This window comes from Canis lupus, chromosome 3, assembly GCF_048164855.1.
Source record: "Canis lupus baileyi chromosome 3, mCanLup2.hap1, whole genome shotgun sequence".
NCBI classification, from domain to species: Eukaryota; Metazoa; Chordata; class Mammalia; order Carnivora; family Canidae; genus Canis; species Canis lupus.
This window is the reverse complement of record NC_132840.1, coordinates 41,907,406-41,979,494: the sequence shown is the minus strand read 5'-3', so window position 1 is coordinate 41,979,494 and position 72,089 is coordinate 41,907,406. Positions and strand designations below refer to the sequence as shown.

General features: G+C 38.6%; 1 protein-coding gene and 1 long non-coding RNA gene across 2 annotated transcripts; both read right to left on the bottom strand.

Moving 5' to 3' along the window:
- Positions 1-26,282: 26,282 nt before the first annotated feature.
- On the bottom strand, positions 26,283-30,701 carry LOC140624259 (large ribosomal subunit protein eL43-like). Its single transcript, XM_072811024.1, has 2 exons — positions 30,664-30,701; positions 26,283-26,580 (listed from the first exon to the last, which is right to left on the bottom strand). Exons 1-2 carry the CDS (start codon positions 30,699-30,701, stop codon positions 26,283-26,285), a joined length of 336 nt encoding a protein of 111 aa, XP_072667125.1.
- Positions 30,702-46,465: 15,764 nt separating this feature from the next.
- On the bottom strand, positions 46,466-49,249 carry LOC140624824 (uncharacterized). Its single transcript, XR_012024260.1, has 2 exons — positions 48,088-49,249; positions 46,466-47,216 (listed from the first exon to the last, which is right to left on the bottom strand). It is a non-coding gene; the product is annotated as an uncharacterized lncRNA (long non-coding RNA).
- Positions 49,250-72,089: the final 22,840 nt, after the last annotated feature.

Genomic DNA, 72,089 nt, shown 5'->3' with positions numbered 1-72,089 from the left:
ACCCCCCCAAAAAACCACTGATAGCATCTTGGTATATGTTCTTTTAGTCTTTTTTTCTGTAAATAATTATTCATACTGTCATAATTTAGTTATTAATTTTCCTGTCATTGGAACTTTAACTTACCAACTGTGAAAGAAGTAATAATAATTCAGGTCAAGTAAAAAAAAGTCAGCTAGAATTTATAGGATTGATTTTATAATTTTAAGACATCAATGGAGAAATTGTAAGGCCCATTGTCCTAATACATGTTATAATTCCCTTTAATCAGCAACAATGGCTAAAACATGTGATCTAAAATTGTAGCATTTGCTTACAAACAGAAAATAGCAGAAACAAAGAGAAACTATATGTACTTGCAGGCAATAAGAAAGCCTTGTGTTACTTAGCATTTAAAATTGTCAAAGATAGAAATTAAAAGTACAAAAGTTGAAGCATTGGTGACCATAGTGAGGCCTCCAGACATGAGTCAGACACAAAAAATGCTCAAACTCATTTAAAAAGCTCTTTGTCATGGTCCAAAAAAACAACATTTTTAGTGTTTTCCTTTGACTTCACATCCCGCTATTGCAAGTACATGGCTAATTATTATCTGAATGATATCTATTATTCCTGTGTTCTAACCGGATATGATCCAAATATGGCCACAAACACATTATAGTTTGCAATGAAATCAAAAGAGTAAGATAATTCTGTTTTAAAGGGTTAATGGTATTTTCACTCCTCTTCAGTTCGAATCATAGACAATGATTTTACTGTTGTCTATTCTAGGCAGCTGTGCAGAATAGTAAAGATTTGGAGATCTTTGTAGGCAGGAGAAAAATTAAGCCTTTGTATACTTTTTATTCAGTATATTCTACCCAACACCCATGTGTAAGAGTTGGATTTGGGAGTTGCAACAGGCTAAGGAAAGTTTGCACAGATAAAGAGAGTTATTCTAAATTTGGTGCCTACTAAGCTCTGAATCACAAAGTGCAATTGCAAATCTTCTATAAATGATATATAAAACATCCTTTTCTAACCCTGCCCACTATGTTCTGTGGGTTTCATCTTATTATTTTTGAATAATGAATGTATGAAAAAGAATTAGCTGTAAAGCTAGCAATTACCTCATCACTTTCAGTTCTCAAACAATTCTGTTCTTAAGCCTCTGAGAAGTGGAGTGGTTTTGTGGAAGAACATATCCATATATGGAGGAAAAGTAAAAATACGAATATAGTTTTAAATGACTAAAAAAAAGGATTCTAAATAATTAGGTGCTGTGGCCACAATTGAAAAGTTAAAAATAAAATCATTGGCATTTCCATTTGGGTCCCAGGATGGATTGTTAGGTATCTTTCTTTATGTCTATTTATGCTTAGTATGAAAGCAAACTATCCTAACATCATAACTGGAAAAAGTGCCCCAGGGTGTCAGGGAGGGGGAAAATGGGGACAGGAAATACCATTTGGATCTAGGATCTTAGTCCATTTGTCACTTTGGGAATCATTTCTAAGAAAGAGTTTAAAATCCTAATGCCTTTTCTTATCTCATTTTTATATTTGTTGGGTAAGGAATAATAATAATAACTACTATTGAGCACTTAAATGTGTATTAGGCATTCCTTTTTTAGTATCTCAATCATCACAACAATTCCATATGTTAGTCAAAAGCTTACTATGGCTAAGGAGGCCCCAAATAGTATTGGCCCCAGTTACCCCTCTGCCCTCATTTCTCACTACTTTCCTTAAAATATACCCTCCCAGCCATGCTGACCTCCTTCTTCCTCACACACAATATGCACATTCCCACCTCAGGTCCTTTGAACTTGCTGATCTTTCTGCCTGGAATGCTCCTCTCCCAATATCTGCATGGTTTGATCTCATTTTATTCACAACTGCTCAAACTTCAACTTAACAGTAAGGCCTTCCCTGATAATCACAAAGAAAATGACATCCCTTGTCACTCTCTGTCCCCTTATTCTGCTTTATTCTTCTTCAGAGCACTTATCACCATTAACCATATATATTTGTTATTGTCTCTCATCCTCTATTAGAATTCAAGCTCCTTGAGAATAGGTCTCCCCCAACCCTGGTGATTTTTTCCCCAATGCTAAGAACAAGTGTTCTTATATAGGAGTGCCTCCTATATAGTAGACGTTAATTGTATTTGTTGAGTGAATGGATGAAACTGAACCTCAGACTGGTTAAGTAACTTGCCCAAGGATACACAGTACAGTGGCAGGACCAAAATTAGAACCTGTGTCCTTCTGAATCCAACAGGTGGCCGAGGATATGACATTTGAACTGAGCTTTAAAAGATAAGTAGAACTTAATATTTATAGTCTGCTATTGCTGAAATGATATTGTATACGTGTAGCTTCACATCATCATTCTTCATTAATATTTTTATTCCACTTAGGAATAAACCTTATTAATATGGGGATGGCAAATCACACAATACCATAAGGATAGCTAGTCAACTTGCTTGCTTCATAATCTTTTCCCCGTCCATCCACTCAATAGGCAATGGCTCCTGGCCTTTAAACCTATGATCCAGGTATGAAATCTGGCATGAGAGGAGACTTGATGTGTTCTCACTGCTCACAGACATGTTCAGATGAGCTTCTTAATCCATGGGATGCACTTAGCCCAGCACCTGGCCCTTGGTCTCAAAATGGTAATAATTATTAGCATTATTATATTATAATTTTTCCCCTTCACCCTTAGGCTCAGTGCCCAGCACAATCTATGTCCCCAGATTTCCTTGGACCACATTTTTCTATCAGCTCTGCTGTCTCTGTGCGTTGGACAAACCCTGTGTTATTCCAGTCTTTGGCACCTCTTACCTGAAGGCAGTGTAAGCACCTGGTTTGCTCTGACCTCTGATGTTGACATGGGGGAATCCTGAATACCTATGTGTAGCATCTCCACAGGTATTTCATTAGCCTTTTGGCAAATTGCAATTGTGCATGGTCTTCAAGAAAACTTGTGGCTTATTTCACTAAAAATTTTTGTTTAATCCAGAGAAATATACATCTCACTTTTCTCTTTCTGGTATATTTAATGATTTCCCTAGAGTTTACTAGCATTCACATGCTCTGTTTCTCATCCATATGGAAGGGTCATGATCTTTAGAGTCACACAATCATTTACAGGCTGTGTGACCCTGAACGAATTACTTCACCTCTCTGAACCACAGATTCTCCATCTATAACATGGGGAAAATAATGTATATCTTACATAGGAGTTGTAAATTGCATAATGTATTCAAGACACCCAGGAAAATGCCTGGCATTTGCATTGAAATTATTTTTGTTGTGATGAAGAAACTGATGATGAAGATAGGTGTAGGTGTCCTAAGTAATGTTAAGAAGCCACAGTTCCTGATATGCTCCTGCTCTTCTTTGAAGTATGTTCTATTTAAACCTTTGCACTTCCCTCTTATTTCCATAGCTGCAAAGGAAGTTCCTATGGGCAATGCTCAGGGCAAGGAGGACTCAGCAATGTAATCCTCAGACCCAGAAGAGCATGGCCTTTCTTCATCTGTCATCATACAGTCCATGCTGTGAGCTGTGGAAATTTTCTTTTTTGCTTCAAACAACTCTATAAATAACTCCAATATCTTTGATCTCTCTTTTAGCACCACCTTAGACCATCTGTTATTAGACCTTAAGCTCATTTTCGCTCTGTTCTTTTTGCTTCTAAAATGCTCTAAGAGGTTTACTAGTGCACTGTGAGCCCCTAGAGAACAGGAACCATGGCTTATCTAGCCTCAGCACAAAGCACAGTGCCTGAAGAAAATGTTCAGTAGTTTGTTGCTTGTAATGGGTGTCTATGTTCTTGCTAAGTTTTCCCCTTCTCTTCCATCATCCTGCTATACCTATACATATTTCTATCATCTGATTTTTATACAGACATTTTACACCAGCTTGATTTTTTTCTCCTGGTTTTTACTTTGATAGGCTTATATTTTCCTTATTTTTGGTTTTAGATTTTTTAAAAAGGATTTTATTTATTTATTTGAGAGAAATATAGCACATGTGCATGAAAGAGTGGGAGAGGTGGAGGGGGTTTAATATATTTTTAAAATATGTATACTCTCAGTTAAATGCTTTAGCTGCTGGAAATACCTGTATGGTCATGAGAGCTTTTGGAAAGTTTCTTGATGGTATATTTTACCCTGTTGCTTCCCTCTCTGACATCTTAAATGGAGAGCAGAGTTTCCCTCCCTTTCAGCACGCTTCTTATAGCATATTAAATTTCTTCCTTTCTTTAAAATAGGAATTTGTACCTCCTTCATATATTTCTGGCAAATTTCCCAGGCTTTGGGAAATTAATTTTGGCCATTACCCTAGCAAGAAAGAGAACTATCTTTCACTTTATATTCATAATCTCTGTTTTTTCCTTGTGTCTAAATCCTATTAATTCTACTAGCCCACTTCTACTTTTGTTTTAATAATAATAACTAACATTTGTGTAATGCTTTACAGTTTAGACAGTATTTTCACATTCACTATTTCATTTGAGCCTAACAACTCTATGAGAATGGCAGAACTTGTACATTATTACTCTAGTTTCACAGATGAGAAAAAACAACCATACTCCAGAGAGTTTAAATGATTTATTTTGGGTCACATAGCTTATAAGAATTAGAGCCTTGGACTTGAATCCAGTTTTCTGATTCCAAATCCTATTTATTCCCTACTGTTCCATATTATGTATATCTGGAAAGGCTCCTAGTGACTAGTTCTAAATATTTGGCTTCATAGGTCATCTTGATTATTTTCAATCTTGTTTGTTTCTTTTTCTTTTTCTTTTTTTCTTTTTTTTTTTTTTTAAGTTTGTTACTGAAATTTGTCCAAACCGACCTCTTGGAACCCACATCTCCACTCTCCCTTGGCTCAGCACTCAGCTAAAATAGTTCATCTTTCAGGAAAGCATTTCTGACTCTCCAGATTGGATTAGGTGACCCTTCTTAAAGCACCCAGTTCATCTCCGTATTCCCCATATGCCTCCATAATTATCCTTTTCCTTATCTACGTCTCCAAGTACCAGACTATAAACTATGTCAGGACAAGGGCCACCCCATCATTCTACTTCTGTGACCAGAATCTAGCACATTGCCTGACATATAGTAGGTATTCAGCTACTATTTAAGAAATTAATAAATAACTAATAGCAACAGGAGTGGAAAGGTACTTTGTGTAGCTAATCAGAAGAAATCCCAGAGAGGGTCTCGAGGAAGTCTTGTTTTGCTTTGTGTGTTTGGGGGAGGGGTTGCATTGTGTAGGGTGCAAATGTAGAACAGAGCATGTGATTATGTGAAGGGACAAGTCATCACAACGCCATTTCTCTCAAATACAAAAAATAGCCCTGTGACATTTCTTATAAAAGAGAAAGAGTATATTCAGTAGTGAACTGTTTCTTTTTTCTTTAATTGTTGATGATTGTTCTTTAGAGTCTGTGCCTTTTCATAGGTCATGTTCTTATGATTTTTCTTGTGAAGGCAGAAATGTCAAAAAAATAACCAAGCAAGTAAACCAATTAGAATAATGATTTTAAAAAAAAGAATAATGATTTTTGAAATTACACATCTCTTTGAAACTATTTTAGAAATACTGATTTATCAAGATAACCAGAAAACAGCGGATACTTTTACATTCATGAAACTAATATTGACTTACTTAACTCCAGCCAGTTATGTGTAGTCTGAATTGATAGTGGGACCCTAAGTTGAAAACAAAAAATGTTAACACCATGTTTGCATGTTTCAATTCATCTAGCTGCCCAAAGATACCATTATCCTTAATGCTGTGTTTGTGTCTCTATCATTTTTTGTGTGTGTGTCTCTATCATTAAGGTTGCACTTGAAGTTTTTTTTATAGCAAAATCCTTTTACTAGAGGTGTATAACTCCATTATAAAAATCCCTTTTGGCATACATAGTCTTTGCCTGTGGAAACAAACAAACCTCAGTCTAATCACTGGGTGAACTGAGAATGGAAAGGGAAAACAATTGCTTCTAGTTATTATTACCTTTTTTTTAGCCTTTTAAAACAAAGCAGTAGCCAGAGGGTATGAATGGCCTGAATATAAAATAGTGTTATTGAGTTTTGTGTGTGGAGTTATTGATTTCTTGATATCTCAAGTTTGGAAACTCTTCTCTCTGTTAAAGCCAAGTTCAAGCATCTGCTCTCAGTTTTGCCTTCACCTACCTTCATTTTCCTTTGTGATTTGAATGTACCTGCTGTTTGGGAATGGAAATTCTTGAACAGCCTGAAGTGACATCAGAAATGAAAAAAGAAGCCAAGCTCTCTTCTTGTATGGAGAAAGGACATGATTTCTCATGTTAGGGTAAATTTCAGGTCAAGTATGATAATAAGAATGAAGAATAATGCTTCAGGTTTAGAATGATTCCCTCTGTCTTTCCAGGACTGTTTCTTAGAGGCCAAATCTTTTCTGAAAATGCTTTTTTCTTCCCTCAAGTGAGAAAAGGCTGGGCCTTCCCTCCTTCACTCAGGGAAAGGCTTGGCTAAGGCACCAAAAATCACCTGAGGCTCAATCTAGGACTCTAAACAGGGACCTCTGAAAGCAACAGAATGTCACTGGGCCTTGGGGCAGCTCTGAAACAAGCTTACACAGGACTTTAACGGCCCTCCTAGAGTAAATAACCATGAAGTTTGCTTTCGCTTTTCCTTGGTCGTTGGTATGTGCTGTTCCTTCTGGATTCCTCTCTACAAAAGCTCCATCTTTTTTCTGACTGACTCCTACAGGTTCTCACAACTTAAGTTTCATCTTTTCTTGGAGACCTTTCCTGATCCCTTTTCATTGCTCTATCTCTATTTCCACCATATCACATTTGTTACGATGCCTCCCTCTTTTATAGGCTATAAGCAACCTGACATCTAGCACAGTGGCCAGCACATAGTGGGCATTCAGCAAATGGCTGATGAATGCATTATTAAACAAATGGGCTAAACTAGCTGAATTTGAATTAGTTTAATATGACACCAATATATTTGAAACTGTTGCTACCTTTCACAAAAAGAATCTACTTTCATTGAATTGCCTCTGCTGATTCAGTTCAGATGGTCCCCTATCAACAGAGATCTCAAATTGAACTCTAAACCCTCCACCCTATGCTGTGAGTTTCCTTAGAAACATTATCATTGCTGGTTACTGCCTCTTATGGGAGAAGGTAATCTCAAGAAGTAGTTACCTGGTTCTGGATGCAACTTACCTGATGAGTTGTTCTAAAAATAACAGCTTTTAGCAAAAATGATAACTGATACAACTTTTATTATTTTGGAGAAAATTCAGATTTGGGTAAATACATTAAGCTGGTCTTAAAAGCAACTATTAAAAGGGTTCATCTGAGAATCTGAGGATGTTCCTCTAGATGTGAGGTATTCTGCTAGACTAGACTAGACTTTTATGTCTCATTGAAAGTAGTGGCTTATTTATTTGGATTTGATCACTAAGGAAGTCAAGGGAATTGTTACCCTGAGTATTCTAAATGAAAGAAGAGTCTAGAATCCAACAGTTCTTTCTGAGACAGAATGCAGAGCTTTTGCTGGGATTTTTTTGAATGGCATTGGCAACCATAGGTTTGCTTTTTTTCAGATTATTAGGGATTCGTTAATGGAACTATCCATAAAGACAATTTAGAAATCAAAGATTGATACAGTAAGAAGGGAAAGAATCCCACAGGTGCTACAATGACCCATTTTATTTAGGTACTATAGGACAAATGCTATCTTTCCTATGTATGATATCTCCTCTTATTTGCATTATTTATAAACACCTCTACCTCTGAATGAAAATGGTAACGACCATGGTATAACTGTATTGCCTGGCCCTCCTGCCTGATTCAGGAGTATTTTGTTAACTTGAATTAACATTATAAATCATGAATGTTGAAATGGGAATTTGGAAAGACTCCCATCATTGTCATTTTGGTACCTCTTTGATATCTATTTTTTAAAAGATTTTATTTATTATTCATGAGAGATAGAGAGAGGCAGAGACATAAGTAGAGGGAGAAACAAGCTCTCTGCAATGAGGGTGAGCCTGATGCAGGACTTGATCTCCGGACCTCAGGATCACAACCTGAGTCAAAGACTGATGCTCAACCACTGAGCCACCCAGGTGTCCCTCTTTGATATCTGTTAATTTAGGCTTATTGCCATTAACAGCTTAGGCATATTAATGATCATTAAAATATCACGTATTTTATCATACTTTCCAATTATAAAAATATTTTCATAAATGTTAACTAATGATATACAATAATCCCATGAAGTAGGACAGATTTTATTATTTTCAGATGAGGGAATAGAGGTTTAGACAGGTCAAACAACTGACTTTGATAAGATTTATCCTACATGATAACATCTTTAGCTTATAAGACTCAATTTTTTTTTAATGTAAAAGCAAAACACCCGGCATGTTTTGAGTAATACCTTTTATTGGACAAACTGTACAATATTGACAGAGAGGCTTCTCTGCCTACAGAAATCCTTTCCTCAGAGTCAATCCCTTACTGACCTAGAGGTGTTTTCTATATCCCTAAAGCTCCTCTGTCAATATTCCACCATTAGTCCAATAAAAGGTATTACTTGAAACTTGACTCTACATTTTGTCTGACCAATAAAGGCAAGTAATTAAAAATATTGAGTTAGGAACCAAGACACATTGGGTATTGTGATGCTCTAGTAGCTACATTCTTGGAAAATAATTTACTTCTGTACTATTAAAATATAACTTTTTTAAAGCTGGTAGTCTGAATTTTTCCGAAAACCATTCTAGATTTTCAGAGCCAGGTGTACTTCAGTATGCCTGTTTCATGGCCCCCTTTACAGTTGGAGGGATCATGGATGAGGCAATAAGCAGCAGATGATAATGAAAAAGAACCAAAAAGTTAAAACATTAAGCAGGCAAGACAGGGCAACTCTTTGGAGGAGGAAAGGCAGAAACATGGAAGGGTCTTTAGTTCTATTCTCTGCCACCCATCCTTGATTTAGCAAAAGTAGGATGACTTAGTTTTATGTACCCACTCATGGATTGTTTTTATTCAGAACCCAGAGGCCTGGCCTTACTAAAGAAATGGGGCATTCCTAATAGTATTCTGTTTGAAACCTTATAGCCATCAACCATTTCCATCCTAAGTCCACACCCAAAACACTCCACTTTGTGCTATACTTGTAAGGAATGATTAATCATTATACTAAGATGTAAGCTCCTTGGGTTAGGATTTTTTTCTCTCTGATTTTTTGCTTTTGAACCTAAGCATCCAGAACAACTCCTAGTATATAGTAGGGACTCAATAAATAGTTGAATGAATGAATGAATGAATGAATGAATAACATGGATAGATCTGGAAAAATTGAGAAGGGGGAGAGAGAACTTTAGGCAGAAAGTACACGATTAAATTCTGGGGCAAGAGTGATGTGTTTGAGGAGAGTGAGGAATCTAACTAATCTAGCTAGCAGAGAAGAGAAGACTTATCGGTAAGTATTGCTTGTTGTATGTAAAAGACCTCAGGCAAAATCATAACTTAGGTGCTGCACTTTCAGAGAGCAACCTTAGTCTAGGTCACAAATTTTAAAGGCTGACAGGCCAAGCAGAGATTCCTTAACTTTAGTCTGTAACCTTAGCACCCAGCAGATTATAATTTTTTTTTAAATGATGGATGAATATATGTCAGGATAAGTAAACCCCCAGAGGATCATTGTGAGAATGAATTGAGATAACATAAGTAAAGTTTTTGAACAGAGTGATTCCTATGGAGTGTTTGATAAATTATTAGCTCTAATCTTAACAATGATCCTGGATGGTAGCTATTATTATCTCCATTTTACAGATGAGAAAGTAAGACTCAGAGAGGTTAAGTAACTTGCTTAAATTACCCAGCTACTTTGACTCCATAACTTGTGTGCTTTTCCCTTTTCAAGACTTGAGTGTCATTTCTGTTGGGTACAGAAAATATATGGACCAGAAAATACCATTTTATTCTGTTCCACTAAGAGTCATTGTGAGGCAAATCTTGGAAATGTTCAAAGATAGTACAGAATATAAATGAAAGCAGAATTAGGTTATTGCTTTTGCTAGACAACATGATATTGCGGTTAAGAGACTAAAATCTGGTATTGGACAGATTTAGGTGAGAGTTCCAGCTGCTTCACTTAATGAGCTATGTGACCTTCAACAAGTTACTTAACTTCTCTGTCTCAAATTTCTCCTCTGTAAAATGGAGATTAGAATCAACACCTCTCTCATAAGATAAAATAAAGTGATGCATTTACCTGGTTAGTACAGTGCCCAGCGCATGGCAAGCAGTCCACAGCACCCACATATATCCCATTTTGGTTATAAAGAATCGGCTTTATAATTGGATTTGTTTCTTTGGGTCTTGCTTGATAACAATTAAATTGGCACCATGGAAGCAGTAAGAAGTCAGTTTTGAAGTGGGCACTCCATTAAGACAAATGGCTTGGAGGGGATGCTCCCACTTCCCTTGATGCTATATTGTTTTAGTCTGTCTAGCTGGAGAGCAAACCAAACAGCAGTGTATTGATTTACGGTATAAAGACGCTACCTTTACAAGATGAAGGGCTAGAAACTTTATTTTCTTTTAATGAAAGTTCAGCTTCTGTAGACCACAGCCAAGTCAGCTAGGGGGAACAAAGAAGAATGTGGGGTTTTTTTCCCATCTAAAGATTTGATTGCTTTTAATCTCATGGGAGAACAGCATCAGGAGGTATTATTAAAGCATTAGCCCAATAACCTCTTGAAAAGATGGTGACGAATGTAAGCTTATGACCTCAAACTGATTTTTTAAAAACACCAAATGATACCAAAAAGTGGCATAAATTTGTCTTGTACAAGGAACTGGTAACTCCCAGTTTAGCCAAGGAAAATTCATTCAGTTGTTTATTTTATAGAAAGTCATACCATACTATACTTACAGTAATTGGTATTTTGGAAAGATAGCTGTTTGTTAATAAAGTCTCAAATAGTGTTATTTTCTTCAGTTGCAGCTCTTTATCCTGGAGAATGTTTTAGGTATTTACCTATATCTTAGAAAAAGAGTAAGAATATAGATGCAAATAATGTGATGAAAAAAATAATTCTTTGGTTTTGAAGGACTGTATAAATTCTCCTTAATAGAATTCGGGAATGTGGCAATCAATTTAAAAACTTTTAACACTCAACAGTTAATGTTTAACATTTTAAAACATAGTATACTTGCTCTGGATGGTTAACATGCATAAATATTAAAACTCATTGATAGTATGTTTTAACACAATTCACATTTGAGATTTGAAAAAATGGTTGAAACTAATAGTCAAATATTAAGTTCCACATTAAATTTTGGGTCCCACATTATATTTTCTTTTGTTCTTTTAAATGAACTGTTTTGAAATTAGATATTAGAACAGACTTTTAATGAAAATACAGAAATATAAAATATATATGTTTTGTTCAACAGATAATAGCATAAAATCAAGACATAAGAAAAACTGGAAGATAGAAGAGCTTTTGTGTATTATGGCTAGAGGTTTCAAACAAAACTAAGCATCAAAATATTAGAACACGCTAACAGAACTCCATTGTCACTAAAACTAATTAGTGTTCTGCTGTTTAATGCAAAAGCCTACATGCTGTCTTGACCTTTTTACACGTCGTGTCTAAGGTTGTGCCATAAAACAGAGGGAAGCACAGAATGCCTCCAGATAGCCTCAGAGGTTTTCTTTTTAAGTAGTTCAATTGATTGTAACAATGCAGGCTGTGTATAGGACTTATTTAAAGGTGCTGTTTATTAGATCTTGATTACAAGGAGCCAGTGAATTAAAGTAATGTCATGCTAGGGAACAGTTTCCAGGGCAGAATGACTGCCATTTCTTTTTAATGTGATGCTGCATGGTTTAAAATACACTTACCATAGAATGCATGACTTTGAAAGTTAGCTCTCAGTAAACCCACACGACAGGCAGAATGTAGAGCTGCGGATTCTCTGAAGAAAGTATAATAAAGCAAGATTTTCATGGTGCAGCAATGCAATGCTAAGAAACAGTTATTGAAGAAGATAACCCAGCAGGATAGTAACTTGCAACACATAAGGGCCTTTCATTTGAAAATCCCCAGGCAGTTTGGAGGCTGTGACTCATGAGCATCCCTGCAAGGCAGATGTGGTTTGGTAGTTTAGCAAGTGTCATTTTCCCCTGTTTTGGGTCTGACTCAAAGTGTTTTCAGAGATTTGTCAAAGGAGAGAAAGAAATGCAGAATCTTCTGTGGCTCTCCAAGGCTTCCACAGTGGAGTCTACACTCCTTAAAACAGCTCACAAAGTTTAAGAAGCCCAGGTATCACAGTTGTTTAGTGCACAGACTGTGGGGTCTGATAGGTCAGGGTTGTTTGTGTTCAGGCTATGCCATTTAGACAGCGTGAGACCCCTGTAAGAGGTAAGATATGTAACCTCCTTAAGCGTCTATTTTTGCATCTGTAAAATGTGGATGATTATTGTACCTACCTTATGGGATCGTAGGGAAGATTTATAGATGTAGTGCATGTAAGATGATTAGCACAATGCATAACATATAGCGTGTATTCAATAGATGGTGGCTAATGACAACAATAATGACTGTTGCCTACCTTTCTAGCCTTATCACCTGTCACTCTAAGTACCAAATCAGCACTCTTATTTGTCACCACATGGATTACTTGCTTTTCCCAAAACACGTCATGAATTTTATAAATATTGTGGGTGTGGAATATAGATTACATGTGAGCTTCCCTTATTAGACCTTGAGTTTCTCGATGGCAGAAGTCTTGTGCCTGACACACTTAGTCAATGATGGTTGGAATGGGACTTCTGCAAGGGTCCTTTGTTGGCTTTCATAGAGCAGCATATCCCACAGTGGACTCCAAGAGACATTAGTCTCATTAAAATGTTTGTTAAAAAGGAGTTCTTGGTTAACCTAGGATTCCACCAATGGTTGCTCAGGTCTGTAGCCCGCGAATTATCAAATTATCATCGATCCTTTTTTCCTTATCTCTCCCCACCTGAACATCTCACAAAGACCTGTTAAACTGTCCTTTGTAATGTCTTTGGTACTTGTCCCTCTTTATTCATGCTGCCAGCACTCTATTTCATTTCAAACCCTGATCATCTGGCAAGACAACAGGTTAAGTGGCCATTCATGTCTCTCTTCTCCATTGCATTTGCTTACGGCTCTCAGGTAAATGTTCATCATACAACTTCCTGTCATCAAAAGCATGGTTTTAAACCTGGGTTTCCTTCCAGAGAATGTTGGGGATGGGTGGGGATGCTGGCAGATGGGGGTCTCGATTCTCTATATTTGCTCCAACCAGAAAAGTTCTATGTGTATCTTTTTTATATATTGAGAATAAGATTTTGTTTCAAGAAAAGATTCTGAATCATAGAAGTCGAAAGGCACTGGGGAAAGCTTATTCTTTCGGCACTCAGGACCCCCCATAATCTGGTCTGAATTTTTTGTAGTATTTTCTCATTACTCTTTTTCACAAAATTTTGCTCAAATCTGCCTAATCATTATTTTTTTTTGGCAATCTTTATATCTCATCTCTATGTCTTTGCTTGAGCTATTCTCGTAACGAATACTGATTCTGTACCAGCCACTATACTAAGAATTTTGCCATTATAAAACATTATCTCAGATATTAACAAAAACTCTATGAGGAGCTACTAATAATTATTCCCATTTTCCCGATGAGACTTAATGAAGTTGAGTATTTTGACTAGAGCCACATAGTTAATAAAAGGGAGAGCCAGGACTTAAACCCAGGCCTATTTAACTGTAAAATCACATGTTCATACATGCTACCTGATAACTTTCTCTTCTCCCATGTAATTACTGTCCTTCTTTCAAGTCTACTTCTTCCAAGAAATCTTCTGTGACCTCTATATCTCATAATATTTCTCCCTTCCATGAACTTCTCAACACTTACTATCTATTCCATTCATTTGATAATTACACATACACATATACTGCCTGCTATATTTTTAGGGACAAATGTTTAGCTTTTCCAGTACATTCTCTGTGGTCATGGAAATATGGTATCAAATCTTCCCTCCAGGCTTCCACAACTTTTAGATCAGTGCTTTTCCAACAGCAAGGAATCTGGGTTGACTTGAATACATAGTGGACAATGTTCCAAAAGATTGAACTTTAGCTCTTACTAACTGGGGCTGGGAGGAGTGCAATGGGATGATGGGGCTGGAGCCCAGCATTTTGTCCCTTGCAACCTCAGATTGTTTAGTTGTTATAAAGGGAAAAGGAGACGCTCCATATTACCATTTAACATTGTTTTCAGAAGCAAATAAGACCACATGTGAAAGAAGTTTTAAAATGCCTTAATCCTGTGTACATGCGAAGTATAGTTGTAACATCAGTATGTACAGTTAGTGGAGTCAGACAAGAAAGTCCTGCAGAAAGAGATGAGTTGGAACAGAACAAGGGAAGCTCAGCTGAGCTTGACAATCATGGTCATATCAGCAATCCAAAGGATATATTATTTTCAGTGCAACATTGCTATCCCTTTAACCATCACTTAGTGCAGCCCTAAGCTTTCCATGATCAGAATCAACCTCCCAGGTCAGCTAAGCCAGAGACTAACCTAAACAAAAGATAATATTTGCAATTTTAAAAAATGTACTGGCCAGAAGTTAAACATGTGTTAAATTAAAGAAAGGCCACTGCATACCATGCCAAGTCTCTTTTTGTTGTCTGGAGAGTTATAACAATCCTCTCCTGGCAGTTAGTTTTAAGATCATTAAATGATCCTCATTTGCAATATATTTGCAGAAGATTACAGCCATCTAAATTGACCCTGAAGGAAGACTTATTTCATTAATGGGCTGTCCTGTGCTAATGCATAAAGCTAGAAAAATATATCTATTAAATTCTTAATGTGTAAATGATGTTTCTGGCTTTCTTCTTAATTACAAAGCAAAATGAGCCTGAAGTGCACTATGTCTAGGAAAAAATGATCAATTTAATCCATCTTTCAGGGGAAGAACTTTTTTAGTCGATCTCCAAATTCCAGCTGGAAAAGCTCTTCCTGGGTAGCAGGCTCTGGACTTATTGCTTCCATCACTTATTGCAGTGCTACGGCAAAATGTGCAGCCTGGCAAGCTATGTATGGTACATTTTTCTCTGGATTTCAATGAACACAACAAAGAGGTGATTTGAGTTCTTAGAGATGTTCCCTCCTCCGTTTCACGCAGTAAGCCCAGCTTCTGCTAACTTTCCTTGAGGAATTACTCAGGGACTTTCTGTACTTTGGTGCAAATGCATAACAAGAGTGAGCACAAATTTGAAAATGAATGATATTGTGCTATTGCTAGCTTATTATATACATGCTGAATATTAATGCAGCTATAGAGATTTACTGTACATATAAATTTCCAGTGTATGGTAGAATAGCCTAACTAAAATCATAATATAATATAATGATAACTAAGGGATCTTAAGAGCAACTCCATTTATCTACTGTAAGGTTGTTTACAATGGCAGGCAATATTTGCATGGAAAGTTCAAGGGTTTCTGATCTTAGATGGTAGTGATGGTACTTTGATTTCCCAGGGCTTTACCTGGTTAATACTAGTAATTCTCTTTAGACAAAAACACAAATACACCAAATGTTTTCTCTTCCCAGTTTGGTGTGTTCACCTTTGAGTAGTGGAAATTAAGTAGAACTAGCTCATATCTGCTATGCTTTTAGGAGGAGAGCAGTGGTTCTGAGCGGCAATTTAATAGTTATTGGCAGTACAGAGATATAGCACATATACACATATTTGGTTTTAAGATGCCCTTGTTTTTGATTATGTCCTTTGTGATACTTTTTATTTATTTTTATTATTTTTAAAGATTTTTAAAAGATTTTATTATTTGAGAGAGAGAGAGAGTGCATGGGAGCATGTGTGAAGGGAGGGGCAGAGAGGAAGGGAGAAGCAGACCCTCTGCTGAGCAGGGAGCTCTATGCAGGGTCTGGATCCTAGGACCCTGGGATCAGGACCTGAGCTGAAGGCAGGTGCTTAACCTACTGAGCCACCCAAGCACCCCTTATGATACTTTTTAAAAAATAAAAGTTGAGGTACCAATACTCACATCTTGTTAAATTCCAAAGTTTCACATGTATCTGCCTCCTATTCCAGTGCTGAATTTATTAAACACTTACCAAAAAAGTGTTCAAAGCATATAAAATGATAAAACAACCAAAGTGGGTAGCGTTTATGAATTGAAGATTTTTAAAAACAAAAATATCAAAATTTGGAATTCACAAAGTTTCCATCAAATTCATGACTTTGTTCACTGTGTATATGGTGGTTTTTTCTTGCATTTTTCAGTATATGTATATTATTGTCAGATTTGGGTTGATAGAGGTTGCTGTGAAAATCAAGGGAAAGAAACACCAGTTTGCAAAGATATAATCACACTTAGGCTCATTGCAGTATTTATTTATAACAGCCAAAATATGTAAGTAACCAAAGTGTCCATCTATCGATGAATGGATAAAGTAAAAAAATGGAATATTACTCAAACATAAAAAGAATGATGGGGTACTTGGGTGGCTCAGTTGGTTGAGCATCTGAATCTCAGTTTGGCTCAGGTCATAATCTCAGGGTTGTGAGATTGAGCTGCATGTAGGGCTCTAGGCTCAGTGTGGAGTCTTCTTGAGATTCATTCCCCTCCTTCTCTGCTCCTCCCCCTGCTCATGCTCTCTCTCTCTAAAATAAATAAATACATAAATAAATAAAAATTTAAAAAACATAAAAAGGATGAAATTGTGCCCTTTGCAATAACATTAACGGATCTATAAGGTATTATCTAGGTGAAATAGATCAGATGGAAAAACACAGATGCTGTATAATTTCACTTATATGTGGAATCTAAAAAACAAAAAAAGCAAACAAAACACAAACAGACTCATTTAGAGAGGAAACACACCGTTGGTTACCAGAATGAGGAGGTATTGGGGTAAAAGAGGTGACAGGGATTAAAAGGTACAAACTTATAGTTACAAAATTTAAAAAATCATGCGAATATAATGTACAATATAGGAAATATGGTCAATAATATAATAACTTTGTACGGTGACAGATGGTAACTAGACATGGTGAGGATTATTTTGTTATGTGTATAAATGTTAAATCCCTATGATGTACACCTCAAACTAATAATGATACAGAAAAGAAACCTTCTGAAAGAGGAGGAAAAAAAGAAAGAAAATGAAAAAAATTTTATCTTGTGGACATTTTATAAGTTGAAAAATTTTGCATTATGAGTTTTTTTAGAATGATGAATAAAATGTTTAAGAGAAAGTGCTCATATATTGCTACTTGGCTTTTACTCCACCAAAATGATTTCTGAAAACTGTTCAGAGGGAGGATTTTTATGTTAAACTATCTACAGTATCAGATCATTATATGCCTATACACTGAGGACAAGCAGGAGAATATAACTCTGATGAAAGACTAAGACACTTCTCTTTCAGGGCTGTTGCCAAGAACAAGAATAAAACCACCTCAAGAAATAGTATTGCTACAGCTGAAGATCTCAGAATAGCCAGAAGTGTGAAGTACTCTCTGATTATGATGCCCCTGATACAGTTGTAGAGCACCAGCAGGTTGGGAAAGTCATTTTATTTAGGAATTTTATTTTTTTTATTTTTTTAAAGATTTTATTTATTTATTCAGAGAGACACACAGAAAGAGAGAGAGAGAGGCAGAAACATAGGCAGAGGGAGAAGCAGGCTCCATGCAGGGCCTGATGTGGGACTCGATCCTAGGACTCCAGAATCACGCTCTGTGCCGAAGGCCGGTGCTCAATCGCTGAGCCACCCAGGCATCCCTATTTAGGAATTTTAATCCTCAGAATCCAATTCAACAAATTTTCTCATGGATACAGTTTTAACCTGTAGTCCCCTAGGCTAGGCTCCTTAGCTATTTTACTATTACTTTTGGGAAAAGACATTCCTTTTCTCTCAGTTTTGTAGAGTCATTTTTTTTTTCTTTAACTGAAATAATTCCCAAATATATTTAAGATAGTGGTTCTCAACCAGGGAACTTTGCCCTTCTGGAGAATGTCTGGCAGTGCGTTTTTGATTGTCAAGGGGAGGAGAACTCTACTGACATTTGGTAAATAGAAGCCAGGGATTTTGCTTAACATCCTTCAATTCACAGGACAACTCCACCCTCCCCACAAAGAGTACCCAGCTCAAAATTTCAATAGTTCTGAGGTTGAGAATGTGTGAGTTAATGTAGTGCTGGCTATTAAAATATATAAATGCTAAAATTCAATAGTTGACTGCAGTAGATGCTTATTTTTTTTGCTTATATGATAAGTCAAAATGTATGTCCCTGATCAATGATCAGTTTTCCTCCAAGCAGGGATTTAGAGACCCTGGCTCCTTCCAACTTGTGGCTTTGCCTCATTAACACATGCTTTCTTTTTTTTTTTTTAACGTTTTTAAAAAAGATTTTATTTATTTATTCATGAGAGACACACAGAAAGAGAGAGGCAGAGACACAGGCAGAGGGAGAAGCAGGCTCCATGCAGAGAGCCTGACATGGGACTTGATCCTGGATCTCCAGGATCAGGCCCTGGGCTGAAGGTGGCGCTAAACCGCTGAGCCACCCAGGCTGTCTAAAGGTGCTAGGGGAGAATGCATGAAGGATTGCACCTGGTAGATTGTATGGACTAAACTTATGCTCATTTTCATTTGACCTGGACTTAGTCACATGGCTACCCTAACTGCAGGAAAAGCTGGACATTATATGTTTAGCTATGTACCTAAGAGAAGAGGAAGTGGGTTTAATAAGGAGGTAGCCACTCTCTGCCATACTCCATATTTGTCTCAACTAAATACTAATTTCCTTTTTTTTTTTAAGATTTATTTATTTATTTATTCATGAGAGAGAGAGAGAGAGAGAGAGAGGCAGAGACACAGGAGGAGGGAGAAGCAGGCTCCATGCCGGGAGCCCGATGTGGGACTTGATCCCGGGACTCCAGGATTGTGCCCTGGGCCAAAGGCAGGCGCTAAACCGCTGAGCCACCCAGGGATCCCCCTAAATATTAATTTCCATTCAAAAGAATATCCATCCTATCATTTTTCAGGCCTTTAAAAAATTATGGTTCAGTTTTTAAAATTTCCTGCCCAATTTGATGTCATTTGCAGTTTTGGTTTTAAAGCATCTTCACATATATTACCTTTCCTGAGCTTCATGAGAATTATTGAGCATTTACTGTGTGCTGTCTTGTTTAATTCCTATGATAATATTATATCATAGATATTATCTTTATTTTGCATGAAAAATAAATGAGGTCTTACAGAGGCTAAGAACCAGCAGAGATGCCAAGACCTGTGCGTTTGCTATCTCCCGCAAGGGAGTCATTAAGTCAGTATCCTTTTTCAGCCAAGGAACTCCTATCTCAGACACTTACCCAGAGATACACAACTATAAAGTGGCAAAGCCAGGATGTGAACTCCTTTCTTTCCATTCTCAGTACTGTGCTCTTTCCCTTACTATACCTTTGCAGATGTACGTTATTTCACCAATCAAGTCAGTAAATAAAGCATTACATTTTCTCCAGTAAAGATCAGCCTTTCTAAAGCCCCATTCAGTATATTCCCTCGGGGCTGACAATAACCCATGAATAATAGTTATTTAAGCTTGGGACACACATTATAGTGCAGATATCAGAAAAGACAGGATCCAGATCTTCACTTGAGAGCTTATTAGTTGGGTGGTGCTAGCCAAGTCACATAGCCTCTCTGAGGCTCAGTTTCCTTATCTGTAAGATAGAGATAAATGCCCATCTCTCAGAATGGCTAAGGATGAAATGAGACATATGTATAAGATAATTCACATATTATGTGTTTGATATGTACAGGTGCTCAAGAAATGTTCATTGCTTTCCCCGCTTCTTCACCCACCATAGTCGATAGCTGTGAGTTATCAGCCTCCACCATTCCTCTTTGTTTTTAAAATATTTTATCTATTTACTTAAGCATGAGCAGAGGGAGAGGCAGAGGGAGAGGGAAAAGCAGGTTCTCTGCTGAGCAGTGAGCCTGACATGGGGCTCCATCCCAGGACTCTGGGATTACAACCTGAGCCAAAGGCAGACACCCAACTGACTAAACTACCCAAGTACCCCCAGATCATTCCTTTTTTTGATAAGGGCATTACCTGTTCTCTACTACTGTGTGTTGTTGATAGGAGGAAAATAAAAGTTCCCTTTTCTCTTTTAGTCAAGGAATGGGCCTATGACCCAGACTGGGGCAACCAGTCTCGTCTAGGACTCTGAATCTTGAGCAGAGTGACGTAAGGATGGAAAAAGATTGTTAATGTGCACTCATTTGAGACCCAGATTATTACAGACTCTTGAAGCTGCCTGTCCTTTTCTGCAACCATCTAGTAGAACTCAAAGCTGCCATATATTTCCAGTGTATTCTTTTTCTGCTTAAGTTAGTCAGAATGAATTTCTTTTGCTTGCAACCAAAGAACCCAAGTTACCCATTTATAAGTGAATAAATTTTTTAAATTCTTGACAACAATGTCAAAAGGCACTAATTGCAAAAGCTTGATAAAGATAAGATCTATTACAGCTGTAATTTTTTCCTCAATATAATGGACCTGTTTAGGAGGACATTAAATTAGTGCAATTGAATTGTTTTTAAACCATAGTCTTGCAGAAATTGATAGATAGATTTTTGATGATCATTCATTAATATTTATCCAAGTATGACTTTCCAGGACCAATGCTAATTGATTAGTACAAAGAAAACAGACATGTTCCCTGACCGTAAGAAATTTTCTAGTGGTAGTAGTCTAGATCTACCAGATGTAGTTTTCTCCAGAATTAAGTCAAAAAACCCCACCTCTTTTATTAGACCTAAATTTATTGGTCCTGAAATTATGTGGATTGTCAATCTTTCCCCCCAGAATTAATCCAAAAATTGATCTTGGGCAGCCATCTTGGGGATATGAAGTGTTTTTGCCTGCATCGAATGTTCAAGTCTAAGAATCATCTGACAATTCTCCCTTAATTGTCAAGCAAACCAATACTTTGGAGGGCCTAGTGGGAAAGAACTGAAGTAGGGACCCAGGGAGATATTTTACAGTAAAATTCCCCTAGGAGGCTCTGTTTTCAAACCTCACAGGCTTCAAAGTCAATGTGTTAGGGAGCTCTGGAATTGCTCTGGGGGGAAGGTTTCATGCAGATGAAATGCCTCTTCCACACTTTGCTACTCCTAATTATTAAACTGTCAGTCTCTTTCTACCAGCACTCACTTTCTGGGGTGTGTGGCCAGAGCAGAAAGCTTGGAAAAGATTATCTGTGAGTGCTGGGAAATAATACCTTCCTACTCAAGAATATAGAGCACAAACAAAACAAATATTACTCTTTGGTAATATGATGAGTCTTTAGTGCATACTGTATAAAATTAGGCTTACCAAGGGATATTCCTTCCAACTCTGTCCAAATCCCCAACCCAAACTGTAAGGGAGTAAGTGCATTCCTTTATGGCTGGCACAATCAAATATATCTATTCATTGACAGAGCTAAATTAGTGAGTCATCCATTGAGATAATGATGGAAAGCTACTTTTGTTTTTGTTTTTTAAATTTTTTATTTAAATTCAATTTGCCAACATATAGTATAATACCCAGTGCTCATCCCATCAAGTGCCCTCCTTAGTGCCCGTCACCCAGTTACCCCATCACCCCACTCACCTCTCCTTCCGCAACCCTTTTTTTGTTTCTCAGAGTTAAGAGTCTCTCATGGTTTGTATTCCTCTCCAATTTTTCCTACTCATTTTCCCTCCTTTCCCTTATAATCCCTTTCACTATTTCTTATATTCCACATATGAGTGAAACCATACGATGATTGTCCTTCTCCAATTGACTTATTTCACTCAGCATAATACCCTCCTGTGTCATCCATATTGAAGCAAATGGTGGGTATTCGTCATTTCTAATGGCTGAGTAATATTCCATTATATATATAGACCACATCTTCTTTATCCATTCTTCTGTTGAAGGACATCATGGCGCCTTGCACAGTTTGGCTACTGTAGTCATTGCTGCTATGAACATTGAGATGCAGGTGTCCTGGCATTTCACTACATCTGTATCTTTGGGGTAAATACCCAGTAGTGCAATCAATGGGTCATAGGGTAGCTCTATTTTTAACTTCTTTTATTTTTTTTTTATTTATTTATGATAGTCACAGAGAGAGAGAGAGAGAGAGGCAGAGACACAGGCAGAGGGAGAAGCAGGCTCCATGCACCGGGAGCCCGACATGGGATTCGATCCCGGGTCTCCAGGATCGCGCCCTGGGCCAAAGGCAGGCGCTAAACTGCTGCGCCACCCAGGGATCCCCTATTTTTAACTTCTTGAGGAACATTTATACTGTTTTCCAGAGTGGCTGTACCAGTTTGCATTCCCACTAAGAGTGCAAGAGTGTTCCCCTTTCTCCACATCTTGTCCAACATTTGTTGTTTCCTGTCTTGTTAATTTTTGCCATTCTCACTGATGTGAGGTGGTATCTCATTGTGATTTTGATTTGTATTTCCCTGATGGCAAGTGATGTGGACCATTTTTTCATGTGGCTGTTGGTCATATGTAGGTCTTCTTTGGAGAAATGTCTGTTCATGTCTTCTGCCCATTTCATGACTGGATTGTTTGTTTCTTGGGTGTTGAGTTTGATAAATTCTTTATAGATGTTGGATACTAGTCCTTTATCCTTATGTCATTTGCAAATATCTTCTCCCATTCTGTAGGTTGCCTTTTAGTTTTGTTGATTGTTTCCTTCACTGTGTAGGTTTTATCTTGATGAAGTCCTAATAGTTCATTTTTGTTTTTTTTTTTCCCCTTTGCCTTCATAGATGTGTCTTGTAGAAGTTACTGTGGCTAAATTCAAAAAGGTTGTTGCCTGTGATTTCCTCTAGGATTTTGAAGGATTCTTGTCTCACATTAAGATCTTTCAATCATTTTGAGTTTATCTTTGTATGGTATAAGAGAATGGTCCAGTTTCATCCTTCTGCATGTGGCTGCCCAATTTTCCCAACACCATTTGTTGAATACACTGTCCTTTTTCCAGTGGATATTCTTTCCTGCTTTGTCAAATATGAGTTGACCATAGAGTTGAGGGTCCATTTCTGGGTTCTCTGTTCTGTTCCATTGATCTATGTGTCTGTTTTTGTGCCAGTACCACACTGTCTTGATGATCACAGCTTTGTAATACAGTTTGAAGTCAGGCATTGTGATGCCCCCAGCATTGGTTTTCTTTTTCAATATTCCTCTGGCTATTTGGGGCCTTTTCTGGTTCCATACAAATCTTAAGATTATTTGTTCCAACTCTATGAAGAAGGTCCATGGTATTTTGATAGAGATTGCATTGAACATGTAAATTACCCTGGGTAGCATAGACATTTTCACAATATTTATTCATCCAATCCATGAGTATGGAATGTTTTTCCATCTCTTTATGTCTCCCTCAATTTCTTTCATAAGTGTTCCATAATTTTTAGAATACAGATCCTTTACCTCTTTGGTTAGGTTTATTCCTAGATATCTTATGGTTTGGGGTGCAACTGTAAATGAGATTGATTCCTTAGTTTCTCTTTCTTCAATCTCATTGTTAGTGTATAGAAATGCTGCTGATTTCTGTGCATTGATTTTTGTATCCTGCCACATTGTTGAATTGCTGTATGAGTTCTAGAAACCTTGGGATGGAGTCTTTTGGGTTCTGATGACATGATACAATATCATGTCATCTGCAAAGAGAGAGAGTTTGACTTCTTCTTTGCCAATTTGAATGCTTTTTATTTCTTTTTGTTGTCTGGTTGGGAAGCTACTTTTGAAGTTGAAATTTTGTACGCAAAAAGGAGGTATAAGGGCCTTAATAGACAAGAATAATTTTTTATCAGTCAAAAGTTTGGGTGCCTATTATACGCAAAGCAGCTATACTCTGTGTAAGAAGACACTTGTGTTTACTGTCAAGCTGATTAAAATATGATTGAGGAGCCCTTATCTCTTGTATGTATAGATATATTCATTTGAAAAAGAACTAACATTTAATAGACTATTAAACTATGTTCTAACCATACTGGTGTTTCTGTTCCTGGAAGATGCCACATCTTTTTCAACGAGAGGGCCTTCATAAATGCTAAGACTTATTCATTTATTCAATTTCTATTGAGTGATTACTTTAGCCAGGCATACAAGATTCTGGTTGTCATGGAACTTACTTTCTAGTTGGAGGGGATAGACACAAACAAGTAAACAAATCATCAAGCATTAATAATTGCTCTAAAGGATTTGGTAGATTGTGATAGGGTAGATGGTGACTGATGGAATGGTAAATGGCATCCCATATGGTGGATGGGTAGGCTTCTTGGAACAAGCGATTTTGAACTGGGATCCAGATGCTGGGGCCAGTTACATGAAGAGCTAGCATAAGAGCATTCTAGACACAAAGAACAGTAAATGCAAAAGCCTCATGAAATAGAAACAAATTTGACATGATTAAAAGGAGAGAGAAGATCATGAGTCTGGAGAAGAGTGACTGAAGGGAACTGGTAAGAAACGAGGTCATGAGGGAAGCAGAGACAGATCATAGGGCATCATAGGCCATGATAAAGAATTTGCTGCACTTCTGCCTAGAATGACCTGGCCCTTACTCTCTGCTTAAATCAGGCTCCCCCTTCTTAGCTTAAATACCACCTGCTCATGAAATTTTTCCCTTATGCCCTAGTCTAGGATGCCATTTCCTATTATTCACTCTCATAACACACTATACTGCTATTTTGATGTACTTATTATAATTGAAAGTAAACAGTCATTAGTGTAATTATCTATTAACTATTCTCCAAACCAGACTGTACATTTTTTGAGGGTAGAGATTGGTTTATCAAGTTTACTGCAGTGGGAAAATTAAATTCATTTGGCAAACAATTATAAGTGTTTTGGTATTTGCTGTATGCCAGACATGTACAAGATGCTCTATAAGTATATATTGAAGGAATGAAAGAATGAATCAGTGTGTTTTGTTTTGTTTTTAAAAATCGAATTACCTGCTTCCTAATTACTTGCTCTACCTAGATATGCAGCAGCCCACTTGTCCATGGGGATGTGGAAGGTTCCATAAGATGGGTAATGGAGAAGTGTGTCCTACCCAGATGTTTGATTCAGAGTTGGAGTTGATGTACAATGGCTCTATCCTTTTCTTGAAGATTTTAGTCACATGTACTCAATTATGAATGGGTACAAGGTATTTCCTTTTCTAATCTTTTTCCTTTTCAAGTCCTCTTTCCTATTTTCCCCTAACTCAGCAAGCAGTCTGTGGGGAGTGATTAGTATCAGAGGATGAGAATGTGAGAGGTGGGGATCATAGAGAAGGTTCATTTCAGTTCTTCATATTTTTTCCCAAAAGGCATGATTTGGTCCATGTTGTAGATGAAAGCCTATTAATCACATTAACATTAACACTATGGTATCAGATATGACACCATTATATACATCTAAGAGTCATGCTGAATAGCCAAGTGAATTAGATTTAGAAAGAAATTATCTCATCCTGTGGGGCTTGCTCATGAGAAATAGACAGGATTTGCTAACAATACTGTGGTTTGTCTTAGATTATTCCATAATGGATTAAGAAACAAAGGTGCCAAAAATGAACATTGGACACGGAGCCAAAGGCTAGTATTTAACTCCAGGCTTTGTCCCTTAGTTGCTGTATGTCTGTATGCACGTTGGACCATTAGTTTTGAAATCTGCAAAAGGATAATACTTACTTCACAGGATTGCTATGAGGATTAAATGAGTTGCCCTATAATAGCTTCTGGTCTATAGTAAGAGTTTGAACATAAATATTTGCTGAATGACTATTATTCTCCCCGTGTGTCCTTTTCCTGATTGCTCCTGAACTAGAGTTCTTTCTATTCATTCATTCAATAAATACTTATGTTTGCTTAAAAAGGCCCAGAAACTGGTTATTAAGATACATTTTGGGAAATATATTTCTAGATTGGAAAAGAGTAAGTTATTGAAATCATGGAATAATTATAGCAACTACCAGTTATTGTGAGCATACCATGAGGCATGAACTGGGAAAATGCTTTTTGTATATTACCTTATTTACTCCTACTACAGTTTCAGAGAGGGTTTTTTTTTTTTTAACAACAAGGCAAAGTAATTTTATTACATAAATTAACCCATTTATTATAGGCTAGCAGTGCTTCAAATGGTGGAGCTTTTACTGGTCTTTCAACTCCTTTAGTCTGATGGCTGACTTTACTGTGATGGCAGAAGTGGTGTTGTAGGTCCAGGCGCCACTGGCTATGGTCTTCATGCAGGAGCCACAATGCCAGATGCCCATAGCTCGCATTTTCATCTTGGTTTTACCACAGAAGGAGCAGGTGTACTTGGCGTGCTGGCTAATTTCAATCTTCTTTACCATTTTCCTGAGGGAGGCACCATACTGGGTCCTGTATTTACCCACGATTCTGACCTTCTTGGTGCATTTGGCTATGTCACCACCAACTAGGTCCCAGCTCAGAGAGAGCAGTTTCAGAAAGTTTAACCAAGTTTCCAGGGTGATCCAGCTAGTATGTTGAGGGGCCAAGATTTTAATCTAATTGTCTGGACTCCAAAGTCTATATATTCTTTTTGTTTTTTTTAAGATTTTATTTATTCATGTGATTCAGAGAGAGAGAGAGAGAGAGAGAGAGGCAGAGACACAGGCAGAGGGAGAAGCAGGCTCCATTCAGGGCACCTGACGTGAGACTAGATCCTGGGTCTCCAGGATCGCAGAGCCACCTGAGCTGCCTCTAAAGCCTGTATAATTTTAATAGACATCATATGTAGACTTCTTCAGAGGTTTGTTGCAAGGAATAAATGATATAAAATGTATGAATATACCTTATAACACTAATAAGGCATTATGTGAGTGTCCCTTTATATCATTTTCATCATCGGAAGTGATTGATTTGGTGATATTACTGAGGGTCAGCTATGCTTCTGGGGATAGCTGAGTGTAAGCTTTATGTGTGTTTAAAAATTCTATTATTTAAAGCAAATTTTTGCCTCTATTTTATTCAAAGGACTAATATCTTCTTTTCTCTATACCTGACCTATTGAAATTAGATTTGTTGATGGGATGGATGGATGATGAGTGGAGGATGCCCATTCTTCTGGAGGACACCCAGTGCCATGTTGTTTATAAATGAGGGAATAATAGCTGGTTGGCCATTCTTTGCTTTTTGTTTCAAGCCTGGGAAAGAGCAGACCTCCTAAAATCACTCGATTCAGAATTTTTCCAAACTGGAACACAGTAGCTTCATAAAAATCAGGTGATATTAAAAACTCACCACATTCCATTTTAGAGAAGAGGGAAAAAAAATCCAAAATGTAATTTTCAGTTCTCTGTGTTCTAAGTACCCTCTCCCCTGCCAATCCCCTGCCAACATCTTATTGGCATTCAACTTAAAAATGCATTTCCATTTTACATAATGGATTAATCATACCATAGATTTTTTTCTAATTCATGTCCTGGGGACTTACGGAATATCTGTTATCTAAGAAAATGTTTATTTGTTTTGTTCTATTGCCCAGTAAGCTTATTATAAGTTCAGATTCTGTGTCTGTGTGTATGTTTATTCAGAGAATGTGTTGTATTAAAACCAGAGAAAATAATCTTCTAAATTATTCCTTCACATAGAACAAATCAATATGGTCTCCTATACCTACTAGAGAAGCACAAATGGTACTGGAACATCTTCAGAGTGGTTTATGCCCTTGACAGGTCAATCAGAGGGTAGCTGAAACTGAAGAAGTCATATGCCATAGTGCCAGCGGAAATGAAAATTATACCACTCATACTAACGAGTGCATTTCCAAAGGGACTATTTAGCGGTATTAGAAGTCTCTAAGCAGATGCCTCTGAACTTAAAATACACTTAATTCCTAAGGATTGTCTTGTAATTAATTTACCCAGATAGACTCAATGAGGAGAATGCAGGGCAAAGCATCACATTGCTCAGCAGTTTGCAAACTTCAGGGAACACTAAGATAAATAATTTGATTTTTTAAACATCTAAATTCATTTCCCTTATAATTGAGAAGTGGAAACAGTGTACAGTAAAGAGAAGCACTTTCCAATTTTATAATCCAATCTCCTTAAAAAAATCCAACTACTGTAACAGGAAGGACTCCATGTAGCTGACATCAAAAGAATATCACTCATACTTTGGTTACAGCTTTTATTCCTATTAACTTGCCAGTCTGTAAACATCTCCATGAACGTAGGAAGCCTGTTCCTGACTGTTTTAGTTGCATACACGGTGCTGTACAGCAACAAACAGTTTCAACACACTTCCCCTTGACACAGCTTGTATTTCATGATGAACAGCCAAATCGCATGTGACTGTTGACAGCTGTATTTTCCTAGTATTAAGGAGTTAAATTTAAAAAGTGCTCAGATTTTTTTAGGAATCGGTACAAATTTGATAAAATAACTATTTCTGGAGGTTAAAGTATAGTGGTATGATATATGGATGGGATGGTACACAGGTTGGGAGTACTTAATGTCATGCTTTTTTTTAAATCTGGAAGCTAAGGTTTTGGATTCATTTGGATCAGGTTCCCCATCTGGCTTTCCGCTAGATCTTAGGCAAACTTCTTAACCTGTATCGGCCTTGGTTTAACTACTTATTGAAGGAAAGTGAGGATATGATAATAATAGGTTGTATTTGAAGAATGATGAGCTAATATGTATGTTCTACCTTAAATAGTGTCTGGCACTTACTTAATAAGAGGTACTGTTTACTATTACTGTTTGCTTTTACACTAAGGCACTTTACTCACGTATTTTATTCCTTTAAAAGGTATTTATGATGCACTTATTTTGTGCTCCGCACTGTGCTGGGCATTTTCACATAGCTCGTCTCTTTTCATCTTATGAGTAGGTTTCATCATCACCATTTTATAGATACAGAGGTTTGGGGATTTTGTGAATTTCACATAGCTAGTCAAAAATGCAGCCAGACTTGACATCCAGGTTCATATATATTTTTTAAGATTTTATTTATTCATTCATGAGAGACACACACAGAGGCAGAGACATAGGCAGAGGGAGAAGCAGGCTCCATGCAGGAAGCCCAATGCGGGACTCGATCCCAGGACTCCAGGATCACTGCCAAAGGCAGATGCTTAACCACTGAGCCACCCAGGCATCCCTAGGTTCATCTTTAACAAATAAATATTCATGTCTAGTAGGTATCAAGCACCCAACTAGGCACTGGGAAAACTGAAAATACTGAGACATGCTTCCACTCTCCAAAACATCACATTCAATTTGGGGATGAGGAGGGGAGGGACAAGCACCAACTAAGGCAGACCATGACAAATGATAGCATTGTGATATAAAAGAGATGTTAGAGATACCCAAGGAATGTGAAATTAATTGTGATTGGGGAAACAGGCAAGAAGATCACAGAGGAGGTGACTTTTGAGCTGGATCTGGAAGAATGAATGAGATTTTTAAAAAAGATTTATTAAATACTTATTCATTTGAGAGAGAGCGCGTGCGCCCATGCACGCACAGGAGGGAGGGGCAGAGGGAGAAGGAAGGAGAGAATCCCACGCAAATTCCTCATGGAGCGCAGAGGTAGAAGTGGAGCTTGATCCCACAACCCTGAGATTGTGACCTGAGCTGAAATCAAGAGTTGGACACTCAACCAACTGAGCTACCTACCCAGGCATCCCAAGAATGAATGAGATTTTAACAGATAAAGAAGAGTAGTCCAGGCAGAGGGAATTTCCTATGCAAATACACAAAGGTTTGGGGTATTTGTCAGATGCTTGAGAAATGCTAGGGTCAAATCCACCCTCTGGCTGGATTCACTAGCTGGGTGACATTGAGCTATCTATTCCCCTTTCTACACCTTCTGTCTGTCATGGAAAGATGAGCATGATGAAAACACAGAATGTGGAGATCAAAAGATAAGTGCATATAAAGTGCCTAGCACAAGATCTAGCTCTGTAAGTCTCATTTGCTGTTTTGTTGCTGTTACTCCTCAGTGTCTTTGCTCATGTTGTTCCTTCAGAATGCCCTGGTGTATCACCCCTGCCCCAACTTCCCACTCAGCCAGGTTCTCACCCATTTACTTCCTCTGGTAGAGGCATAATCTCCGAGGATAGTGCTTCTCGACACCAGTGGACAAATGAATCAGCTGGTCATCTTGTTAGAATGCAGATTTTGATTCAGTAGGTCAGGGTGGGGCCAGAGAGTCCATGTTTCTAATTAGTCCCCAGGTGATACTGATACTACTAGTCTCAAAGACTGTACTTTGAGTAGTAAGGGACTATAGCAGTGTTTCCCGGAATGATTTCTGCTTCTTTAACAAGCTTCCAGTAACACCAATTCTGTTGGTTCACAAAACATACTTTAACTAGTGAGGGTTCAGAGCATATAAAGACTTTTTTAAGTCTTTATTTTTTAAAAATCTTTCTATGAGTAGAGCCTCACCCCCCACACACCTTTTTCTCCTTTACACAAGGATCTGTTCCAGTCAAACTGGATTAATCTGCTTTTTCCTGAACACATCCTGTATGTTCAGAAAAGCTTTGAATCACACCTTCTTTTTGATCCATAGATGCCTGTGTACATCTCCATTACAACTTCTACCTTACTGCACTGAAATATGTATTTGTTACAAATCAAAACCACAATGAGATACCACCTCACACCAGTGAGAATGGGGAAAATTAACAAGGCAGGAAACCACAAATGTTGGAGAGGATGTGGAGAAAGGGGAACCCTCTTGCACTGTTGGTGGGAATGCAAACTGGTGCAGCCACTCTGGAAGACTGTGTGGAGGTTCCTCAAAGAGTTAAAAATAGATCTGCCCTATGACCCAGCAATTGCATTGCTGGGGATTTACCCCAAAGATACAGATGCAGTGAAACACTGGAACACCTGCACCCCGATGTTTATAGCGGCAATGTCCACAATAGCCAAACTGTGGAAGGAGCCTCAGTGTCCATCGAAAGATGAATGGATAAAGAAGATGTGGTCTATGTATACAATGGAATATTACTCAGCCTTTAGAAATGGCAAATACCCACCATTTGCTTCCAGGTGGATGGAACTGGAGGGTATTATGCTGAGTAAGTCAATCGGAGAAGGACAAACATTCTATGGTCTCTTTCATTTGGGGAAGATAAAAAATAGTGAAAGGAATTAAAGGGGAAAAGAGTGAAAATATTAGAGAGGGTGACAGAATATGAGAGACTCCTAACTCTGGGAAACGAACAAGGGATAGTGGAAGGGGAGGTGGGTGGGGGGTTGGGGTGACTGGGTGACGGACACTGAGGGGGGCACTTGACGGGATGAGCACTGGGTGATATGCTATATGTTGGCAAATTGAACTCCAGTAAACAATAAATTTTAAAAAATATGTATTTGTATGTCTCTCTTTACTTCTAGACTATTATTCTACTAATTATAAGCTACAATATATACTTTAGTAATTATGTTATATTATTAATACTAAATGGTATACCAAGAGGGAAGGGTTTGGGAGTGGCTGTTGTATTTGTTTCCTAGCATTGTCATAACAAAGTATAACAAACCGGGTTGCTTAAGACAAGAGAAATATATTGTCTCACACACAGTCTTGGAGGCTAGAAGTCTGAAATAAAAGTGTTGGTAGGGTTGATTCCTTCTGGAGGCATGGAGAATATGTTCCATACCTGTCTCTTAGCTTCAGGCAGATACTGACAATCCTAAGTATTCCTTGGCTTGTATTTATGTTACTCCAGTCTCTGCCCATCATCCCATGGTATTCTCTCCTTGTCTGTATATACCTTTGTGTCTCTTTTCCTCTTCCTCATTTGAAAAATAAAGACACAATTAAGAAAATATGGGCACTAGTTTTTGGATTAAGGCCCCACCTTTAACTAATTACATCTGCAACAACCCTCTTTCCAAATAGGTTCACATTCTGAGGTTCTGCAAGGGACATGGATTTGGGGGAAGGGGCACAATTCAACCCCAACTGAATTGCTGGTGCATGGTGATAATGAGGAATAGACTACGATGTGTCCGAGTTTTAAAATTCTCTACAGATAATGCTTGCAGCTGGGGTAGACTATTCCCACTGTTCATCCCCACTCCTCAGTATACCATTGTTGATATGTCTTACCTCTTTTAATAAAATATGCTGCATGTCCATTTTATTTTCACTAAAACAGTACAAAATTTGTTTTTGAAAGTTTGAGGGCATTTATAATGCACAGCCTATCATGCTAATGACAATTTTGGGGCATTCTATTGTGTGGAGGAAAATTTATATACTAGAGATAGTACACTAAACAGTTTATGTCTTAAACATTAATGCTTATAGGTTCAAGTAAATGACTGTTATTACATGTCTCATGTGGATATTACAAAAAAAATTTTTGACATGTTCAAAGTAACTTTGAAATGAAAAATTTGTAGCTTTGTTATCAAAATCAGCTCAAAGTTGTACTATTGATTTTATTCCATCTTGGTATATATACATAATCAAGTAAATATACCACTTTTCTACACCTTTTCTTTTTTGTGTGTTAACTGTGCATTGATATTTGTCCAAGCAATATAAGGCCCTGAAAAAAGCACAGAACTGAGGTCAAGAGGTCTTGGTTCTAACCCTGGCTCTACCCCTATGAAACCATGTGACCTTGGGCAAATCACTGAAACTCTAAATTTGCTCACCAGGAGATTAAACTGATTGAGCTTATATATATTGCTATTTATAGAATAAGTCCTCTTTTCATCTCTTCTAGATTTGTTGAATTATTTTATTTTCTATTCTTTGAACCTCTTTTTATACAATAATATGAATGATTTCATCATTTTCTGAGGCCCCCCTAGTCTGATTAAGAAAGTCGTATAGGGAATCCTATTTAAATGACTGGGGACAGAATCACAAGGTGGTTTAATATTTCCTTGGGTAGACTGGTATTTGGAAGCAGCATTTTGATCTAAGTATTTTTGCTTCCATCCTCACCTCCAAGAGGAAAATGGCTTCACACAGTCACCTTTTACCTATGAGGCTGAGTGTTGCCATACTCAGGGATTAAACATCTGCTCCAGTGTTCATATAAATTATTTAGTTTAACCTCAGGCTTTCTTTTGGTCTTCAAAATTAAAATTTGAGTAAATTACTTAAAATTCATAAGCATTGGGCAGCCCGGATGGTTCAGCGGTTTAGCGCTGCGTTCAGCCTAGGGTGTGATCCTGGAGTCCCGGAATCGAGTCCCACATCAGGCTCTCTGCATGGAGCCTGCTTTTCCTTCTGCCTGAGTCTCTGCCTCTCTCTCTGTGTGTCACTCATGAACAAATAAATAAAATCTTTTTAAAAAATTCGTAAGCATTCATTTGACATTTATTATCGTGCAAAGCCTATACTGAGAGCCCTTCATCTCTGTGACCCAGTGCCTGGCATAGGGTTGGCATGTGAAGGCCAGTATGGAATGAAATAGGTGATTCCCTCTGACTTCTAATGTAGTGCTACCTCATTTTGCAACAGCTGTTTTTCTCTGACATTTTTGTGTAAGAATTGCTGTGTATTGGACAACATTGTAAACATACTATTTGAGGCAACTATATGGCTGCTTAACTTGCTGGAACAATCACCAGTCCTATGTCCATTTAATAACCTCAGATGTCCTAGGTAACGTAATGTCTCACCTCTGCATCTTCATTTGAGAAATGAAGGTTTAATTTTGATGGCTCCTGAGGTTCTTTCACCACTAAAATTCCTTGATCAAAATTTAACTTTTCATGTATTAGACTGTATTAAATTATACAGTTTCTGTAATTAGCATTGTATTTTGTCTTGAAAGAAATTTGATTTTCAAGACATTCAGGTGTATGTTTGTTTTGAAGTAATTACATTGTGGTTATTATGAGAACATATTTTGGAGTTGGTCAGTCCTGATTTGAAATCTTTCCTCTGACATTTATGAACAGCAGGTTGCCATACCTCTGTCAGACTCACTTTTCTTATCTGGAAATGGGGATGGATAAAGAACAATAATGCTTTCTAGGGCTATTGTTAGGATTAAGTGAAATAATGTATGTAAGCACTTAGGACAATGCCTGGCACCAGGTAATTATTTTTCTTACTGTACCTACCCTGGGACTGAAATCATAAGGAAGAAAAACACTAGAAATATGTTTAATTTCAGAGTGAAGGTAATGACTGCAGGTAAAGACGAAATAACTTTACTTATTAAGCTGTGCTTCAGATTCACTAGTACTCTCTCATCTGGGTAGGAGAATGTCTACAGAGATGAGAACAGCAGTTACACATCAGGGTGGCACTTGAATTGATAAATCATCCCTTGCTATTGCACTCTTTAAATTAGCAAATGAAAGAGCATATTTTGGCAATGGAGCAGTATTTATAAATTAAATTTATTGATACATGTGGTGTTGGTTATTATTTTAATCTTTCTCTCTAGGTATTTTGTAAGAAAATATAAGTCTTGTGTTTATTTCTGTTTGTTAATGCTTTGATAAATCAGACATTTTTAGTATTCTATCAATGGCAAAAGTCTAATTGCCTTATTGTATTCTGATTTATTTCTTTCCTTACTTTCTTTGCATCTGCAGCCCAACAAATGAGTCTCTGAAGAGATATATGTTATGATACAGTGTCAGTGAAATTAATCCTGATCAATTTTAAAGTTCACATTTTTATTTGATGACTTTCAAGGGAATCACTAAAACTGAGATTGACTTGGTCTCTTCTTTTGTTGGTTAAATATTGTTGTTTGAAAGCAGTGGAGCTGGAGTGAAGAACAGGGCCCTTTTTGTACTCTTAACTCTGTTCCATTTCTGATGAAAAGCTGCAGCAATTCCTCATGTCTATGTATAAAATGAGGCTAATTGGTCAAAAAGAACACAGTGGCCCTAATGGGCTTTTGACTTTGGCATCTCACCAAGGCAAAAAGCCTAATTCTATCCACAATGAGAGAATACTGAGTGCTATTGAAAACTTACTTCTCATCCTTTCATTTCTCCAAACATTTTAATTTTTTCAATAATAAAATTGCCGTCTCACACCTATATGGTGTTTTACAGCTAGCATCTCATCCAATGCTCCAGATTACTCAGGAAGGTAATTGGGGCAGATATTATCTTCTCCTCTTAAGGTGGGGAAACTAGGATTCAGAGAAAGGGAGCCATTTGACTAAAATCACATAGCTAATCCATTTAGAGTGAGAATTTCTGAGCAGTGGTTACACATTCCTATTTGAAAAATGAGTTTGCACACAAAAAGAATATGGAGACAACATATTGTTTAATAATAAAGATAATTAAAAATGAAACTCTGAGCAGTAGTTTTTCACACAAGGACATTGAAAACCCCTTATATAATTTTACATATAATTTTCAAGTTCTAACACAAATGACATGGCCTATGGTTGATTGAAAAAAACAAATGGTCTAGGGAAAGAATTTCTGTTTTCTGTTTTCTCCCACAATGGAACCAATATTTCCACAAAGATTTGTGTATAACATTTGTACTGTTTATAATGATTTTCATCCTTACTCATGTATTTATTTTTGTAATGCTACTTTTCTTTGTTTTTATCTATGCACATAAAGAAATTTTGAAAAAAGTCAAAGAAATATAAATGTTTCCAAAAGAATCTATAAAATTGTACAGGAAACAATCACATCCAAATATGCATTGTTACTTAACATTGCAAAAGTGCACATAAGTACACTTTTAAAAATTCCTGGTTTGCAGGAATTTTAAACTTTATCTCATGCTAAGCAAAAATAAATAGTGAAGGAAATATAAATTTGAAAATTTTGTCAATTGGGCGATGACCAGCATTTGATACATATAAAACTGGTGCCATTTATTGGGTGGGGGACTGGAAAGCACAGATATTAGATTTATCTACTTTCAAATTCAAGGAGCTAGGTAAATAAATATTTGTATGACCACTATCAGAATATATTAATTATCTAGAACCACCCAATTTCCTCTTCAAATCTCCCCTCCAGCATAACTACCAAAAATCAAATCTTGAGGGAACTTTGGCTAACTTTAAATCACATAGCTCATTGTTCTTGGAGCAAACCGATTTTATTTTTTTGCCTCTTTTTTTTTTATCGTTAATGTCAAGCAAACATTTATTTCAGGTGCAAAGCCTCAGGATATGTTAGTGAAAACAGTGGCTGGGCTGTGCTAGTGCTTACTGGCCACTAAGTGGGTGGGAAAAGGGTGTTGTGACCCTCTTACCCTTCCCACCAGTCTCCCTAACAGCTTTGGCCTTCGGGTCAGCTCAATTTCCCCTCCACTGAGTGGCCATTACGGTGCCTGCTCGGTGATAAATGCTTTTTGTAAGAGACTGCATTGCCGGCAGCTAGCGCTAGGGAAGTCTGCCACAGGGGCCAGGCAGACAAACTAACATGCTGGCGCACGATGGGCCCGTTACCTAGCAACGTGCCTGGCCTCACCAAAATGAATAGACCCACAAACAAAAATGAAAAGGAGATAAAACGAGTCAAAGTACAAGGGGCAAAGAGGTTAATATTCCTCTATCGAATAACTTCGTTTTGGAGAATTGCATTTTAACCTTTTTTTTCAAAGCTGAAGGTGGAGACACGTATTGGAAATTAAATTAGGCCACATTTGTATTTTTTTAATGTTTTATTTTATGCAGAATGTTCTTTCTGTCTCTTTCTCTCCATAATTGTCTAACTTTCTTTTAAAGTGGAAGGAGAAGCAGCATTAGAGGGGAACACATGATGGCTATATAAATATTTTACTTTTCCTATGTCATCTAGCCGTGTGGCTTTGGGCAGGTAGCTTGGGTTCTCTGTTGCCCAATTTCCCCTCTCAACAAAAAAGGATAGCATAGGTAGTTTATTAAACATGATGAGAGAGTGAGGTATAATGTTTTATACCAAGGAAAGACTCACTTTTCTTAAATCTAAACACAACTAACTCTTACTCTGCAATTTAAGATGTTACGTTATAGATTAGTGAAAACTGTTAAATAAATGACTTTTATCTTTGAGGTCAGGGTTGCCCCACATTATTAGATCACTTTGATACTGTGTGTGTCTATGTGTAACTTTGAGCATCTACTATGCACCATACAAAGCCCTTTCAAAATATGTACTAGTGTTTGTTAGGTAAAAATGAATGGATGAGTCCAGATTCACTCAAAAAAGTTGTTACACAAATTTCTTTAGGGTCTACCAATCAAAGGGTTGGTATCTTGATATTTCCTACCTAGTGCCATAAACAGAAATAGAATTGCAGAAGTTTGAATCCATTATTCATAAATCTTTCAAATTTCCCTGTTGTCATCCTTCCAATCACTGGCTTAGTTGAGGTCACCATCTCTCATCTGGATTACTAGTTTAGCCTCCTAATTAATTACCCTACTTCAAATCTTCTCCCTTCTGGTACACTCTTTGCCAAAGTTAACTACACAGTTATTTTGAATCCTTTGCTTAAAATCCTCATTTGGTGCCATATTGCCCAAACTCCTTATCATGATTCATAAAACCCCTCACAATCTGCATCTCTGACTACCATTCACCTTGAGTCCTACACTCACCCACAGAACTTCTCTCAGTTTCCCACCTATATCATGCTCATGAGCTGCTTCCTGTCTTGGCACATACTGTTCCCCATGTTAAAAATGTGCTTTCCTATTCCACTTCTCTGTCCACAGAATTCCTGGTCCTTCCTTAAGATCCAGGTCACATGCACCTTCTCTACTCTTAAGCAGATCCCTCTAATATGTTTTCATGGCCCTTTCTACATAGGTCTCACCTTAATCAAGTCTCTTACCCTATCTATCCTCATCTGGAAAGTGGTGTTAATAACAGTATTTACTTCATAGGGCTGTTGTGAGCAGTAAATGAGTTAACACAGAAAGTGCTTAAAACCAAGTATGGTACTTTGTAAGCACCCAATGAACACTAGCTACTATTGCTCTTATTATAAGATCTCAAATACATTGTGGAATAATTACTGTTGAAATTGGGGCACATGGGTGACCCAGTGGTTGAGCGTCTGCCTTTGGCTCAGGTCATGATCCTGGGGTCCTGGGATTGAGTGCCGCATCAGGCTCCCATGGGGAGCCTGCTTCTCCCTCTGCCTATGTCTCTGCCTCTCTCTCTGTCTCTCATGAATAAATAAATAAAATCTTTTTTAAAAATCACTGTTGAAATATTTGTTCCCCCTTCAGATAACAAGATTTTCTTAAGGGCAGGAAACATGCCTTAGTTAGCTTTACATCCCCTGTGCTGGGCATTTGTTTGCCATCATAATAGGTGCTCAATAAAGGTTTGTTGCAATAATGAATGAACGAATGAATAAATCAATGAATCAATGTATAATGTTTTTAGAGCTGCCTGGGTTGATGAGGGATTTTGTTCGTTTTATGGTTTAGTATACTTTCTCCTTAAAGCAAACTTTCCACACATAATAAACTTTCCTCATGAGGCTTTTAGTTTTAGGATGTTCAATAATACAAGTGTTCTTTTCTCCATCTTCTCCCTCTATTGGAAAACCATCATAAAATCTCTTTTATTACATGGGCTGAACTTGGGCACTTGAATTCCGGAGTTGCCTGGAAAACCCCTGTAAAGTGATTGTGCTATTTTTTGTTTCATGGCTGTTAGGTTTAGCTTCGCTGTAGATTGCCTGTAAACTTTACAGGGTTCAATCTTTAAGCCAGCACTCTGACTTCTCACCTACTTCTCTTTTGTGTTACTAGAAACAGAATCAATATTATATTTTGAAATATAAAAAAATGTTTATTTATCTAACTGCTACAAAAATTCATGTTGAGCACAAATAATTATTTTTGGAAATAGTCACAAATTTGTGGCCTAATCATAAACTAAAAACCCCAGGGACCTACAGACTACATTGATTGGTGTATGGTGTTGAAAAGAGGTTAGGTGAAAAGAGAGCAGGACATGAACATGAATGCTCTTTCCAAACAGAGAAATCACTTTCTAGTAGATACCCAGTAGAAGATGAAGCTTTTTTATAAACTTAAAAGCCTGACAAATATATTTATTTTCTTTGACCTTAAAGAGAGGCATACTATAGTTATGGAAACAACATAGGCTAACCTGGAAATCAGCCTTGCTTTGCCATTTAACAAGATAGGTTAACTTTTCTGACCCTCAGTTTCCTTACCTGTAAAATGGGAATCTTCCTTCCAGAACTTTTATGAGGATTAAATGAGATACCACATATGAACACCAAGCACAGTGAGTATATAAATAGCTGCTCAGTAATTATTAGCTCCATCCCCCAATTTTTTTTTTTTGTTATTTCTGTTTCCATCTCATAAAACAAACCCCAGACACACCATCCTAACTATATGTCCCTGGGTGTTTTGTTTTTTTTTGTTTTTTTTTTCTGTTGCCAGTATTCTCGTCTCCAGCAATGGGACTTTTCTCTAAGGCTCTGGCCTCCAAATGATCCTTTTTGATTGGTTCCCTTTAAAATGTTCTGAGATATTTTAAAAGACTAAGAGACTATCAAAGGGATGGGGGCTTGGGAAACATGAAGAGTACAAGAAATATGTCAATAGTTCGTTCACAAAGGACTTGAATCCTGGCTGTTTGGCTCCCAAGTCTGTGCTTTTAACTACTGTTGTAGGTCTGCCCACAAAGACAAAGGAGTGTCTAGGGAGAGCACATGGTACTGGAGAGGATACTGGCCTTGGATTGGTCAGGTTGAATTTTAATTCCCCCTCAACACAGATATTTAATGAAGGCTTACATGGGCCTGTGCAGCAGTAACCAGCATGGGCATAGCCCCCACTTTGGTGGAGCCCACTGTCCACTTAATGTCCCCAGCTGCCAGTGTTCTCATCCACAAAATGGGGATAAGAGCCCCACTTTGTATGCTAAGGGCTTCATATATTGTACCTAATTTCACTCTCCCAATCACCTCAATGTTATTTTTTATATGAAGAAACAAGCCTCTGCTCAAGTAGGCCTAAGGTGGACTCTGAAGCAGGCTGCCTGCTGCCCATGCATGTGTTCCTGACACTGTACTAACAAGTGGGAAGCAGCTGGCAGAGCACTGGGCACATATTAGAGTCCATGCTCCATGAGTTGATGGTCCTCTCTTCCTGTCCTTCTCTCCTTCCTTCCCTTCATTCATGTTCCCTCTCATCCTCACGCTTAAGTGTCCAGGTCATGAGAACACAGAAACAAGAGAGAGAGAAATGGAAATGGGGCAGAAAGACAGACACAAAGCATTTCACAGTTCTCCCTAAGGTAGCCCTGCAGTTAGTACTCTATACATCAAGCCTCCCTGCAATCAGTTTGCATTTCCCAAACTTGAGTAGTTCCTGTAATTATATCCGTGAGTTTTAAGTGGTTGCAATCTCTCTTCCTTTCTCAGTTTACGTGTTTTAATTTGTTTCCTCTTCCCTCACTTTTTTTTTCTCTCATATGCACATACCCAGGCCCATGATAATGAATGGACTCATACTAATTACAAGGCTGTGATTCCATCAAAGGGCTTGGATGCTGCTGCTGTTTCCATCAGTGACTTGAGCAAAGCTCCAGGGGTTTATAACTCATCAGTGTCTTGATGGAAATTTGGCCTGGCAATCAGGATCTAATTGTTCTGGATGCTGTACACATGTTGCTCTAGAGAAAAACAACTTCAAAATAACTTGCTCTCTTTTAGTGATCACTGCTGATATGTCTCTTAGGTCTGGAATTACCATTTTATAGGTAAGTTTGAAAAATGTCTTAACAGCTTAGAATAAGAATGACTTACGTGTAGGGTAGATCTTGAAAAGGGAACTCTTTGTGCCAAGAAATTACCTTTCATTGACCCTAATTGACTATCTCACAAGATTTCTGGGAACTGAATCAGTTACCACAAAAATAAAGTACAGACATGGAGAGCTTATGACTTGTGAACTAGACATGCTGTATCTGTTGTCAGAAACACAGGTACAACATTAATGAACATCTGAGTTATATAACTATTATTTAATCTCACAGCAGCAACCCTGCAGTAGGTATTATAAGGCCCATTTTACAGATGAGAGAAACAAAGCCCAGAAAGATTAAATAACTTGCTTAAGACCTCACAGGTAGGAGGTGGGATTCAGGCTCAGATCTGTGTGACTCCACAAACATTACTATTCCACTACATTCTGAAGGGTTAAAATTACAACAGTTTGTCTAGACAAGTCATTTGCCTTAGAGTGGGAGGGAAGATCTGGTGAGGGATAACAAAATTACTTCAGGGAATGATGGCAGGATATTAGGACCAGGAGTCCCGGGGAAAGAGTTAAAGAGCACTGGGAGGCTTTAACTGAAACCTCAGGGTAGTAGGTTGAGGGAGGAGTTGAGTCCAAAGTGGTGGGAAGGTCTGACAAGAGCAAGGCATGGTGTTGGGGTCCTCCACGGTGATGGAGACCTGCTCCTCAAACCAAAGAGAATAACACTGAAACTGAAATTATATAAGATGTGCTAAGAGATGGCTAGTTGGGGGCCTAATTCCTAAGAAGATTAGCAACAGTTAGGGAGGATTCAAGGAATTAGAAGACTCATGGTTCTTGCCTTCAAGGAATTCATAATGTGATTGAGTGAAAGTATATATGCACTTTACACTGTAAAAAAATTATTATGTAAGGCCATGTAGGAGAGGTGTCAAAAGAGTGGTAAACAAGTAAACACGGTGTTTACTCCCTCCCTCCATTTATTCCAAGCAGAGAGGGCAGCACTTTAACAATGCCAATGGGCCCTTCATAACCTACCTCCTTGCCTTCCTCTCCAGGCTCCAGCTCCCCATCCCTCCCCTCCATATCATAGCCACAGTGAGCCACTCTGTTTCTGTGATGCCATCTCTCACCTCCAGAACATGGCACCCACAATCCCCACCTGGAACACTCTTTGTTTGGTTTCTATCAGACCCCAGGTCTTAGCATAGTTATTTTCAGGATGTCTCTCCTAACCCTTACTTTGTCAGTCGGGGTTTTTTTCCGTTATCACCATCTATGCTTCCAGGTATGATGTAAACTCTATAAGGATTGGTAAACAAACGGTTTATTTTGTTCACTGTGGTATTCCTACACCTGGCCCAGTGACCAGAACAGAATTGGTACTCAATAAATATTCGTTGAACAAATGAATAAATCATTCTTTTTTTTAATTTTTATTTATTTATCATAGTCACACACACAGAGACAGAGAGAGAGAGACAGAGACAGAGACAGAGACATAGGCAGAGGGAGAAGCAGGCCCCATGCACCGGGAGCCTGATGTGGGATTCGATCCCGGGTCTCCAGGATCGCGCCCTGGGCCAAAGGCAGGCGCCAAACCGCTGCGCCACCCAGGGATCCCAATAAATAATTCTTTAGTTATTCAGTATCTAGCATAGTCCTGGGAACTCTTCAAAGAGCTAGGAATTGTTTTTATGAGCTTTACATTTATTAATTCCTTTAATCGTCATTACAACACTATGAGATGGGAACTGTTATCAGCTCAATTTTACAGATGAGGAAATGGAAGCACAGAACCTAGGCAGTCTAGTGCTAGATACTGTCCTCTTATCCACTATATTCTGCTGCCCCAAGGTTAGTCTCAGGAATGAATGAATAAGCAAGAATGAATACACATGTGGGAATTACTGTGTTATTTTCCTGAAGTAATATTTCTTGAAGTTATAAGGTATATGGAGTAGTTTTTTTATTGACTTAGGCTGTGGGTGGAGCTGTTCATGTAAACTGTGCCATAAGAAACTCCAATTCAGGTGAAATCCTGGGTTGGTATCATCACTGTCACTTTTAAACAGGAAGGACAACTAGAGGGACCTGTAGAAATATGAGGGAGGGTTAAGGAGGCTGGCCATCTTTGCTCTGGAAGGTCAATTAAAGAGACCTCATCTGACCGTGTGTAGGATAACAAACTAATTGGATGCATTGCTCCTAAATGTCATTCATAAATAGCACCTGCTATAATTCACATCCTTTCAGAAAATAACAACATATTAGCAAGTGCTATTAATCGAGCCCCCAACATCTGCCAATGAGAAAACACAGATGGATTCACTCCACTAACAGGAGATATGGTTACATGTGAACTAGGCAAAGGAGAAAGGAGGGATTAAAATAACACTACTCTTCCTACCAATTCTCTTCATGACTGCTGCAGAAACAAGCATCCCCCACAAATGTACTCAAGCTGCCTCCAAACCTAATAACTTCACTTTTTGCTTGATGGCCATGTCAATAACATGAGGTTTGCCCATAGAGCTCACACTAAATTTCTACTCCTTTACAGTGTGTGCTGCTTGTCTGTTATATTGAGTCACCAAAGCCTACCAAGCAGCCATTGGGTGCCAGGCTCTGAACTAGTCCAACAGATGTTATGCCCCACCCACATCCCTTAATATTCATCTCCATGTTCTAAAGGTTGCTTACAGTAAGCACAGGTGACACTGTCTGAGGGCTTGACCTGTGAGGAAAGCAAGTCAGAAATGCTGGAGAGCGCATGCCCCTGGGAGCAGTGCTCGATCAACAATAGATTGGGGTGGTGGTGGATAAATGCCCCAGCTCCTCTAACCCTTAGTGGGACAACACTGGGACATATTCTACAGTGTCTCTCTAGTTCTCCAGAGGGCCTAGTAACCTGCTTGATAACATATTTCTTATTGGCTTCTTCCCCTCTGCTGTTTCCCCTCCTCAGTTCCCACTGTTCTCTGGGATCTCTCCCAAATAAATGACTTACACTTCAATGCTTGCCTTAGAGTCTGCTTCTGAGGAAATTCAAATTAATACAGCTAGGCCTTGAGCATACAGAGACAAATCAAGACAGTCTCTGCCTTCAAGATGTTCATAGTCTAAAAAACAATAAAGACAAAATGAATCAGTGGTTTACAAAAGTATGGAAAATGATATAATAATAGCATACAGAAGGGGTTATGGAGTTTAGAGAAGAATCACAGAAAACTTACAGGAATGTGTAGGTGAGTGGTGTGGAGCAGTCAGAGAGAGCTTGCAGGAGGCGAGATCTGTTAATTGCTTGCTTCAATGATGAGTATCATGCTATAAAATAGTTTAGTATTTGTAGAATAAATGATCTGTAAAACGACTCTTGTGTTTCTATACAGTTACAGAAACACTATAAAATGAAATTTTCCCTAAGTCAGGCTTTTAGATCCCTGATGGTTTGTATTCTGAGAAAATACTTCCAAAATGTATGTGTGTTGGTTTTTATCATTCCTCCATATCTGGGCTCCTGTATGCACATCTCCCCATCCTCAGTCTGGCCTGTAGTCAAAACAGACAAGAACACTGACATTTGTGCTCTGAAAGCCCTTTGCATGTGTCCCTTTCCTACTGCATTGTCAGTATTTGTTTATATGCTGCTCTCAAATGTCCACCATGTGCATGGCGATGCTCCCTTTGTCTCCTTTGCTGACATAAAAACAGCTCATTACTGTATATTTTTTTGTGCTTACTTCTTCAAAACTTGCCACTAAAGTCTAAGCTCCACGAAAGCAGGGGGCTTTCTATTGTGTTCACCACTGTACACCCAGTACAACACAGTGCCTGGCACAAAATGGATGCCAGTGAATGAGTTGAAGGAATGGACTGTTGAATGATGAGATGACTAAGAGCTCCTTGCAGAGAAAGTCAAGGCTGTACGAATCATTGTATAGTCACATGTCCACTGCATGTGGCCTGGCACTTGGTAAACATCATTTAGAAGTTTATCAAATATATATATTTTTAAAAAGCCCAGGATTAAAGAATATTCCATATTAGTGACAGAAGGAAATTAGAGGGGCACCTAGGTGGCTCAGTCACTTAGGTGTCTGCCTTCAGCTCAAATCATGATTCCAAGGTCTTGGGATCCAGACCCATGTCAGGCTCCATGCTCAGTGGGGAGTCTGCTTCTCCCTCCCCTGGCTTGTGTGCACTCTCTCTGTGTGTCTCCCTCTCCCTCTCAAATAAATAAAATCCTTTTTAAAAAGGCAGAAATTAGAGCAGAATGTTTAGTACTCTTTAATTTTTTTTCTTTTTTTGGTTGCCACTTTTCCTCAAATAGAAACTCATTTTCATAATTATAAGTGATTATCATAGTACTTCTATGTCAGTCACCGTTCCTACTTCTTTGACAGTCTGGGGCAGATCCAGACGCTCTTTTAGTCACATCATCAGAGACTCAGAAGATGGTTGAGACTGGAAGCCAAGTTCATGCTGAGTAATGCAGCCACTGCCAGTGTAATTACTGAAACGAGAGCCTAGCCAGACTGCCAAGAGTTAGCCTTTCAATTCCTCACACAAGTCCAGTTTTGACAGGTGGTCAGGTTACTTTCAAAAAGGAGATAATCTTTCTCCAAAGGGAGTTGCTAAATAACCAAAAGAGAAGACTTGCAAGAAAGCTAGTTTCCAGAACTCTTGAAAGCAGCATGCCAGCATCCACACCAGCTTTAACTTGGGTCCTCCCTTGGCAGGATTCCCATTGGGGTAGAACCTTTCCGAGGAGATGTTTTAATTCCAGTAAGGTACTGTGTGCTGCTGAAGGATTGCAAACCTTGGGCATGAGCTGGAAGATCATTTATTCCAGACCCTTGTCTTCCAGCTGACCCTTAAGTAAGCTCTCTAACAATAGTCATGGCTTTGTGATAAGGACTCTTGGCATTTGGTTTTAAGACTATCTTGATGGGAAAAAAAAGACTATCTTGATGGTGAAAAGTAATGATAACACCAGAAATAATAATTATTACTATTTTTTGAGCTCTATGTGCATGATCTCATAACGCACAAACATTCCCATGAGGTAGTACTATTAGTATGCACATTTTCCAGATGAGGAAACTGAGGCTTAAAGAGATTAAGTAACATGTGCAACACTACATATCTAGTAAGTGATGGAACAGAATTTAAAACCAGACACTCAATTCCAGAGCCTTCTGCTCTTGGGCTAATGAACAGGACATGAAAGGGCAAAACCCTCTGAAAGACTGGAAAACCATATCCATGTGCAGTTTGTATCTCTCAAGTACACAGCTTCACACACAGGCTTCTTTGCTAACAGATCTTTTATGAGAGATGAAGCATGTAACACTGAAAGGGTAGATGAGCAAGTAAAATTCTAACTTCTTATTGCTTGTGAGGAAATCTGCTAATGTATTTTATAACCGATGGTGGATAAATGGGACTCCCAGGCCAAGCAGAAAATGGAAGTCCAGTCTCTTGACCCCTGTACAGTATGTTACTCTTAGGGCTACAAGTGGCAAAACCAATATTCCAGAATGTCTACCAAAGTCAGAACGCGAGTAACCTCTTCTTTCATATATTAATCATACTAGGCTAGATTGTGCTATAGTAACAAATAAATGTCAACTGTCAGTGCCTTAAAACAAAAAATGTTTATTTCTTATTCACACTGCCTGTTCTTCATAGGTCTTCTGCTCCTAATGGTCTTACATGGAGATGTGGGCTGATAGAGCCTCCCACACGTGGGATGTTGATGGTTGCTATCTATCCAGGAGAAGGAAACTTGGCAAAATCACTCATGGCTTTTAAAGGTTTCTGCCTGCAAGTGATACCTATCACTTTTGATCACAATTCAGTTTTTAAAGCAAATTATATAGACCCAGTTAACTTTTTGTGAATTTGCCTAGAGTGAAAAGAAATTCAAATATTGGTAAATAGTATTAATGGCTCCATTGAATTCTTCAATCATACTGAAATGTGTTTAAGAGCAGATAAAATTGTTGTTCACTTAAGAAAATAAATCATGATGATTTCAAACAGGTGATCAAGTAATCCACCAGAATATTTACTTTGGTTATTGTTTGTCTGTTGGTCAGTTTCTCCTACATAGCCCTGAGCATTTGTGGGAAATAAATGGTCTTATTTATCTTTGATTACTTCGTTCTTGGTACAGTGCTAGAAGCTTGTAATATTAGCCCATGTACTTGGGCTGCAATAACAAAATACCATAGACTGGATAACTTAAATGACAGAAATTAATTTTCTCATGGTTCTGGAAGCTAGAAGTCCAAGATCAAGGTGCTAACGTGGTCAATTTCTGGTGAGAGCTCTCTTCCTGGTGTGCAGACAGTTGTCTTCTCACATAGCCTTTCCTTGATGCCTGTGCCTGGAGAGAGAGAGAGAGAGAGAGAGAGAGAGAGAGAGAGCGTACCTGCGCGCGCGTGTGCGAGCACGTGTGCGTATGTGCACTCTGGTGTCTCTTAAAAGGATATTAATCCTATCAGATCAAGGCCCTACCCTGCTGATCTCTTTTAACCTTAATTACTTCCTTACTCTAAATACACCCACACAGCGGTTAAGGCTTCAACATATGAATTTTAGGGGGACATTCAGTCCATAACAACATAGTAGGCTTCACTGTTCTTTGAATGAATGGATGGATAAATGTATGATTCCAATTAACCAATACTCTTTGCTTAGTGAAGTATAGCTTAAGTATATTGCTTACCATATTTTTCTCATCTTCCTTTCCCCATCTTCCTCTCTCTTGCATTCTTTCAGTGAGGCCCACTCATTCTTCAAAACCCAACTAGCACATTGCTGCCTTGAGGAAACTTCTCTGATCTATACACCCTCGTGCACCTTCCCAAGCCTGAACCACTTGTTTCTTCTGCTCTTCCTCAAGAACGCCTGATACCTTTTCTCAGTATTTTCCACAGAATTATAATTTTTTACACACTAGACCATATCCCACACTGGTCTGTGTGCCTCCACAAAGCCATGGCTGGTTGGTGTGAGATGCCTGGCACCAGGCATGGGGTCTGACTCATGTTGGTACTCAAAATGTGTTGGTCAAATAAATAGGTGGATTAATGGGTCTTTCACAGATTATATCCCCTTTTGACATGTTAGTCTTCTACTCTGTGTGTGTACTCCTATATTTGATATATAATTTGCCCATTAGATGGGGGCTGTCAGTAACTGCAGGAGGATCAGAACACTTGTCATGCTTGTCATTAAAGCACATTCAAACTTACACAATGGAGGCAGCCAGTCTCATCTGCAGGCACCTGCAGGCTTGGTGCTGTCTCTTCAGAATCTGAGCAGTCCTCCAGGATGTCAGGTAACACACCCATCTACCACTGGATCCCCAGAGACCAGCATGAGGCATGGCATGTAGTAAGCGCTTACCTAAAGTTTGTTGAATGATTTAATTGATCCACCAAATCCCTAGAAAGACAGATCTCAGAGCATCATTTTAAGGTGGAAAAGATCATGGTATCGTAAAAACTGTGACTGAGAAGATACTTCTTTTACATATGCTTGGCCTGATTTCAAACTGTGTTGTTCTAAAACCTCTGAGGAGATAGGACTATTTCTCCTCCTCATGAAGATCTCTGGGAATGGAGAGCTTACAATATCTCACTCCGCCTGCCCTAGTGTCACTGCATGAACACAGGCTTCCAGCAATTTGAGCACAGGGCCTGAGTCTTTCCTCTTTACATCCCCAGTACCATAGGCTCACAGTTCTGTCAAAGGAGTACATGTATGGCTGTGAAGATGGTGTGGCCTTCCTTTTATCCAGAAGGTGCCAGGGACAGAGCGACTCTCAATTATAGTAGAAACTCAATAAATACTTGTAGTAAGGAATGAAATTGTGGAGTTGTGTGTGGGAGGATATACCTGTTCTGTATGGGAAGCAGGAGCTGGAAGGAGGTGGGGCGGCCATGCATCCACCAGCTTTTCATATCTGCCTCTGCAAACGCATCTAATTACCTCACCTCCATCAGCCGGCCCTTGGCAGAGGCCGCGCGTTGGGTGTGCGCGGTCCTGGCAGCCGCAGTGTGGAGGGTGAACCCGATGGCCTCTTCAGTCTATTTAGCAGGCTCTGAGATGTGTAAGTACATTATCTGCAAGGCTGGTAAAGAGCGCTTGGGGAGGATTTGTGGGTCTGTGGGAAGGACAAAGAAAAATGTTTTCTAATAAATTATTCACCATCTCACAATCCCTTTTGGGCAGATTGTTGCTCAGTTTGCCCCGCGCCGCTCGGAGCCTCTTCCCTCCGCATTCAGACGCGCAGTTTCTCACCTCCAGAGAGCAGCAGAGATCTCGGGCAGGCTGCTGCGGCTAATGGTGGCAATTAATAACTTGTCATAATCCCGAGGACGAAAGGGAAGGCGCCCCATCAGCAGGCGGGTCATGGCGCCGCTCAGAAGCAAATGAGGTGCAGGTGTGGCCTCCGCTAAGCGCTGCGCTCAACACCGGCGCGCGGTGGGGCCAAGCCCCAGACCCCGCGGCCTGCCTCGGGCTCCCCTGCGCGCACCGCCCCAGGCCTCCCCCCCCCCCCGCCCCCACGCTGCTCACCCGGCTGCGGAGCAATCCCCGGAACGTATCAATAAATTAGAGCACACGGCACAGAACCGTCCAAACACTTAATTGCGCTCTGAACACTGCTAACTCTGCCAGGCCCTACTCGCCTGGGTTCCCCCTCCCACCACCACCCCAGACTTGGTAAGAATCGCACACCTCAAACTCACCCCTCCAGGCAGCCTGGGTACCCCACCCTCCAATCCTCGTTTGTTATCCCCACCTCTACTCCGTGCAAGCACTGCAACCTTTAAAAGTGAACGTGGTACATAAACAGCCAGCGTGCTGAGCCTGGTCTGATCGGCTCTCGGGTCCCCAGTGGAGCTGGAAGGACACCAAATCCTCGTTAGGGTTTTTAGAAACCACAAAATGCAGAATCACTTATTTCCCCGACAGCTTCAACCTGGTTGCTTTTTCTCTTGTTTCCATTCTTGTGGGTCAGTTCTGCTTGAAATGAACCAAGTTTACAAATCTCTTCTGGTTTGTACACTCCTATTATGCATACGAGGTGATGCATTTGTAACTGTCACACAAGTCAGGGTGATACAGCACTCTCATCTGACCCTATTCATTTAAATGGGTGCGTCTTGATGACATTGATTCATGTTATAAGTTATATCCATGCATTATAATCTTTATGTGTCACCGTACTGGTTATATCTACTACAGTGCAGGGCAGCGGGGGTGGGGTGTGTGTGTGTGTGTGTGTGTGTGTGTGTGTGTAGACATAGAAAATGATGGTGAGCAGGATTTGAGAGTGCTTTGAACAATATGAAGTCCATATAAACTCCAAATCTTCCTCGATAAGTTTATTATGTGTCCCTATCCTGAGAGAAGGAAATTTACATGCAGAACAGTCCTAGGTGAAGTGTCTTTTGCTGTAAATATTCTGCTAACTTCTTAATATTTAGAGAATGTGTGCTTCAAATGCATATCGCACCAAACTAAAGGGGTAAGTAAACATGATTATGCATGCATGTAAGTCTTTATCAAGGTGGGGTTAATAATGTTTTAAAGCAGAACTATTTCTCATGAAAATAGCTGCTCTTAATAGCCTCTGTCTCTTTATTGTGCTTCTTACTGAAACATAAATCACTAATATGTTTTCAGCAGCAAAGTACTCTCTTTTTCCATTGTATTCACAGATTTAGTGGCATTTCAAATAGATAAACACAAGCAACATCTATCAACACTACAAAAAGGGCGCCTTAATCAAAGCTCCAGGTCCCGGGTCTCAGCATCTCCATTTACCTTGAGATAAATCCATTGGTGTGACCACCACTGCACCGGGTGACAAATCACCCTAGCCGGCCGAGCAGCGCAAAGGCTTATTGGCCTTCCTTTAAGTGGTCTTACCCTTCAATGAAAAGGATGGGGCTTGTCAAGCAGGACCAGATTAAAGTTAGACAAAAAGAAATGATCTGTTATTAGAAAACTCCGATTGAGAATCACAAAACAGGAAAGAAATATGAATAAAAATTTCCAGGGGGAAGACCATCTGATCCCAACAGAAATTAACTCCCATTATGGGCGTGAGGTAATAGATGGCCTGCAGTTGGAGCTAATGAGGATTTCAGATTAAGGAGGTGTGGGGCTCGGCTGGGGGTGTTAGCAGCTGCTCTGGGCATCCAAGTGCTAAGTTCAGGAGCAACCTGAGCTCCTGGCTTCCTGGGCTAAAAGATGGTGTTCACGTAGGGCATGGAAATTACAAGCTCTTGGAAGTGAGTACTCATGATTACATGGGTGCTTCAAAGAATAACACTAGTAGGAATCTCAGGGGACAAATTGATTTCCCCATGTCTGAGACAAGGGGAAAGTGAAGGCCGAATATGACTTGCCCAAAGTCACACAGCTAATAGTAGGACTGAGATGATCTGTCTGCTTCCAATTCACTGGGACACCATTATTTGACCTAATCCTGGGAGATGACCTTGTTCTGCCTCTAGGTTTAAGGATCTTATCTTTCCGATTAACTGCAAAGGGACAAGAGAATGGTACCCTATAGTTAGCCTTCTTGGTATAGTCTTGAGTTAAAGCCTAATGCTTATACAAATAATAGTAGCTAATGCTTTCAGGTTCTTACTGGATGCCAGTCTCTGTCTTTGCATTATCTCATTTAATCCATAGATACCTACCATCAGAGTAAGATACTGAGACTTCGTAAACTGCTTGCCCAAGGTTGAATAATAAATGCAATAGTTTGTTTCTGAACTAAGGAGCCTGCCTTAAGAGCTATGCTTATAACCACTAGTCAACACTGCTAGGCAAAGACTTACATTTCTTATAGGAAAGTTTGTGCAAAGAAAGAAAATTAATAAGCAAAATATATCTGATAATATATACACAAAAGGAATGAAAACTTGGATGCTGAGGAAAAAACAAAATTCCTAGCTCCTTGATATGAATAAAATACCTTTGGATTTTCCCCCAATTTTTCTGATACTCTGCTGAGAAAAGGACTTTAAAAATCAGGCTACCAAGGGAATGATAACCAATTCCATAATTTAAAATAAACTTATAAGCTATAGGAAGATACATGGCATAATTATGCAAAAAGAGAGTAGTCCAGCAGAGTACAGAGTGTGTTTTGAAGATGATGGTCCATGCTAAGTTCAACTCCCACCCCTGGCGTTTCTAGCCCATGAAATTTCCTCTTTGTCATCTTAGTTTTTTCCTATGTCTGAATCTTAAGCATGCTACATATCTGTGTTGGCCTCAATTTCCTCACTTGTTAAATAAAGAAATAATGTCCATTTCATATAGTAGTTATGAGGATTAAATGAGATGATGGATGTCAAGAGTTCAGCAGAGTTCCTGAGGAAGGGTAAACATTTGGCACTTGGCTGTACCCCCAATCTGTCAGAGAGTTGAGAATTACCCCCTTTCATTCCCTGTGCAGCATCATGGAAAGATGCTGACCTTAGAGATGCTGAATGGACTGTGCCCTTGTTCACACTCTGCCCAAAATCCACTGAATGCATAAAAATGCAGTTAAGGGGATCCCTGGATGGCTCAGTGGTTTAGAGCCTGCCTTAGGCCCAGGACATGATCCCTGAGTCCCGGGATTGAGTCCCACGTTGGGCTTCCTGCATGGAGCCTGCTTCTCCCTGTGCCTGTATCTCTGCCTCTCTCTCTCTCTCTCTCAAGAATAAATAAATAAAATCTTTAAAAAACAATTTAATAATCGGAATGGCCATACAGGGACGCCTGGGTAGCTTAGTGGTTGAGCATCTGCCTTTGGCTCAGGGTGTGATCCCGGGGTTCCAGGATCGAGTCCCACATCGGGCTTCCTGCATGGAGCCTGCTTCTCCCTCTGCCTGTGTCTCTGCCTCTCTCTCTCTGCGTCTCTTGTGAGTAAATAAATAAAAAATCTTTTTAAAAAATGCAATTAAGCTTTCAGATATTGATTGCCTCCACAAAGATATTTGGAAATGGCAACTTTTTCACTGCCTTATTTTAGGCCTTATGTCAGGTGAATGTGAGCAGGGGTTCTCAAATATGAAGATATTTAGATTAGTAGAGAGAAAGAAATGGTAGATACACAGCTAAAGAAATGAAAATGAGCCCGGGTGGCTCAGCAGTTAAGCGTCTGCCTTCAGCTCAGGGAGTGATCCTGGGGTCCTGGGATCGAGTCCCTCATGGGGCTCCCTATAGGGAGCCTGCTTCTCCCCCTGCCTATGTCTCTGCCTCTCTGTGTGTCTTTCATGAATAAATAAATAAAATCTTTAAAATTAATGTACTGTTGGATCCTATTGGCCAGTATCTTGTTGAGAATTTTTGCATCCATGTTCATCAGGGATATTGGTCTGTAATTCTCCTTTTTGGTGGGGTCTTTGTCTGGTTTTGGAATTAAGGTGATGCTGGCCTCATAGAACGAATTTGGAAGTACTCCATCTCTTTCTATCTTTCCAAACAGCTTTAGGAGAATAGGTATGGTTTCTTCTTTAAACGTTTGATAAAATTAAAAAAAAAAAGAAATGCAAAACAGGAATCTCAATCCACGTATTTGAGAAAGCCAGATCAACATTTGCCCATTTGGTGAGTAGTAAGTCCATTATATCTAGTGATACAAGAAGCTACCACAAATATCAACCAAGGCTATTGTATTTCCCTCGGAATAAATTGGAGAAGCTTAAAGGTGCTGATTGGTCATTGCTATGTTTGATTTGTAAATATGTCTTATTATGATAGCATTTATGGGAAGCATTGTGTCAAGAGCCTGTTTTCTTTATTTATACAAAGAATCAAGCTGGGTAAAGGAATGTTTTATATTCATCTTAACCTGAGAAATTTGTAAGCTAATAATATCAGAGGAAATATTATATGCCAATTACTAGTGGCCTCCCTTCATTAGTACAACTACAAGTACATATTCTCTGTATTTAACTGTGTAACTCAATCCAGTTTAAAAGGAAAACTAAAATAAAATATCTTTATCAAACATTTCTAATGTCTAAAATGACCCAAGCATGCGTTATGTTTCATTTGAGTTTGCAAGGCAATAGTGATAGATAATTACAGGTACGGGTATTGATATATTTTGCATTTGTGTTTGTATCTAAATACCTACTGCCTTCTTAATAAACTTCAATTAATATGCTTTCAAGTGCCCTGAATGTAATTTTCTGATTAAACACATACATCAGACTCACCATCAACTCATTAATTTCACATAGATTGAATTCTGTGTTTGTATGCAGCTAAATGTAAGAAGCAACACATCCAATAATCATTTTGTATTTAATATGAACAGATATATTTATTTGATTTAGTCCAAACCAAATCCCTAGGACACAAATGAGGTGGTAACTGAATTCTGTGCCTTCAGAATTTGCACATTTAATGGGAAACAATTTCAAAGCCTCTGCCGGTCATTGGAAAGGCTGTTCCATTCTGCTTTTTCCACAGAGCAAAATCTTTCTGAGAACAGTGCTTATTATTGATAGGTTTAAAGCACCTCAGGTGCTTGCCCATTGTGTGTATTGCTGTCACTCTGTCTTCTGAGCAGTGGGAAGCAATGATGGATAACATAGAGAATAATACATGATTCTTGATGGAATGCAAAGCTATAATTCAGTCTTGGGGGTTCTGCTGACGTCACAGTGCGTGAGAACACAGCTCAAAGAGGTTTTTCTAAAAACCAAGCAACCCTTGTTATCAATCGAGTATGAAGCAAGGGGATCAAGACGCACACTATAGCCTCCTTGAGTGATTTTCAAAGGAGAAAAGCACGTGAGAGTGTAATCTCTTAGGTTAAAGTCACAACTGTGCTCCCAGGAAGGCAACGAGAGCCTATTGCTGGCTCCTACCCAGTTCATTCCTCATTTGCTTTGTGACAGGCAAATGAAAACTCTCAGATGTGGAGAATAGAACTCTCTCTTCTTGGCCCTTCAAGATATCCTCTAACCCAGGTTTCCAAAATTTCTCTGGTGAGAGGTATTGCCTGAAACCCTGGTAAAAACATAGCTTTCTGGGGGCACCTGGCTGGCTTAGTTGGTGGAGTGTGTGAGAGCGTGTGACTCTTGATCTCAGGGTCATGAGTTCAAGCGCCATGTTGGGCATGGAGCCTACTTAAATTTTTTATTTTATTTATTTATTTATTTATTTAAATTTTTTCTTTTTAAAGTTTAAAAAATATAGCTTCCTGGAGTCTCACCTCTGGACATTCAGATTTAGTAGATGTAGGGTGCAGCTTGAGAATATGTATATTTAACAAGTAGTTAAGTTGATTCATTAGGAATTTTGCAAACACCTTGATCAGTCTCTTGGTATCTTATCTCAGAATTTCCTCTATACTTGCAAGCTACTTGTCACAATTTAAGAATCAATACAGTACTAGTTTATGTTGACACAGCTAAATGAGAATGTTTTTGCAAAAGATTTAACACATAACCCATAGTGCATCTCAGTAAATGAAATTTTCTCCTCTTCTTTTAGTTGCCTGATCTATCAGAAAGCTGCCCTTTCTGTTGTTAACAACTCAAGAATGTTCAGTGTTAACAACTCAAGAATGAAGACTAGACTGCATATTTCCTCAGCGGGCCCTGAAGCATTATACAGTAAGTATTTGAAAGTGATGCATGGATCGACTGAAGCTGTCAGAGGTAGGGTGAGACCTACAGATCCTTTTCTATTCATGCTTCATTTGAAAGTAGGACTTATCTAGAGCTCTAATACTTCTCAATGTAGCATTTCTTTATTCAGGCTTAGGTAACCCAGGCCATACCTTGCACAATCCTTTGAGCCTCCCCAAAATCAATAGTGATAATAATAATGAGGAGGAGGAAAAGAGGAAGAAACAGCCACACTTCAGTAGTGCTTAAATGTGCTAGGCAGTCTTCTCAGAATTTTAAACATAGCAACTCACTTAATCCTCCCAGTATCCTTACAAGTCAGGTTCTAGTATTGTCATCTCCATTTTACAAATGAAGAAATAGTCACAAAGAAGTTAAAAAAAAAACTTGCCCAGGGGTGCCTGGGTGGCGTGGTTGGTTGTGCCTGACTCAAGTGCCTGACTCTTGGTTTCAGCTCAGGTAGTGATCTCAGGGTCTTGAGATCAAGCCCAGGGTCATGATCACACTCAGCAGGGGTCTGCAGGGGTTTCTCTCCCTCTGCCCCTCTTCCCAGCACTCTCTCTCACTCTCTAAAGATAAATAAATTAATCTTAAAAAAAAAAAAACTTGCCTAAGGACACAGCTAATAAGTAGCAAGGCTAGGATTGAACCCACATACTATGGTTCCACGGTCTGTGTCTTCTATACTGACTTTACTAGGAACATGGGAAGTCAATTTAGAACTACTACAACACCTTGGATGTTATCTAATATAAACTAATTTTACAAGTAAAAAGACAAGGGCCAAAGAGAAAAAGTGACTGACAGAAGGTAACTCCACTGTATTCTTTCTCTAACTCCTGATCCTGACTTCACTCTGCCATGTGATCTTCTGCTGGAGACTGGTCTTACCTAGTGCAGGCCTTCTCTTATTGACACCACACAATATTCTGGAGGTTATATACAGCAAAGAATGTAAATGTAAAGCTGGGCTTCAGGAAAGGAAGGAAGGTCCTCGTACCAGGTACAAAGATGTAACTGTAGACATGCAAGGAAAACCCAACTCCTAAGCAGATGCCAAGGTGTCTATAGGTAGGAAGATATAAGGCCATTTGGAGCCCACAGAGGCAGGAGCTAGAGCTGGTGTTGCCATTACTATGTAAAAGATAATACAAGACTGAAAAGGTACAAAAGTTTTCAATGAATACTAAAGCTCTTTTCTGCTTTTGACTCCCAGAGGCAACAGGCTTTTGAATATTCTTTGAGATATAATGTATGCCAATATATAACTATATACATTTCTAAATTCTTCTGTTATTTACACAAATAGTAGCACACTACACAGATTATTCTGTTGGTGTTTTTAACTGTATAATGTATCCTGGAGATTGTTCCATATCAGTACTTCTGTATAGAGCTGCCTATTCCTTTTATGATTATATAATATTCTATTTTTTGGATGTATCAAAATTTATTTAAGCCATCTCCTATCAGTGGAAGATAGGTTGTTTGCATGTGTATTATTTCTCTTTTTGTGACTATACCTATGAGATAAATTTCCAGATGCAGAAATGCTGGATCAAAGAATAAATTTAAAAATTTAATCAATAAAGATTATATTATTTACATTCCCTCCAACAACCCTGGAAATTGATTGTTTCCCCAAATTCTCAACAAGCCAATGTTTTATCCAAATTTTTCTTTTGTGTATCTCATATATAGTTTTCATTTGTACTTCTTTTATTATAATGAAGTTGAACACCTTTCATATATTTAAGAACCATTTATTTTCCCCTTTTTTTAAACAGACTACCTATATCATTTGCCCATTTATACTATTGAATGCTTTTCTTAATATTGTTGAAAATGTTATATATTAAAGAAATTAGCCCTTGGATTGCAATATGTAAGTCAAGAATGTTTCTCCAATTTATTTGCTTGACTTTAAAGAATTTTTTTCTATGAAGAATTTTTTAAAGTTTTTACAAGTTTAAATTGACTAAAATTTTCTATTATGGATTCTGAATTTTATGTCATACTTAGAGGGTTCTTCCCACTGCAAGATTATATAAAAACAAATTCTCTTATGTTTCTTCTACAACTTTAATGAATCATTAAAAACAATCTTTGATCCATCTGGAATTTATTTTAGTGCAAGATGTACAATGGATCAAACTCATTTTTTGAAACCAATTGTCCCAACACCATTTGTTAAATTATCTGGAACCCAGTATATTACTCTACTAATGATGTACTCAAAAACTGGAAAAATGGTGACCACTATTGGTTATTTCTAATTAGGTAAATCTTTTTTATTCCCTTCATATTCTGGGTGGTTTTTTTTTTTTTTGTATATTTTTTTATTGGAGTTCAATTTGCCAACCTATACTGTAACACCCAGTGCTCATTCCATCAAGTGCCCCCCTCGGTGCTCGTCACCCAGTCACCACATCCCCCACCACCACCTCCCTTTCCACCACCCCTTGTTCATTTCCCAGAGTTAGGAGTCTCTCATGTTCTGTCACCCTCACTGATATTTCCCACTCACTTTCTCTCCTTTCCTTTTATTCCCTTTCACTATATTTTATATTCCCCGAATGAATGAGACCATATAATGTTTGTCCTTCTCCGATTGACTTACTTCACTCAGCATAATACCCTCCAGCTCCATCCATGTCAAAGCAAATGGTGGGTATTTGTCGTTTCTAATGGCTGAGTAATATTCTATTGTATATATAGATCACATCTTCTTTTTTTTTTTTTTTTTTTTTTAGATCACATCTTCTTTATCCATTCATCTGTTGAAGGACATAGAGGCTCCTTCCACAGTTTGGCTATTGTGGACATTGCTGCTATAAACATTGGGGTGCAGGTGTCCTGGTGTTTCACTGCATCTGTATCTTTGGGGTAAATCCCCAGCAGTACAATTGCTGGGTCCTAGGGTAGCTCTATTTTTAACTCTTTGAGGAACATCCACACAGTTTTCCAGACTGGCTGTACCAGTTCACATTCCCACCAACGGTGCAAGAGGGTTCCCCTTTCTCCAAATCCTTTCCAACATTTGTTGTTTTCTGTCTTATTAATTTTCATAATTAGGTAAATCTTGAATGAAAGAAAGAGGGATGTGGGGCAGGGAATGAGAAAGAGAGAGAGAGAATGAGAGAGGGAGAGATGGATCGATGTTTGGCCAAGAATCAAATTTAGACTAGAGAGTTTGAATAAAGATACAGTAAACTTACAATGAATGGATCCTGATTGGCTGCATTCAGGATGATTCTTCTTCCTTCTTTGGCAATTAGAAATTGCAGTGGACCTAGCAAGGAGGACCCTACAGTGACCCAGGTGGGCAGATCACGCAACAAGCAATGACTCATTCCAGGGAATACTAGCATAGTTAGGTGATTTCTGAGGTTATAAGAGTTTCAGCTCCAGGGCCCTGGTCCTACAGAAATCCCTGGAACAAGAATGCAACCTCAAGAAAATGTAGGGGAGACCCTTGCTGTTCAAGTTTGAGAGCTCAGCCCCTGTCTGATGTAGGCTTATAATAGAAATATACTTTAACACTAAACGTATAAAAGACATTTCTTGCACACTTGAGTTTGAGAGCAAGGTTCATAACTCCTAGAGGTTGTTAAAAAGATAAACTGAGGCATGTTAAAATTTTTAGGAGTTTATCTGGACAAAAACTGATTTGAATCAGCATGAAAAAGTGGTTTGGAACACTCCATGGAGAGCAGCTAGGGACAGATTTTTATAGAGAAAAGGCAGAAGCAAAGTAAAGGAACTATTGATTGTAGTTTAAAGCCTAGTTTGCTTCTTAGGATAGGTTATACTTAGGTTTCAATTTTATAACCTTGAGGCATTTACAGCCTTAGAGTTTGCTTTGCTTATATAGGTTTGTTGTTTAATTAATTTAATAAGTTCAGATGTTGAAGTAATTCTCACAAACTGGAGAAGCATCTTAGACCTCATGTCTAAGAATAATAAGACAACAGATGCCAAGAAAGTGGCTCCTAGAGCAGCAAAGATCAGTTAATAATGAGGATTATATTCCTCTGTTTTGAAGCACATTAAATTTCAAGGTACTTTTGATCTGCTACCTTATTTGGCTGTCAACCTCATGAGATGATAGAGGCATGTTTTTTTTACTATCCCTGTTTTGTAAATGAGGACACGGAGATCAACAACAACAAAAAAACTATGACCTGGACAAAACCATCCAATATACTAGAGGAGATTTTCTCAACTTCTGTACTATACTATGACCATTTTGAGCTGGATAATTCTGTGTCTTGGAGACTGTCCCCTGTATTGTAGAATGTTTGACAGTCTCCCTGGCCTCTACTTACTAGGTACCAGTAGCAACTCCCAGTGGTAACAACCAAAAATGTCTCCAGGTATTGCCAACTGTCCAATGGGTGGCAAAATCCACCTCCCCTTCACATATCCCCACCTCCATCCACCTTCCTTGGTTGAGAACCAAGGGCTAAGAGTTTCCCCAGTGTACTGGCTCCTAGTTCAGAGTGAGTAGAAGAAATCCAGTGCTCCTCCCCTACTCCCAAGGTCAGGTTACCATTCCACCAACATGCCTAAAACCATTTTTAAATGTTCTCATATAATTGTTATCACTGAAAGGGACTCAAGCATTCATCTCTACCCTTTTAATTCACATCTGAAAACACTGAGCTTCAGAAAATTTTAGTTATTGTCAAAGAACACACAGCTGGTATGTAGAGATACTGGTATTTGAACTTAGGTCTCCTATGTCAAATTCAGGGTTTGACCTACTACCTCATCAATGCCTAGAGCTGACATTGTTTTAGAAACCCTTCAAAGTAATCTTGGAAAGAAAAGCAGGATATTTGCTGGCTAGCTTTCCCTTTGTAAGAGGATATTTTTAGCAAAATGGGGGGAAATTACCATTCAGCTCAACTGAAAATATGTCTGGCATTAATTCATTGTTAATTGACCAGGATGAGTAAAAAGATGGCTACTTCCAAGGCCTCTCTAATGGAACTATTAGTGAATTTTCAGGTCAACTAACTCCTGTCACTGCCTGACAAAGGAAATGGCAATCATTTGCCGGTGTTAGCAAGGCTCTCACTGCTCTTGAAAACTGGAATCAGTCATCCTGGGCTGTCAGGTTCCGTGTCTCTACACTATACGTAATTTTCTACCCAATACTCCTCCACCCAGAGACCCTTAACTTCACATAAATGACCTCAGGTTTGCCCGAAATGTGCATAATTTTTGTGACTTCTAAAGAGCATAGAAATCAGGTTTGATCCTTCACACAATGCTATAGGTTAGTAAAAATTACTCTGTATTACTCACATTTACTGATGGAGAAACTGAAGCTCAGGTAATTACTTGACTTGTCAAAGTTTTCACAGATAGTAAATAGTAAGGCAAGAGTTCAAACCCAGGAGTGGAGCAACAATTCTCATGTCATTATGTTTTGGTGGCTTTATTTTGCACCATCTGCACCTTCACCCCTCACTTTTCTTTTTCTTTCTTTTCTTTCCCAATGAGCCAATGAGACTTCTTTTTTTCCTACAGAGTTTTTTCCTTCTTCTAAAATCTAAAGGGATAGACAGTTGGGATAGTTAGATAAATTTCAGTTACTATAACTAACCATAGTTTTCTCATTCAACAAGTATATATTGAGGATTTACCTCTAGGAACTCTGATAGATATGGGAGATGCATGATTCGTAAGTTAGGGTCCCAAATCCTTAGGCATGCCTATCATAATTTGGTTCTAACCTACCTTTCCAGCCTCATCTTGAACCACTTCTCACACAACTTATGTATATTAACAATACTAACATAATCTCTGTTCTCCAAATATGCCATACATCCCCTTTTCTTTTTTACCTTTGTATGCGTTGTTTTCTCTATGTGGAGTGCTCTTCTGTTTTCAAGATCTGCTGAGTTCCTATTCTTATATAAAGGCCCTCTCAGGTGTCACCTTCTCCATAAAAGCTTCCCTGCTTTTCATGAAAAAAGCTAATCAATCATACCTCTTTTTGCTATGATGATTTGTCCATACCTGTATTGTAAAGTGATCCTACTGTATTATGATTATTTATATTCATATCTGTCTCACATGCATGATCCTTGAAGGCAAGGATCATGGCTTACTTAAGGGAGTAGTCCCCACTATAGCACATGATGAGTGACTGATACACATTAGTTGACTTGATGCAACCCAGAACTGGAAACAAAGGCAGAAAGACACAGAAATGCTGTAGCCCAATGTTATTTTAAACAACTAACTAACTTACTACTTATTAGTTTTACCATTAAACAAAAAACTCACTTGTTAGTGGTCCTTTGTGTTTTATTAGCAGAAACATCTCCTTTTACTTAACATGCCCTTTAGAACAACTTGCTTCTATAATTTTCTTGAGTAGATTTCAAGGAAGAAGGAAATAATGGATGGTAACACAGATCACATTTATCCCATCACAACTGACATTAAGCCAAGGCTCCACCATGAAAGCAAAGCAGGGAATTAAAGCAATTCTCCAGGTACCTCAATAAACCTTGTATTTGATAGCTAGTAGCAAATATTTTTGGAATATTTTTGTAATAATGACAACATTATGTAACAATTTTCAAAGCACTTTTATAAATGTTATACCTCTCAATAATCATGAGAGGTCAGCACTATCTTCGCTTTACAGATGGGAAAACTGAGGCTCAGAAATGTATTCAGTTATTTAGTTAGCTGGTAGAATGGAGTTTCAAGATATAGTTCTTCTGACTGAATCTTATGTTCTTACCAATATACCATACTGTTCTTTGGGGATAGAACATATATTTTGTTTAATCTTGTGTCTCCCAGGACACCCAGAATAGTGCACGAGGCAGGAACTCAATATGATTGTTCAGTGAATGAATTTTGATATACAAGATTAAAAATTCTTCTTTCTTATCTAGGTTTAGTTTGTTCATTCATTCATCTGCTTCTTATCTCTCCCATTCATATCATATATATGTATTACTGAAATTGACTGCAACTGTGGTCAGCACGAAAATTTCAAAGATTTTTGTGTCTCCAGCACCCAGCACATACCTGGTGCAGAGTGGGTACTTAGCAACTTCTTTTGCATAAATTATCCAAAGAAAGCTCAGGCTCTAATATACATGACTGAAGTAATTTGAGCTGTGTTTTCTTTTCTTTCATCTGGTTTTCACATCAATCTATTGTTTGTATTTTTACTTACAGGAAAACTGAACATCATTAGGGCTTAATCCCTCTGCCACAGGGGATTTAAACCCAGGTTTCACATTTAAAATACTCAGTTGATGCACCTTCTAGAAGCAGCTGTGTTGTAATGGGGGGAGTCCAGATCTGGAGTCAGAAGACCTCTTATGAATCCCAGCACTGCCATATACTAGCTATATGGCCTTGGGAAGCCACTTAACTTCTAGGACTCCATATAACAGGAGAAAATAATACCTACCCTGCTGACTATATGGGGCATTGTGACATATGTGAATAGTATGAGAAAAGTGTCAGAAGACTAATCCAAGGTGCTCACTTATTTATTCTCCTCCTGAAGGGCTACAACATATCTGGCATGCCCCTTGAGAGGCTTCTCACTGCTTGCTGACATCACCTAGAACCATTCAATTTAGATCCTCCTTAACAACTCATTCTTTAAACTTAAGGTCTTATAATTAAATAATAAAAATCAATGGATAAGTATTGACTCCTTATGTTACACATGCTAATTGCATTTATTCAACTTCAGGAAATATGTGTACTTGTGTGTGTGCACACATGCAGGTGTGTGTGTGTGTGTGTGTGTGTATGAATACCTGCTACATATTTGTGTGGGTACAATAGAAAGAGCCTGAGTTAGGAAGTCAGGCAGAGCTGCCATTAAATCTCAGCTCAGTCCTGCATTCATTAGCTGTGTGACTTTGGACAAGTTATCAAGTCACAGTAAATCTCAATTTCCTAACTGGTAAGATGCAGGTAATAAGTTGTTATCAGAGGGAAATAAGAACAAATGCTTCTAGCCTGGCCCTTACCTTTTTGCTCAATAAATAGTAGCTTTTGCTGTCATCTATATTATTTAGACATAATTAATATGCATTCTGGTTCTGGTATTGACTAATCCCTCCTCAGTAGAAAATTTTCCTGTTCAGATCTTCTCTTTTGTCATTGTGATTACATGTTCCCTTCTAATTCTCTTTTCTGTCCTGTATAAGTCAGATTTGAAAAGTTATCTCCTGATCCTGGGTCTTTAAAATTATTTTAGAGAATTTTCATGTTGTCTATAATTTGTCCAACATCAGTTTAAATCTTTATGAGTTGTATTCTAATCCCTGCTGTTCCCAATTTACTATTTTCTAATTTTTGTCAGTAAGGGAAAAACTTCTAGAGTAAAATGCTACTCCAAAAGATTATGACATACTACCTCAAAGTTGTCACAGCAAAGTTATTTTTTTGTGACCCTATTAGACAACTCCCCATGGTGAAAGCATCCTGAGATTTTATTCTTTTATGACCACCATTTATGGGCCACTTAAAATTACGATAAGTATAAAAAACTATATATATATGTTAGCTATCACAATATTTAATGTTTCACTAAGTTAGGAACAAAACCTGGGAAAGTTAATTTTTTATATATCATTGTTAGGCCCCCAAATCTCATCAAAGGTTAAAAGATCTTGTTCACCAATAAAATAGAATAAAGGAACCTCCGAGATATTCATTTTGTCTTATCCATTACCACCAGGATAATCTTCCTTTCATATCTTCTCACTACTCAAAAACATTCAAATGTATACAACTGCCTTAGGATTATTAAAACTTGTTATTCTGGAAGGGCTTTCCCAGTATTCCTTACCAATCCTATTTTCTACTACCTATTCCTCTCCTCTTCCCACCCCAATTGAATCTTTTCCTCCAACAAGCTGCTGTTCATAAATTATTCCATGCACATTCCTGCTTCCTTGCCCTTGATTAAGCCAATTTCCTTTCTTTCATGTCTTTGTCACCCCCATCCACCCACCCACTCTAGGCCTTCTTCAAAGCCAAGCTCATTATATTCCTTCCCATAGAGAGCACCTTACCCCTCAACTCTGAAATTACCAATCATTAGCACCACCCATTTGACAATTGATTATATAATCATAGTAGTTTACCAGTGGTTTCACAGAGGCTTTTTAACTTGAAAATAATAACAGCTGCCCCTTAGGGAACACCTACTATGGTCTAGGCACTCTGCTGAGTGCTTTATGAATATCATGTTTAATCCTCACAGTCATCCTCTGTAGCAGATCCCCCTTTGCAGATGAAGAATTGGAGGCACAGAATTGTTTTGTAAGTTATCTGAAGTCATAGTGCTGGTAAATGGCAGTTGAGGTTCACAATCATGCCTGAATTTGAGGCCCAGCCTCTTAACCACCACACAAACTTTCTCGATTATACAATATAGACAAAGAAATCAAGTGATGTGACCAAAGCTGGTAAGAGAAAGCCAGTCCTCTCACCCAACAAAGTCTAAGTCCAGACAACTTCCCAATATACTAAATATATATGATCACCTATTACCATATTTAACTTTTGTTTTATTGTTTAACCTAACATACAGGCTTGTCTACTTGCTTAAGATCTCTGAAGACAATGATTAGATAACTGAAGGGTTGTTCAGACAAATGGCAAGCAGTTAATGCACCAAAAATAGTCCTGATGATGTATGCAGTGGCTTGGGTATGGGAGAAGATAGATTGATCTGGGTTGTAATTACCATCTCAGTAGTAAGCCTGGGAAAAAACTTCATGGACTGTTCTTCAAAGAGTGATTACCTCAGAATTAAAAAGACCTGGTTTTGGGGGCATCAGGATGGCCCAACTCTTGGTTTTGGCTCGGATCATGATCTCAAGGTCCGGAGATCCACCCCTCATAGGACTCTACGCTTAGTGTGGAGGCTGTTTGTTCCTCTCCTTCCCTCCCCCAGCTTGCTCTTGCTCTCTCTCTCTAGCTCTCTCACTCTCTCAAATAAATAAATAAATAAATAAATAAATAAATCTTAAAAAAAAAAAAAAAAGACCTGCTTTTGTTGGACTATTAGTTTAATGCAAAAGCAGTCTTTGTCATGATTTCTCTTTGTTCAGCTTATACCAAAGTGATTGACTCTCTCTGGGCTCTGAGACTAGCCAGCAAAGAAGGCCATGGAGAGCCAGTGTCTGGTTAAAGAAAACTGGAGTTCTAGGGAAAACATCAACACACTCCCATTCTTTTCAACAGAAGACCAGATGCTCAGCAGCAGGTATATGTAGAATGAAAGCAACGGCAATATAACAGTAATAAACATTTTACGTGCCTGCAGCTACTGTAACAGGAAAATCTAATGTAAATGGCTTGTAATGCCCATGTGGGGTGTGCTGTGGCTATGCCTCTCACAGGTGTCTTGCATATGTCGCCCATAAGTAAAGTATAAAAGATGGAAATACAATAAAATCTCTTCCACTTTTCTGTGGGGTTGGTGTGGGAAAATGTTGCACATAGTAGCTACATGTAAATTGAGGTAAATTTATAAATGACTTTGCGTTTAGTTTGTTGTTGTGTAGTAGATTTAATAATAATTAAGCATAGTGCCTGCACTGAGTAAGGTAGTCAGTGTGCAGTTTCTATTTTGGTAATAATATCTTACAATTCAATCATGCTTTATAAACATGCATTACAGCACCAGTGGAGTCTCTTCCAGGTTCGCTTACATCTGTCCATCTGCTAAACTTCTGCTCAATGTATAATTCTGGGGTGTAGTATATTCATTGTTGCTCCACCTACCCCATATTCTCAAGCAACCTTTATCTGTAATAAAGCTAACATTTTGATCTCCATCTGTGTAACTCCTTTGCTTATCTCAACTGGTTTAGAAATCATATAGAAAGAAGAAGGGTCCTATTATTGGTCCCCCTCAAATCCTAGGAGTGGAGAGTGGTAACAGTGTATGTTAAGCGCCTGGTGGAGCTCCTGACACAATAAAGGAGAGCTGTTCTTCACTAGGAGTGAATTGGAATATAACAGCCTTGCTCCCTCTTGATCCTCCCTCTAGGTAGTAGTGCTAAGACCCAACAGATGGACCTGGAGGTTCAGAAAAACCAGTCTCCAGGATCCATAGAAATTTTTGGAAGGAAGCCAGCATCGCCACCCTGAGCTGTGGACTGTCACTGGAAGTCACAGATGCCATTGAGAGGGTGGAGATTGTTGTGATGTTGGTTTTGGGTAGAAAGCTCAAAACCTAGAGGGGTTTGAGTCAATTACAGGTTCTAAGTCATTGTATTTGGACTCTTATCATACATCAGAATTGGAATGGAGTTTTGTTTTGTTTTTTTTTTTTTTAAATGATAGTCACACACACAGAGAGAGAGAGGCAGAGACACAGGCAGAGGGAGAAGCAGGCTCCATGCACCGGGAGCCCGACGTGGGATTCGATCCCGGGTCTCCAGGATAGCGCCCTGGGCCAAAGGCAGGCGCTAAACCACAGCGCCACCCAGGGATCCCGACATCAGCATTTTTTAAAAGCTCCCCTGGTGAAGCCAACAGGAAGCCAGGTTGAGAAACATGGCCCTAAATAAAAATAGAGAGACTAGGGGGAGTGTTTCTTAGTCTCTGGACTGGGTTGGCCTGTTTAGACTCTAGTTCTGCCACTTTATTAGCTCTGTGACCTTGGGAAAGGTAATTAACCTCTCTGTGCCTCCTTGTTTCATCCATAAAGTTAAGATGAAAATGGTACCTGCTTCCTGGTGTGGATATAAGGATCAACTGAGTTAAAATGAGCACTTAGTATCTGACATGTGATAAGGCTTACTAAATATTGTCTATTTTCATGATGTTTAGATTTATAATCTAAAAACTGTCACCTGAGGAAAGAAGTTTGCACATATATAAACTTAAAGAACCCCTCTTTATGTGTCTAATTTTTTTCAAATAAGATTTAAAAAGAGTTCCCATGGTCAGAATTTCTCATACAGATGGTCTATGATGGTGCAAAAGCAGTACACATTCAGTAGAAACCATACTTAAGATTTTGAATTTTGTTCTTTTCCTGGACTAGCAATATGCGGCAAGATATTCCCTGGTGTTGCTGAGCAGTGGGAGCAATCTGCAGCTCCCGCTCAGGCATGTGATCACAAAGGTAAACAACCGATACACTTAAACCATTCTGTACCCATATGATCATTCTGATTTTCACTTTCTGTACAGTACTCAATAAATTACATGAAATATTCAATACTTTATTATAAAATAGGCTTTGTGTTAGATGATTTTTGTCCAATTGTACACCAATGTAAGTGTTCTGAGCACATTTACGATAGATGAGACTAAGCTATGGTGCTTGGTATGTTAGGTATAGTAAATGCATTTTCAACTTACAATGGCTTTATCAGGATGTAGCCCCACTATAAGCTGAGGAACATCGGGGACCTGCGTGGCTTAGTGGTTGAGCATCTGCCTTTGGCTCAGGGAGTGATCCTGGGTCCTGGGATTGAGTCCCATATCAAGCTCCCTGCAGGGAGCCTACTTCTCCTTCTGCCTATGTCTCTGTGTCTCTCATGAATAAATAAAAATCTTTAAAAAATAAGTTGAGGAACATCTGTAATTTACTTACAAATAACTTCCAAAGACCAATTTTGTGAAAGATAATTTGTTTTCCTATGAAGTGTTCACAATGAAGAATTAGATTAATTTCTTTATTCACTGTCTATTTACTTACTCAGTCACTCTTTACTCCCTTGATTTGGATGAGACTTTGGACTATGGAGCCCAGACTGTCTAGATTTGAATTCTGGCTTTGCCACTTATAGCTATATGACCTTGGGCAAGCCATTTAACCTCTCTGCACTTCAGTTTCCTTATCTGTAAAATAGGAGCATAAGAGTAGCTCTTGTTATTGAGAGTCCTAAAGGAGTTGGTTTATATACAGTGCTATTATGGACTGAATGTGTCCATCCCAAATTCCTATGCTGAAGCACTGACCTCCCAATATGATGGAGGTGGACCTTTGGGAAATAATTAAGTTTAAATGAGGCTATGAGAGTGCAGTTCCCATGATGGGATTAGGAATTAGTGTCCTTATAAGAGGGAGAAGAGAGACCAGAGCTTCTTCCATTTCTACATTGTGAGGACATAGTGGGAAGGCTGCAAGCCAGGAAGAGGGCCCTCACTGGGGAGCAGAATTATTTAGTACCTTGGTCTTGGACTTCTTAGCCTCAAACTTCAAGAAATAAAAGTCTGTTGTTTAAGCCACCCAGTCTATGGTATTTTGTTATGGCCACCCAAATTGACTAAGACAAAATGCTTAGAACAGTATCTGGCTGGCATATAGTAAAGGTTCATTAAATATCAGTTATTATAATTATTTATCTGCTCCGCATCATATATTACTCCAATTGCCCTACTACTACTATGATGATGATTACAATGAAGACTACTCCTCCTCCTCTTCCTCCTCACACACACTCACACCCACCAATGTGAACTCTATGATGGTAGTGATCTTGTTCAACACTATTCCCAGAGCTTAAAACTATGTACAGAGCATATAAGGCATTCAGAGAGTGCAGTTGTTGAGTTTATTAATTGATTCATTCATTTTTGCAAATGTTTATGGAATGCTTATTATTTGCTAGGCTTTCTTATGGGTGGTATGCTGAAAAGAGGCCAGAATTCTGAAACTGTTTTGTTTTGTGACCTGTGGCAATAGTGCCTCTCTGGGCCTTGGTTTCCTTACCTAATAGAAAAAGGGACTGGCCACGTGAGCTCTTCTGTCTCTTCCACAGATACCATTTCCTAAGGATAGAGGCTCCACAGGAAAGCAGACCAGTTCTTTAGTGAACTCTTTCTTGGCCTGCAAGTTTGTGGCATAGTTTGTTTAGCTAGTGATACTTGGTGGGCAAGTATCACACCACAGAGGTATGTTTTTCTAGACCATGACTAGTGAAGCATTGCTTTAACATGTCTGGGATTTAGTTAACCTTTCAGGACCTCGAGTTTCTCTGGAGTTTGAGAAACTGTTGTTTTCTTCAACATGGGCTGTGTTAGAGTGGCTCCAAGCCTGGTTGATAATGTCTTTACTTAATTATTTACCCAGAATGTTATGTTTTGGAAAGCCTTAGGAGTAGGTATTACCAATTGACAGAGTGCTTAATGAGACCTGTCAAAACTGCTCCTCCATGAGGCTCCTTGGATAAGTTAAAAAAAAAAAAAAAAAAGCAACACACACACTCATCTTCCAGGTGCTTCTTAGCCTCCCCAAGTTTCTTGTAATGTTAATTTTGAGTTGAGTGGCATTGGCCCTCACATATTTAATGATAAAATCAACCATAAGTCCAGAAAATTAAAAAGAAATTTGGGGAAGAAGTCCTCTCCCTTCTTCACCTCGATCTGCCTTTTTCTTAGATGAATAGTCATGTGTCCCTGGGCCCCAAGATGTGATGTGATCCCAGGAATTGTGTTTCTGCTGTAGTCAGGAAATAAACTCACCCTGGACCTCTAAGCAACATCTGGTTACAGTCCACACCTGGTAGTTCACCTGGTCTCTTCTAACCTAGAGCTTCTACTGACTACGGGACATTTAGCAAGTTGTTTTTCCTCTCTGAACCAAAATCTTTTCTTCTAAAGTTGAGGAGACTGATCCAGTGAAATCTGAGGTCCCTTCCAATTGTAGAATTTTATGTGTCTAATATTTAGTCTCATACTCTAACTCTCATGAGAATCCCGTGACACCAAATCCTGCCTGCTTAGATCTCCTTGGATTTGATCCTCTTCTGTGTTTGACCTAAAGCAGGTATGGGCAGCCATTTTTGGTAAAAGTCCAGATAGCAAATATTTTAAGATTCTGATTATGTGCCCTCTGTTGCAATTACTCAACTCTACCATTATAGCTGAAAGTAGACATAAACAACACATAAAGGACTGGGTGTCACTGTTGTCTAATACAATTTCATTTGGGGCTCCTGGCTGGCTCAGTTGGTAGAACATGCAACCCTTGATCCCAAGAGTGTAAGTTTGAGCCCCGTGTTGGGGGTAGAGGTTACTTAAAAATAAAATCTTAGGGGTGTCTCGGTAGCTGAGTCTGTTGAGCATCAGACTCTTGGTTTCAGCTCAGGTCATGATCTCAGACTCGTGAGATCAAGCCCCACATTGGGCTCTATGCTCATTGGGGAATCTGCTTGAAGAGCCCCTCCTTCTGCCTCTACCTCTACTTGCATTCTCTCTCTCTCTCTCTCTCAGTAAATTTTTAAAAAAGAAGTAAAGGCTTAAAAAATAAAAAAAATAATAATACTTCATTTCCAAAACAGGTGACTGGCTCATGGGCAGTAGTTTGTAATCTATAACCTAAAGTATTTTCAGAATGCTCTTCCCTTCACTCCATATACCCTCCTCAGCCCCCATACACACAGGTACATCCTAACCAGCCCTGTTGAATACAGCCTAGCATGATCAAGTAATGTCAACATGGTGATTATTTGTCCCCTTTCCAAAATGTAGCAGCCTAAATATATTGGCTGTATTGTTTTTGTTTATTTAGTCATTTATCCACTCATTGTTTCTTCCATCCATTCCATTCAGCATACATTTATAAACCATCTACCTTAGGGTAGACACCCCCCTGAGTTCTGGGAATACAAGAGGAAATGTTGTCCACAGTCTTCAGGGAGCCCAGCTCAGTGCTGCCAGAAAGCCTGGGCACTTTGGGGGATAGCTGTCTGAGGCCTCCTCAGTTTGCTGTCCTGCTTCCTTTTTTCCTTTTTCATATTTGTCCAGGGTCCTAAGGAACATCTTCATTCCAACTGTCTTGGCTTTATTCAATTTGTAAGTATGGCTACCTCCTCTACTTCCCTCCCATATCTCATATTTTGAGGAAGTAATTTCTCCTTACTTAAATGAGACTTGATTATACTTTCTATCTGTTTGAAGAGGACATTACACAAAACAGTAGAAGGGACTTCTCTTAGATTCTGAACAGGAGTAAATTACCTTTGGGATAGCATTGCCAACTAGGATAACACTTCATTCTTAGAATTTCTATATACTTTGGAATCTCAGCTGAGCCATTGGAGAAAATGCCAAAAGAGCCAGGTTTGTTGAGTTACTCCTTTTGCAAGATTTCTCTAGCAGGAAAAAAAAAAAGAGGAAGGGAAAATCAATATTCCTTTGTCTAGCCTAAGAAAAGTGCTAAAGTTACTTAGGTCATTAAAGAGCAGTGGTTTCAAATAAAAACCAATACCTCTCATCATTAGTAGTAAAGTTGCTGTTGAGTTTTATATCTCTCATCAAGAAGTACACATAAATTTTCAGGTATGGCAAACATGGAAAGTAAAGTGACCCCCAGATCTTGGACACAGAATATTGACAGGAGGATGTTCTGATTTGAAATTATAATAAAAAATTTTAAAACATATTGTGGATTTTTAAGAAGAAAATGATTCTTTGAATAATAACAGATGATAGTGATGATTATAACCACAATTTCACTCAGAAAATGAATTATGTGAGCAAATGCATTGCCAATTCCAGACAACCGGAATTCTACTTATTATATAACACATAATTGAGTAGATGAGTGTGCCCATCTCTTTCTCTTT

What these genes read in the sequence shown, in the direction of transcription:
- LOC140624259 (XM_072811024.1), bottom strand. Translation starts at nt 30,701, where the DNA reads ATGGAGATGTACACAGGCATCTATGGATCAAAAAGAAG. An exon ending in ATCTATGGATCAAAAAGAAG is followed by an intron (nt 26,581 to 30,663) that starts GTGTGATTCAAA and finishes GCTCTCTCTGAG; the next exon opens with CTGGGACCTAGTTGGTGGTG.